Below are 70688 nucleotides of genomic sequence, written 5' to 3'. Positions count from 1 at the left end.
CTCTCAAATGATTAGCCATAAGCTGCAGGCTGGTAACGGTGTTTTTACGAAGACCTCTGTCTTCCGTCTTTCTTCCTGGTTTGCATATTGCCTTCACATCAAACCAGGAGTGGGCATGGGCCATTAACTAATGGACAGTGGGGTGATATCATCACGTACATGAGGATTCGGAATTAGCCAAGGTGGTTCCCATTTAATGATTATCATTTAGCAGACTCGCCTCTTATTTCCCTGATGAAGCCACAGATGTGGGAGAAGGGTTGGGCATAGGTTTACCGTGGTAGTCTCAAACGGTCTCAATGTAGATAGGCTGATAGGCCATGGGTTGGTGGTCATGTAAAACACTGCTAGGGGATGGTATATATTCTCCTACAAAAGTACTGTCCTACTGGCCCATAGAATATGATGATTTTAGAGACACTGCTCCCCAATGCAGTTTGCTGTTGTTCTTAAGTGATGTTACCTTTTAATAATAGCTTTAAAATGTTAACCTTTATTGTTCCTAGTCCCCTAGAATATAGAAAATTGGGTCACGGTAATTTTATCCCCCAAAAGTTGCTCATAGTATGAAGAGTCCGCAAAAGTATTCTTGGATTTCAAAAGTTTACTTCTAAGTAATACTTTGTATTACCCAGGATTGGTTTAGTCATTATGGGTAGGAGAATAAAAACAAGTCAAACGGCTTGTACAAAAAAACTTTTTTTTTATGATCATTTAGTCATTTAATTTATATAACGAAAATATATATATAAAAGAAAAAAACATTTTTATAGTGTCCGCATTCCTCATTCTACAGTTTAAATAATGTATAACAATAGAAATATTTTTTGTGTCTGGGCTTCATTTTCAGGGCTTCTATTTTACTCTGATGGACTGCAATATTTAATTGTTAGGGCAAGTCTCTTGGGATGAAGTTACCAAACATAAAGTGCCTTTTAACTACTGCAATCGTTGTGTGTTAATGTTATGTAGAAAGAAAGTGGCTTTAACTGATCCCAAGTAAAATACGCCAGAAATTCCAAAATAATAAATATGGCCCGTCTTCCGAACCTCTTTTGTTGGAAAAAAAACAAAATCATCTAGCTTCTTGGGTAATTGCAGTTTAACGAATACTGAATGGCCTGGTCTGTTTCCTCCTGCCTCCTCGAAATTCTATATGTACTCAAAGTACAGCAAACATACTGATATCCTACTAAAGACGAGCGCAAGCTTATTCCAAACATTCAGAATTTTCCTTTACAGTTGGCCATGACATTGCACTAATGATGGGCACTCACTACTCTTAGGAACAGTTAAGGAGAGTTTCTGGACTGGCTTTCCAGACTTATTATAGCAATGTGGAGTCAGGCCAATGAACTGTAAGAAATGGATCCTGGAGTCCAAGCTTTTCGTGGTTTTCTTTTCATTCCTAAGATCACACGGCATACTCCATTCTCTGCTTTGACATCATCATTGCTCTTTTCAGTTGCTCATAAGACACAAACATTACTACATTCCAGGATCCCAGCCGTAGAAAGGAAGGAACAAAACTGCAAATAGGAAACACCATTAGTATATGCATGCCATATTGTATTTAACATACTTTTCTATTTGTCTTCCATGTTTTAGTATTTTGTTCAATATTATAACGGCAGCGATAGAAAGTGAAGCAAGTAGTGTATGAGCTAGCATCCGAATTCTGTGTGATTTTCTATGAATAGAACATACATCATGTCTTTTTTTTGTGTTGGACATGCAAGACCTTGGCTTATTCACTTTGCTGCATGAATATGTACTTACCCCTTATAAAAAGCCGTTGGCCCCTCCTTGGTGATCATAGTCCAGGCACAGTTTAAAGCGGATTTGTACTGTCCTGGAGGGGAATTCATATATCTGGTTTTTACAACATCTACCGGAGAGGCAATAACTGTAGTACAGAACCCAGCCCCAAAAGCCGACAAAAAATGACATGGAAGGTTATCTGAAAGCATAAAGGAAAGGCTAGGGTTACAAAAAATATAATAATGAGGGCTTCAAAACACATTAAGATAACTGTATTCCATCATCATTATGGCATCTCAGTAATTATTGACCTCAATGGTCCTGAATGCTGTTTTGCATGCACAATTACATGGCAATTACATGTCATAAATCATATCTGTTACTGCCTATGATAAACATTTTCCATGTTTGTACATACAACAGAAAAGTTACCGTAAGTACCTTTTCTGTTGTATGTACAAATATGGAAAATCTGCCATCAACTCAAAATTTCCCTACAAAAATAAATCTGTAGGAATATGGCTTAAAGCATTGATCTTTAAAGGCGAACCTTAACAGACAAGTGAGGTAGAAATGCTGCACATTTGGAAAAACCAAATTTTCTGCTTGATGATTTGCAACAATCTCTAAGCTTCTCAACAGCTTCCCATAGTGTACTGAACATGTGCATTATCACTTACACTCCTAACCAAATCCAAGATGGGGAGCTCCCTACTCCCCAAATTTGAAGACCTAGATCAATACTTTTATAGAGATTCTGAACCTTTAGGGTGGTATTTAAAAGGAGAACTAAAGCTTAACTAAAGAAGTAGCTAGAAATGTTGTACATTATGTTTTTAGCTTCTGTACCAGCCCAAGGCACCCCGTTTAGCAGTAAAGATCTGTGTTTTAAAGATGCCCCAGTAGCTCCCCATCTTCTTTTCTGCTGATTCACTGCACATGCTCTGTGCTGCTTTCACTTACTGAGCTTAGGGACCCACTCACAATATACAGTACACATAGAATATAAATGCACAATATAAGGCTGATCAGTTAATACAGATAATTACTACATGGCAGCACAGAAACTAATGCAAATAGCATTAGAATTTAATAATCAGCCCTGTAGCATCATCTTATATTACAGGCCTCATTTTCTGCTGGATAATTTGCAATGACCCCTAACCTTAGCTTCTCAACAGCTGCTCAGAGCCCACTGAGCATGTGAGTGTCACAGACACTTTCCAAGATGGTGACCCCCTGTGACAAGTTTGAAGTCCTGGATCATTGCTGCTATTGAGATGCTGAAACTTTAGGCTGGTGCTCCTAGTTCTCCTTTAAGCTCAGCATATCAAAAATGTCATTTCTAGCCATAATAATGTTTACAGTTTAGTTCTCCTTTAAAGGACAAGTTAAGTGCAATGCAATGAGGGTACTCCACTTTGCTAGATACATAACTTAAGGGCCATTAGTATAGGCAGTTTTGTTAAAATTAAGATTTTGTTTTAATGCTTGTGTGAACAGTCCTGGCCACTGCAAGGGATCCCAAGATGGTGATACTAAAAGAAATAGTATCCTGAGCCTGTGGGTCCAGGTTACTTTTACTTTGAACGTCATGTTGCTAAGTTCAGGGCTTTTTCAGGGATCTCATGCAGTGTTCATCTCAGTGAGTGTTATAACGTGTGCTCTAAGGGCAAAATGTATTAATATTTGTAATTTTTTCCCTTTTCTTGGCACAGTGAACAATACACAGGTAGGGCAAGTCCAGATGTTCCTGTCTTTTGTCTTCACAAAACATAGCACATAAAGGTTATAGAAAGAATTACCTGTCATTAGCTTGTAGTGAAGCAGATTTTCTTTTATCAAATCATAAGTCACCAGTTCAGTACAGTTGACTATGGCATTCCTTGTCACGTTTGGAAAAGTTCCTGTTCAAAAAAAAAAAGGAATTTTCGATTTTAGCTCTAAATGACAATGATTTCCTGAATCAAGAGTATTTTTTAAATGCCTTGCTTCAATAGTGCAGTAGTACTGATTTATTCACTTGCAAAAGGATACTCACAGTTCAGCGGTACAGATTTACCCATGTCCCATTATAGAACACATGTACTGATTCTTTCTAAACAGTAAAGTAATGCTGATGTATTGCTTTGTGAGAGGACCCTTACAATACAGACGTGTTGATTGGTCTCTTTTGAGAGCATGGCTACACTATTGAGACGCTGGTTTATTTCTTTACAGTATATTTACAGTACAGTAGTATACATTTATCCCCTTTTACAGATACATGTACTGATTTATTCCTTTGCTTTTTTTTTTTTTTTTTGATTGGAAGTGCTGGAATGAAGCAATCCCCATTAAGATAAAGAATTAACATATACATTCATTTTGGAAAATGTTAATGCAATGCATATCAATACCTTTCCAAAGGCCTCTTATGCCTTCCTTTTTGGCTATGGTTCTATAGGCATCCATAGTGCCATTGTATCTCCTTTTGACTCCTCGAAGATTGGCTTGGGCTTGAAATCTGACTTTTACCACATCTGTGGGTTGAGCTATGGTTACAGCAAGTGCCCCCGTTGTGCATCCAGCTAGTATCCTGCTTCCAATCCCAGCTTCTGTTCAGAAAGAAAATGGGTACGTTCATGCAATAGTCAACATGCTGTGCCCAAAAATGTATTTCTTCTTACTTTTTCATTGTGAACCTTTTAAAGGGGTTGTTCACCTTTAAATTAACTTTTAAAAGGATGCAGAGAGTGATATTCTCAGACAATCTGCATTTGGTTATCATTTTGTGGTTTTGGGGTTCTTTAGCTTTGTATGCAGCAGCTTTGCAATTTCAGCAGTCTGGTTGCTAGGGTCCAAATTACCCTAGCAACCATGCCTTGGTTTGAATAAACTGGAATATGAATAATAATAAAGGCGAGTTATAAAAATTAGCTTTTAGATTTTTTAGATTCAGTCACTGACCCCCATTTGGATGGAAAAGCATCAGAAGAGGAAGAAGGCAAATTGTTCAAAAACTATAAAAAATAAATAATGAAGGCCAATCGAAAAGCTGTTTTATAACATACTAAAAATTAAGTTAAAGGTGAACCACTCCTGTAATGCTCCAATTAGGTAGTGGTTGGCCCATACTGTGAATAAGTTTCTGATTTTTGCTACAGTTTACTCCATCCCAGGCCTCTTATTGACTAAATGTTTGATCTAGTCCTGCTTAGTGTAAGGTATGTTACACAAGGGTACTTCAAACAAAAAGGCTCTAACAACCAAGGGAAATGACACTTCATTTTTTAGCCTAAGAATATAGAGTGTATAACATTTCTATTCTCTTATATATAGCAAATGGAGAAACTGGCAAGTATATAAGCACATCCTGCTTCCTGATTGACTTACTTTCTTTTCCATTGGTGTAGAAGAGCTTCACTGTGTCATAAAGACCAATGCGAATGGAGGCAAAGCTCATCTGTCTCTGGAGCCCGGCTACTAATCCATTGTACAGGCTTTTGGCTCCTTCAGTCTTCACTATGGTGCTCATAGTTCCAAAGACTCCCTTGTAACGGATTCCATTGGCAGCTACAGACCCAGTTGACTCTCCTTGAATCTATAAAATAGAATCAATAGAAATTTTGAGGATGGGTCCTGAAAAACGTAAAACAAGGGGTTCTACTTTATAACAGTTCTATATAAGAAGTGGGATTTGTGAATTAAATGTATTTATCAATAAATATATTATACCATAAAATGAAGTTGGGTTTCTGGATATTTAATCTCCATCAAAGGCAAACATGTCTCTGAGAATTTACTACTAGAAGAAAATTGAGACAGAACTCATGTTGATTTTATTTAGTCAGAGAAATTATATTAGGCTTCATAGCCTATGATTAAGGGAGTTCCTCCCGAAACGCGTCAGGTGATTTTGGTCTGTGACCTGTTGCTATAAACCACCTTCTTTTATTCAAGGTGCTGCCTACTTTATTATTTCAAGTAAGTTGATTTTATTTATTCGCCATTTTATCAGGTAGCTCAATGCTGACACTCCCCCAAACGAGGAATTATATAGTGACTACTTTACCTGAAGCCTGACTTTGGCTGTGTCCAGTGGGAAGGTGAAGAGGTCCGCTATGCAAGCGGCTGTGCCAGCACCAAGGAACTTAACAGCTGGGGTAGGAGGGATGTCAGAAGGCTTTAGACCCACCATTTTGTTTAGTTTTGTGAAACACTGAGCTAGGGAACAAAGATATTTCAGAGATATGGCAACACCGACAGCGCAACTGACCATTCATTGACATTGAGCAAATACAATGCAGAACAACTCTTAAAAGGTATGATACAATTTTATGGATGCAGTGGACGTTTAGGATAAGCAGCAATAAATATATTGAATATACAGTTCAATATTTGTATTCATTCTCATAGCTGTCACATGTATCATATATACCATTGGTGGAAATGGGAGAGAATTAATGGGAAAAATTACAGACACAAGGGGTCGATAAATTGTTGGAGGATGCTGTGTAACTCAGCGGGAGATGTAAAAGTTCTGTATATCACTTCCCTCAACAGTAAACAAACACCATTAAGTCTATGTATACACAGTAGCAGGGTCGGACTGGGCCACCGGGAAAAAAGCCGATGGGGTCCCCAGTCCAGCACCATGACCCTGCCACTGCTTCTGACCTCTCTACCTGGCCCCCGCGTGGCCGCAAGAAGAAAAAGGTATGCGCAGGGTGGCTGCGGCTTGGGAAGCGGAGGTGACTTCGGAAAACGAATCGCTCCGTGTGCCATCCTGCTGGCGATTTACATTTAAGCTGGCGGGAAGGCAGTTCGGAGAGATTAGTCACACCGAAGAAGAGGAGATTTGTCGCTGGGCGACTAATCTCCCTAAATCTGCCTGTGTGCCCTGACCCTAAATGTTCCTCTGAACAGGGATAGATAACAAGTGGCTTTTGTTGTATTACAGTTCCCAGCATTTGGTCTCAGCAGATGTTGAGAGTTACAATGCAGCAATAGTCCGATACCTTTGCTGCGAAGTGCAAGGCTTTCTAAATTTTAAATTGTAAGCCACTATGAATCAGCTATACGTGTTGGTATTGGTATACAGTAACTGATAATGCGGTTGATATGGCTGGTTTTTAGTATATCAGTTTAATTTGAAAGCAACAATGCAGATATACTTCTTTGGGCAGTGGGATATTGCAAGTTTGCACCTTATTACACTAGAAATGACGCCCACCCTAACAATTATCTGGTAGGTCTGATAATCCTCTGGCTTCTGCTGCATTGTTTCAGGAATCAGAGCCAGGAATGCAGAGAATACTACTACTGTACTACATTCAGTAGCAACAATATTTACAAATAACTTTAACTGATCATTTGTAAGAAATATAAATGGGAAAGTTACTAGGAATAATATTTTCTATCAGTTTGCAAAATAAAGTTTTTGGGTAGACATTCCCTTTATCTGTGCTGTGATATACTCCATTTGTACTTGTATACTGAATACAGGGTTCATTAAAAATGAAAAGCAAAAAAAAATATGTCAGTACTTACAGTTGACACTGGAGAGTTGGTCTTCTTGGTTCTGGGTTCTTGGTGCTGGTTGTTGTGTTTCTGGGCTAGAACCCCTCCAGTGCATCTATCCCATTAGCTGTATCACTTATATAGAGCTTGCCTACTGTGATGTCACAGCTGGGAGCTCCTGAAGGAGGTTGTACCTTTGCCAGGTTCAGCCCACGTATTCTCTCTGTCCTACAGTGCAGTAAGAAATGAAATATGTATCATAGATGGTAGTGCCTACAGAGCCAAATTAACAGTTTAATAACTTAAAGCAGCTAAGAAAAACACGAGAATAGTGCACAGACTTGAATAAGAGACTGGAATATGAATAGAAGATGGCCTGAATAGAAAAATGAGTCATAAAAAGTAACCATAAATTTGCAGCTTTACAAAGCATTTGTTTTAGATGGAGTCAGTGACCCCCATTTGAACCAGTGAAAGAGTCAGAAGAAGGCAGCAAATAATTTAAAATACTATAAAAAAAGAAATAGTGAAGGCCAACTGAAAAGTTGTTTAGCATTTGCCATTCTAAAATATACTAAAAGATGAATTACCAAAATAAGAAAAAAGGAGGAAGTGTAGATACTTGATACAGCTCACAGTAAACTAATAAAAGTCAATAATAAAGACTGTCTACACATTCAGAAATGATGAGACAACGTACATTAAGGTTTGATAATAGATAGGACTTGCTGTTACAACATTTATCTCCGCAGGCTGTAGCCTCAGCCAACTGGAAATCACTGGTGCTACAGTATAGCTCATCCAAGTGGCTATTTATGACATTCAAAAGGAATACTACAAAGGTACCTAAGGAGTGGATTCACAAAACTGTTGTAATTGTGTGCTTGACAACAACCAATCAATGCGCCCATGTCAAGTGGACCTATACTACAAAGTTAGCAGGGTCGTCTCTCTAGGGACCCCCAATTATTATTATGCACAGCCACACCCCTGATCTGCTTCTGGATACACTGGCCATCTGGGCTCCATGGGTGGTGGACTAAACAACAAGTAAAATGGAGCCCCAATGAAAGAAAAATGCCCCTCTCGTGCACAGCCACACCCCTGATCTGCTTCTGGATACTCATCTATTATGACAAATTCTCTACCCATGATCCAGATAAACCAAGCCTGTTCTCTTGCAAAGCCTGCCCCTTTTGTGACACATCTCAGGACACCCATCTGCCACTGGGCTCCTTAGTGTGGTACCCCTCCTGCACTCCCTGATAGCGACCCTATTTAACTCATAACAATGTTATAGATATAGAGAAATATTATTGTATCAACAAATTAGCAATTGCTCCAAAAATATCTTGGGTAGCAAATGTATTTTCAACCTAAATTGTCATCAAAACTAGATGTCCATGGGCCCAGGGGCAAAATTTCTCACTAGGCTCCCTACACCTCTACTTTCCCCCTGGAACTACCTACTGTTCCCTACCAATTGCCACCAGCTTGCTGCCAGCTCCACAGCCACCATCACCCTCGTGTCCCATAGTGGTGCAGTCACATGGCCTGTGGCACGCGTGGCGCTTCGTATTCTGAAGTCGCCCAAAATTGCCTCATGAAGCACTGCGTGTGCCATGCAGCAGGCATTTTTTCATTATAGCCGGCGGAAGACAGGGGGAAGCCGTTGGGGGAGATTTGTCGTCCCAAAGAAGAGGCTTTTTAGTCGCCAGGTGACTAAATATCCCCAAATCACCTGGTGTGCCCTTACTTTAGGGAATATTTCTGTAGCTCATATAGAGCATCTAGACATAAATCTGTTTTAATCATGCTAGTAAAATACACAAAGGAATTTAAAATAAAATTGAATTTCACATATTATGTGTAAAAGTTTTAGGGGAAGAAGGAAAGGAAATGTTCTGTCATTAATTGGTAAATGTAGGACACAGTTCAGCGGAGCCGGTGTTATGTCTCAGTGACTCAGCTTCTGTCCTTGGAGGCTTGCCTGGTGCAGCCAATAAGAGAGGGGGCTCATGCTTCTGCTCCAATAACTGAATCGGCTGCTTAATGGTTGATATCTTCCTAGTGGAGTTAGGGAAGGGGTGTGTGATGGCCACAAAGGACAAGAAAACAATATCTTAATAAGTAACCTGACCAGTACAGAGATTGCTAACACACTTTAAAAGATCAGTGTCTTACAGCAAACAACATTTGCGAGAAAACATGTTTTTTGTAAGAGTTAATTTATCATCCTGCACGGGTACGTGCAAAGATCCCTTGGTATATAGCATTTATAAGTAATTGGTATCATTCTAATAGTTTCATATATTTGGAAAGAAAACGTATGCTGTTATGGGGGAATTAGTACGGAGGGGTAAGTAAAGAGTTAGGGGCATTTACCCGGGGGGGCGGGCAGCTAGGTTGAGGGGGAGGAGGGAGGGTGGTCTATGTAGGGTAGGGGGGTAGGGTTTTTTTTTAATTAAGGGTTTGTTTCTCCTTTAAGGGATAAATTGTTCTTCCCTTAACGGAGAAGGAAAGCTAATTCACTGGGACATTTTAGGTACCATGGGGTGCTTCGCCAATGAGGCGACTTGAGACTATCGCCTCAGATGGCAGCGCCCCACTAGGTACCAGGGGCGGCAAAAATGCTGCTCCTGGTACTTTAAGAGCCAAATTTCCGGTTTTCAAATTGGATGCCAGTTAGGCTCTCTGCGCTAGCGTACTGGCCCTCTCTGCTGCCCTGGTGGACCTCCCCAGGAACCCCCTCAGGCGCAAAAAGGTAAGCGCACAGGGGAGGGGGGGGGCGGCAGCAACTGCTGCTGCCTCGGGCGACGGAGGGGCCAGGATCGCCTCTGTAGGTACCTCCCAGCAACGAGACCCCTGACATGAAAACTGTAACTGCCTGGGGTACTATTCACTCTGTGCATTTGCTCCTGGCCAGGAGCCACTTTGGAGCCAGAAGAAGACAGTGCTCCATGGTGCATGCCAGTCCTGTACAATTTTCAGCAAACAGGAACACTGAGCATGGGGGTCTCAGGTAAGCCATTATAATAACTACAGGTTGCCATACATGGGCAGATTAAAGCTGCTGATATTGGTGGGGGGTGGGGGGTTCCTACACAGTCCCCCAATCAATATCAGGCAAAAAATCGGCCTGATATAGATCGGGCAAGTTTGATTTTTCCTAAATGGTTAGGGGAGGACAAGGTGCTCCAGAATTAAGTATAAAGTAACTCACCAAACAGTGAAAGTAGTCCGGGTGCACCAGCCCCAGACCCCCAGCTTTAGGGAGAGGTACAGCAGAAGATAAGGAAGCAGAGCTGACCGGCACTCAAACAGATCCACAAGACCAGAGATATTCAGTTAAAAAATATATTTATTAGTAGAAAAATTAAAAATATAGCTGCATCTCCATCCACCCTACGCGTTTCGCACCTTTTAGGGTGCTTAGTCATGGGCTTAGATTTTTCCTAGCCAAAAAAGATGATTACTGCTAGCTAACAGTACTTTTGGGCCCACTATTTGTTAGCTGACTTGCCCTCTTCTGAGCGGGTCAGCAACTTATTATGCAAAACAACAGTCTCTCTGCCAAATGTCTATTGGGCTGACTTATTGAGCTTGGGCACATCCATATTTATATGGGTCCCTAATGTGACATGTGAAACAATTGCTAGCTTTAAAGCAGGTGTTCTTCTGAAGAGTGATTGTCATAACAATTTCCATACAGCTGGTCATATATATCCTTCTGAATTGAAGCAAAGTTTAGGCAAACTGGAGTTTCATCAGTTGAAGAAATACACCTCTCTTGTCTTTGAGAAGGATGAAAGTTGTGGTTCCCAACATTGTCTCTACTTGGTAGCTGTACCATCTTTCCAGTCTACATTTCCAGTATCAAAAAAATGCACACTAGAGATTCCTGACACCCCAGCACACACCCCATCAGAACCTGATGAGACTTGGAGTAGAATGAATATGTTATTTTCATAATCATTGCCTCCTAGATCCTGTTTCATGCAAGCATTTGCACAAAGGTTACATAATGAAACCACCATAAATCAATCTCTGTCCAAAGAGCAGAAGTTTCTGAAGTTCAGAAAAACATTCTTCTAATGTCAGTTGTAATGTTCTTATTTTTTCATAGAAACACCTAGATAATAATATGATACTGTATATGGTGTCATTATCTTTATTGTACTGAGTAAAAACATGAGCAGTCTACTTATTAACAAATTAATGAGTAGAATCCAAGGCTCTAAACACTTGTTTGGTCAGCTGCATGATAATGGTAAGGGATAACCCATCTACTGATTTAAGTGAAATTCACTTTTTGGGATTATGGAGGGGAACAATTAAATTCTAAACTCATATCTAGTAGAAGTAAGTCTAGAGCAACTGGACTTGCTGATTAATCAGTGAAGACGTTTCATTTACGGGAAATCCTAGGCATATAGGGGCAAATTCACTAACCAGTGAAAATTCGGCATCACTGGCTTTGCATACATTGCAACACTTCGCCATGTGTATATTCGCCAGGACAACGATAATTCACGAAGATCCGAAGTTGCGCACAGGGTAACGAACGCAGACGAGGTTGCGCTAGCAAAAATACGCTCAGCAGTTCGAAGTTACGCTAGCATTGGCTAATTTGCATACGGCGTGCAGTTAAAGTACAATGGCCGTATATGCTGTAGTAAATACATTACACTACACAAGGCCAGGGAACCTTACCGGTAATAAAATTATATAGAGGTGTTATATTGCCCTACACATGTGCCCACAGTTTAGTTTAGGTGCCATATGTTATCAAATGTGGGGGGAAGGAGGGTATTATAAAAAAAAAAATAGATATTTTTCAGCCTATCACCCTGTAAAAAGGAAAAGACGCCAGCTTTTTTTGGGAATTGGAAAAAAAATTTCCACGGAAAACTCGATTAATTCGAGTTTTCAGGTTGTTCACTTCAAATAAACTGATTTGAGTTTTTTTCCATTTGAGTTTTTTCTTAAATCAGAAATAAGATATCTTTCTATCTATCTACATTTATCTACACACACACTAGCTAATGTACCCAGAATTGCCTGGGGGATTTATAGTATATGTTTAAAATAATTGATATTAGTATATCCCACTTATAAGCAACGAAAGACATCACAAAGCCTTTATGGTTTGATGAAAGTGTTGAAAAGTGTTGGAACAGCTGAATGTTTTATCAGGTTCAAAAAGACCAATAAATGTACTACTAGTAAAAAAATGAAGCAAGAAGAGGAGGGACCCTTATTATCAGCGGGTGTTCAGTTGGAGCAGGAAAAAATGCAGCTAATGAAGCCTCCCTTTTTAATAGAGCTAGAATAAGTATATAAAGTATTAATAATTCTAATAATATAAAATAAGTAATATGAAGTATTAATAGATGGTGACAGAATGGGTGATGTAAAGTCAAACAAAGAATGAAAGGTATTCATTTCAGGGTACTAAACAAACTTAGCTCTGTGATTGCCAAACCACTTTCCTCAATTTCACGATTCATTGAAGTCTTGCATAGTACTGAGAGACTGACAAATTAATATGGTACCACTATTCAAAAAGGTTTCCTGTTCTCAGACTGGAAACTATAGGCCTGTTAGTCTGACATCAGTGGTAGGAAAGTAAGGAATAAGATACTTGAATACATTAAAAATAACAATACTATCGGAGGTGAGCAGAAACCTTGGCTCTGGGATGACAGTAAGGGGCAAATTCACTAAACGCCGAAAATACGCTAGCGACAGCTTCGCCACACTTTGCCACACTTTGCCAGGCGTAGTTTCGCCATGGCTGCTCAAATTCACTAAAATCTAAAGTTGCGCCCAGGGAGGCGAAAGGTAGCGAAGTTGCGCTAGCGTTAATTCGTCAAGCAAAGTGAAGTTACACTAGCGATGCCTAATTTTCATACGGCGCCAAGTTAAAGTACAATGGACGTAAATGCAGCATAAACTAAACATTTCACTAAACATTAACTAAACATTACACTACACAAGCCTGGGAAACATTTATTAAATAAAATAGAGGTCTTATATTGCCCTACACATGTGCCCCCTGTATAGTTTAGGTGTCAAGAAAAAGGAAGAGAAAAAGTTAACCCTTGAGATTGCACCACCCCATCCAGGAGCCTTGAAACTCACGGAACAAGGTTAAAACTTAACTTTTACTACTAATTAATTAAAAAAGATTGGTCCAGAGAAGCATTTAAAACCAAGTTAGACACAGGGAGACAATGAACTCTGATCAGGTAAAGCGAAATTTGCCACCCCTGGGTCAAATGCAACGCTAATGTATAGAGTCTGCAGTGAGCCACTCCAGTTTTTATTGAGTAACTGCAATGGCGTGGTGTGAAACACAATTACGATACTTGCATAAAGCAAAATAAAACAAGGGTCTCACAGGCTGTGAGCAGTATGAGTAACCTCTCAGTTTTCCCCTTGTTAAATCCACCACCCAATAATTCGTAGTCTGAATAGGTCCGCCACCTATTCACCATCAAACATACCCCCTCGTTGCTTGCGAGGAATTGCTATGTCTAGGTGGCATCAAAAATTGACCCACTAATTAATGATACAGAGTCTATGGCTGTGCTTTGTCGGCGTAAGTTTAAGCTACCCAGGCAGCGGTTCAGTATATATATGAGGAGACAGAATTTTAATGAAGGTCAGCTGTAATGCCATAAGACAATGTTGCACCAGAATAGATTAAATGTAGGACAGATGTAATTATGAAAGTTAGCATGAGGATTTTGGAAATTTGGGGAATGTGGCTAGATTTCCCCATGTTACACAATTACAAGGGATGCTACATATACGGAACGAATGGTTTATACTGAATGAGCTTATCACTATCAACCTACAATTTAGTGATATTTAAAAATTTTAGCCCCTTTCAATAAATTTATTCCTCTCAAAGCCACTTAGCCAGTTTTTGTCTTGTGCAGCAACTGATAAGGATAACGATGACAGTGTTATTACTAAGGAAGGAAGATAACATAGTCCATATTGTAGACTATATTATGTTATAGCAATGGTGGCAACACTATTCATCCTTAGAATCTAAATCAGGCATTAGTAATTTGTACATTACTGTGTTTGAAGAATTTTTCTGTAAGCAATACGAATTCCTTTAAATGGTTATTGTAAGTGAAAATGTATTTGACTAGTGCTAATAAAATCGGTCCAGGAACAAAACCAGATATCTCTCATATCAGTAATAATGATCAAGCCTGTGCAGCAGACCAGATAAAGATTGAGAAAGAGTTATGTCCATGACTGTAATGTCATCACTTAGACTCAGCTTTGACCTGATCATCAGATACCGCTTCATTTGAACATTTTTTTTTTGCTCATAAACACCTTGTGCTGAGTCTGCCGTGTTGTCCTGGGAGAGCTGTTTCACTTCTGCACTTTCACCCCTCGCTATCACTGATTTTTATGGTGCACACCTCTAGTTAGAATCCTTGGGGACTGACTGTGGGTGTGTGAGAGGCACGTCCAATACGTAAGCCTATCTGAGGACTATTTTCCTGCCCAGAGGACATGCATGCAATAAACCAGGCATTGATTGAAAATATTTTTCACAGTATCTATGATAAAGAAATGGGAAAATAAACAAAAGAAAATATAACAAACATCACAGATTGCTCCTTCTTAAATTAAAGAAAGATAGACAGATGGCTTCTGATATCACTGTGTTTTAAAAGAATCTTTCCAAAGCTGATAGGCTTCTTGAATATATTTTTCCCAATAAAGTTTCTTGGAATCCCCAATTCATATTCTAAATAACTGGTAACTTCTTTTATTATTTGTGCGGAAGGTTGGGTAGGTTCTAGGTGGGGTTCTGTGGCTCTGTTATACAGCTGGTAATCTTTGAGCAATGGGTCTTCTTATCACATACAGTACTTTACTGACATATTCTAAAGAATTGTCCTTACATTACATTCCAAGCTCCCACATGAGTATTGTGAAAATAAATACTTGCGGCAATTACATTAGTGAAAAGCAAGGCATATTTAGGGAGATTTGTTGCCTCCGGAATTGGGCAACAAATCTCCTTGCGCTAAAAAACTCATTTACAAACACAGCTGCAGTGTGCAAAGTGCAATTACAGACACAATTTGCCATGTTTCTTACCCATAAAGCAGTGCCCCGCACAACTCCAGTGATTTCAAATGTGCACAATTACAGTTGCACATCATTGAGAATCAGCCGTACTCTGACAATCGAACTTACAGTATGGGGATTGCTCAATGGAGCTTTTTCATTGGTCCTTGGTGTTAAAATTACATCTGCGTGTGAGTCTGTCTAGTGTCACAGTTCTCAGTGTGATTCTCTGAGTAGATTTCCGTTTTATTTTATGGTAGTGCCATGGTTCTCTTACTCAACAGGCACAGGCAAGGTATGCAGATGGGTACTTAAATCAATTCAGTTTATTATGAAAATAAGTAAGGATAATACCCTGTGGTGCTAAGTGGTTTCAAATATTATCCATAGGTTGTGTTCATTACCTGTGACATAAAATCAATCTGCTTATATCCTTGATCAGTAGTTTTATGTACCTGGTAGTGTTAAATATTAATAAAGGGATTGTTCACCTTTGAGTTAACTTAAAGTATGGTGTAGAGTGATATTCTGAGATAATTTATAATTGGATTTATTTTTTTTTGTTTTAATTTTATGGGTTTTGCATTATTTAGCTTTTCAGCAGCTTTCCCGTTTGCAAGGTCAGCAATCTGGTTGCCAGGGTCCAAATTACCCTAGCAACCATGCATTGATTTGAAAAAGAGACTAGAATATGAATAGGAGAGGGCCTGAATATAAGGATGAAATAAATGTTCAGCCTTACAGAGCCTTTGTTTTATGATGGGGTCAGTGACCGCCATTTGAAAGCTGGAAAGAGTCAAAAAGAAGAAGCCAAATAATAATAAAAAAAATAATTGAAAAGTTACTTAGAATTGCCCATTCTATAACATATTAAAAGTTAACGTAAAGGTGAAATACCCTTTAAGGGTGCAGATTAAGATTTGTCTATACACACTGTATGTATTTGCAGGAGAAATTCATTCAGCTGCTGCATTGCTGGTAGGCACAGGCCCTGTGTTACTGACTAATCTTACCCCTGGCTCTTAAATTGCTCTAAATGTATGCACTGGAGGAACATCTAGGGGATTTATACACCTTGCTAAAGCTACTATGTTGGGTAAAAGTGATAAATTATGTTCAACTCTAATGAAGCATCGGACCTCTTATAGGGGGAAATTTACTAAAGGGCGAAGTGGCTAACACTGGCGAAAATTCGCCAGCGTGACGTCATTTCGGCACTTCGCCGATTTACTAATGGTAGCTCTCTAACTCTAACACCAGGTGAATTTTTGGTCTGACGAAAGAGCGTTACTACGCTGGCATTTTTTCCTATTTAAAGGGTGATAGTCTGAAAAAGATTGTAAATTTTTTTTTGGGGTATCCTCCTTCCCCCCTACATTTTCTAACATATGGCACCTAAACTATACAGTGGGCACATGTGTAGGGCATTATAACAACTTTATATAATTTTATTAAGGTTCCCTGGCCTTGTGTAGTGTAATGTATTTGCTGCTGCATATATGGCCATTGTACTTTAACTGCACGCCGTATGTTAATTAGCCAACGCTAGCGTAACTTCCAACTACTGAGCGTTGTTATGACGTATTTTCCCAGCGTTTGGTACCCTGTGCGCAACTTCGGATCTTTGTGAATTAGCGTTGTCCAGGTGAATTTACGCCTGGCAAAGTGTTGCAATGTGCGCGAAGCCAGCGCTGGCGAATTTTCGCCTGTTAGTGAATTTGTCCCATAAAATCATAGGAAAATAATTACAGTTCACACTTTGGGAAGGGTTTCAGCAAATACATTGTGTTTGTATTCTCTTCAGCAGCATCAACTCCTTTGCGGAAAACAGACAAAGAAAAAGAACAGGACAAAGTCTATGAAATCTGGCTTCAACCAGCTCTCGGGCTGGATAAAACAAACCTCATCATCAGATTCTCGAAGAAAAAAACGCCTGCCAGGTTAATCCAGAAATGTCATATATTTCAGCTTCTGAAGAACAAGACCAGAGTAGTTCACTCGTGGGGGTCACAAACAGACAGTATTTTACACTCAGTTGAATCTTACATTAATACATTGTATATAGCAGAGAATATTCCATGTGCAATGGTAGTAAGAGTTAAAGCTCTGCATTATATAATTCCTAATAAAATGGAATATATACAGTGTGCCCAACATAAAGCAAGAGATTTGCCTGGGACAGTGATATAAATGAACTTTTTTCTAATTTGTTTTATAACTACCACTGACTTCTCTAAGTGCAGGTTATAGATTTCAGCCTACACATGAGATAAGTCCTGGAAAATATCATGTAAACCAAATAACCCTGTTTTTATACCATATTGTAAAACCTATGGCTGTGCTTTGTTCTTATACCTGGACAGCAGCAGTTTCAATAAAAAAAAATGATGCTTTTTAACCCCTGGCAAACTATAAATTGGGTTAAAAAGAAAAGTGAAATATTATTATTGTATCCCTTTATATACTGATTCAAAAGATATGTGGCATCAAAAGGCATTCGTTTAAAGGTGTTTAAAGTATGGTATAGAATGGCTTAATTTAAGCAACTTTTCAATTGGTCTTCATTAGGGATGGGCGAATTTTTCGGCGCGCAACAACATTTTTTTTGACGCCCATAGACTTTAATGGGCGTCTGCGACATTTCGGTCAAATTCGCCCATCCCTAGTCTTCATTATTTATTTTTTATATTTATATATATATATTTTTTAATTTCTTGCCTTCTTCTTCTTTCCAGCTTTCAGATGGGGGGGGGGGAGGGGGGTCTGATCCCATCTAAAAAACAAATGATCTGTAAGGCTACACATTTTTGTTGCTATGTTTTAGTAATCCTCGTTCTATTCAGGCCCTCTCCTATTCATATTCCTGTCTCTATGGACAATATCTGTGTCCATTTTAGTGACACTGCATTCCCACTTGTAGGATTCTGGTAGTTGTAGTGCTACTACATCTCGGGGTTGTAGGGTTCTCACATTATTCCTGGAAAAAGCAAAGCTTGCGAGAAATATATAAGTAACTTTAGACTGGTTTTACATAAGCACTTTACTGTTGCACCAACGTACTTTATACTGTATTAAGGGTAATGAACTCTGAAGGTGAATACACAAACTGTCTGCATTCTGAAGGTCTAACAGACGGGAAGGTTCCATGCAATGATGTCGAGGATATTGCACAACAGTATGTCTGTAATGTAAATACACATATACACAAGGCAGGAAAAAAATGGTCTATTAGCTTGTTCATCCACTCATATTCATTTGTTGGAATGGCTGTTAGTCCTCAGCCAATCGTCTACTTATTTCTGCAAAGCACTCCTGCTCATAAGGAGATCAGGCCATACAATCGATGATGGGGGCCTTTCTTTTCTTAAAGAGGCCATACACCGACCAATGATGGGCATTGAAGTTAATGGGCGTCAAACTGAGCAATATTTTTTTTATCCATTATAGACTAAAGGGAGTTTTTTCTCACTGAATTATTTTGCCCATCCCTACGATAAGATCATATGAAACTATCTGTATGGAGGCCAACCAATCAAACTAATAACCATGTACTTTAAATATTGGTTCAGCCATCAGGCAGGTTATAACTTTTTATCTGCCGACCTCTTTAAAGAAACAGTTCAGTGTGAAAATAAAAACTGGGTAAATAGGCTGTGCAAAATAAAAAATGTTTCTAATATAGTTAGTTAGCCAAAATTGTAATGCATTAAGGCTGGATGTCTAACATAATAGCCAGAACACTACTTCCTGATTTTCAGCTTTCTAACTCTGAGTTAGTCAGCGACTTGAAGGGGGGCAACATGGGACATATCTGTCCAGTGAGTTTGTAATTGATCCTCAGCATTCAGCTCAGATTCAAAAGCAACAGATATGACCCATGTGGCCTCCCTCAATACACTGATTGGTTACTGCCTGATCACCAGGGTAACCAGTCAGTGTAAACCAAGAGAGCTGAAAAGTAGGAAGTAGTGTTCTGGCTATTATGTTAGACATCCAATCACTCCAGCCTTTATACATTACATTTTTGCCTATATTAACTATATTAGAAACATTTTTTATTTTGCACAGCCTATGTATTTACACAGTTTTTATTTTTTTACTGAAAAATTCCTTTAAAGCTGGCTATACACTATAAGATACGCTCGTTTAATGACATCGCCAAACGAGCAGATCTTTCCCCGATATGCCCTAGGGCCGAACAATCAAATTACAATGAGGAACAATGGGCTCCATCGTCTGAAAAATTAAACCTTCCCGATCGATATTGTGGCCAGATATCGATTGGGAAGACCCGTTGGAAGCCCCCATAGAAGGGCAGATAAGTTGCCAAATTGGTCTAAAGGTGGCCATTGATGTAGATCTCTCCCCGATATGCCCACATTGAAGTTAGCGATATCAGCGGATCTCTCCCCCCTAGAGCCCAACGATCGGATCATAATGCATCCGATACGGGCGGTCAGATCGCGGGACCGAACACACGCACAGATGTGCCCGCAATCCAACGGGATTTTTTAACCTGCCCAATCGAGATCTGGCTGAAAGCCTGTCGGATGGCCCCACACACCAACTCTGTCTGTCAGCAACTTTTATCGGCCCGTTTATGTAGGCCTTTAAGGACCGATATCAGCAGCTTTAATCTGCCTGTGTACGGCCATCTTAACACTATGTGCTGTGAGCAATGCTAATGCCTTACTGTGAACTAGTCATGGAGACAAAAATGGCAGAGCTTGATATGGTCAATCAATTCTGCATATAAATGATGTAGGAAGCCAGACTTCTGAATAAGTAACTGAATTTGGTGTACTACAACTTACATCATCCATCCAAGGCTCAAGGAATGCTGGAAGTAGCTGTTATGCAGAACTATAGGGAAAGTAAGAAATTTCTTTATTGTTTGAAAAGAAAGTCAGGCAAAAGTCAAAAAATCTACAGTGCTCACCAACTGATGCTCCGTACAAGGATGACAAGGGTGCAGCATATCAGTCTTTGTCTGACTATTAACACCGCTGAAAAGGAATTTCCTCAAGCCCAGAAGAAATATAAGTATGAAACCAGTTTCAGTTTAACCCACAAACACACAGTAATTTCCTACCTCGTTCGTTATTTACACAGTGATTGGTGAATGGCGAATCCCAGGACAGAGAGGTGCTGAGGCAGTTAGACAATAAGTTCAAGATTGCTTTAATTTGCTGAACTCTATTATCTAGTTCTCTTGGGCAGGAAAATGTAACAGCAGCATCCATTATACGTTTAGTAACAGTTACAGGGAGATATACATATATATGTATAAATACAGACCTATATATATATATATATATATATATATATATTTATCAGATTAATAATCAGCTTTAAATTAAAAAATGAAAAACAAACAAACAGGTATTTACAAAAAAAATTGATGCATGTATGGAATAGTTAAATATACCATGAGAATGTCTGCAACAACTTAAAACCGATACTCCTGAATAGAAAGACAAAAAGATTCAAAGTGCACGTGCTCCATTGTTAACAACAGATAAGAACTCAGAGGAGGATAGGTGGGGGGTGTAAACAAATGAAGTTGTCTACATATTCTTTTCAAAACCAAAGGATTTAGAGTTCTATTTATCTGCTCTTTTACATTAAAATACATTTACAGCATATACTCCTTAAAATCTTGTTTCTACATCACTGTTTCTAAGCGATTTATAGTCTTAATATATATTAGGATACACGCTAAGGGTAAGGGCACATGCGAAGATTGAAGAGATTTAGTTGCGCGCCGATAAATCGTCTCTTCTTCGGGGCGACTAATCTCCCCGAACTGCCTCCTGCTGGCTAATCTAAATCGCAGGAAGGATGGCACTCGGAGCGCTTTGTTTTCCGTAGTCACCCGAAGTTTCCTCGCGAGGCAACTTTGGGCGACTTCAGAAAACTAAGTGCACTGATTGCCATTCCACCAGCGATTTAAATTTCCTGCTGGTGGGAGGCAATTCGGGGAGATTAGTCGCCCCGAAGAAGAGGAGATTTGTCGCTGGGCAACTAATCTCCCCGAATCTGAGCGTGTGTCTCTGCCCTAAAACTCTCGAACTTTTTCAACCATGTAAGTTCAGAGAGACCTGAATATTGTAAACCACTGACCATTCTGGAACTAAAATAATGACAATTACTCCTTCTTCATTAAAAACTGCAGACACAGAGTTAAAATCCCATGGATATTCAGGAGTAATAGTGGAGAATAATTTGCTACAATTCAGCCCAAACTCTTCCACCATAAAACAGTCACAAATGTTTTCCATTGCCAGAAGTTTCCATACATGAACGTTTTTTTTAAAGTTAATTCTATGTTCTGAAAAGTATTTTTTTTTTTGGATGTTTTAAGGACACATCCGTTGTGAATAAATATAAAAGTACCCATTGAGCCCACCCCTTCTACTCCTGCTCAGAAATGTACCGCGGAATCTCTCATCCAGAAATAGAAATATCATAGTCACTTGAGGATGGCAAAGCTTTTCCCATCATCCGGACGTTCTTTGCATTGGTGATTTTAGCCATCATGGACACCGGCTTGTCAAAGTATCTTACAAGTGCTGGCTCCATTAAGAGAGAAGCAAGAAACTGCTCAAACGTAATAGCCCAGTCCCTGTCCAAACTGGTACTGATGGGCAAAGAAGACTTCTGTTGGGTGCGCACTAAAACAGTGTCCTCACCAATATCCTCACATTGCAATTTGTCATCTTCATGGGATCCAGCACTCAGCACAGAATATGAAGACATAGAGCTGTCATCCTTAGTGTCATCATCTGATATAAGCATGGAGGAGCAAGCCCCGTTGTCTCTGGGAGACGAGTCTTCCAGTTTTACTTCCTCCATCTGATCCGAGTTGAGGTCTCCAATACTGCCACTGGAAACAGGCCTGTCACAGAAGAGCCCCTCGTGCTCATAATGGTATGCCTGGCAACCCTTAGTTTCTTGGGTTCTGCTCTGATTAGCACTGTCCTCTGTTGTGTGGCTGGAGAATAGCTTTCCCACTTCACCAATCTCCAGCAATAAGCTTGTGACTGCAGCCGTGGCATGATAGAGTTCTTGTTCACATGGGTCCTCGCTGAACATGTTATACAGTGTCTTGCACAACTCAATGAACTGGCCCTAGAAATACAAGAAATATACAACTTGAAGGTATGCTGGAGACAACTAGGTATGGTGGAGATGTGCAAATGGAACAACCTTAAAGCGATACTGACACGTTCCTATAAAAATCATAGGAACGTGTCCATATCAAGGAGGTGCTGCACGCTAAATATTTTCCTCTAAATGCCCCCCCCCAAAGCTCCACAAACCTTCATTAAGCCAACCCTCTGACACTGCTAATGGATCTTCTGTGGTTGTTTCAGTGAGGCTGGGTTGGGGGTGGCTTGATCTTCCATAGGCTAATTACAAATGAAACAGGACTATGGAGGGATCGCTCCGCCCACAGTGTCACAGAAACAACCCCAGAAGATCCGTCAGCAGTGTCAGAGGGTCGCCTTAAAGAAGGTTTTCGGGGCTGGGGCAACTTTGGGGGGAAGGGATTTTATTTTATTCGTCGAGCAGCTCCTCTATGATACGGATACACTCCTATGATTTTTATAGGAACGTGTCGTATAGCTTTAAGGGCAAGGACACACAGTATGTATTGTCACAGCTACAAAATGCCAGAAAATACCTTGCCGTGAGGGATATGGAGAATCGCATTTGCATTTCTGAGCAATTATGCAATTTGAGAGTTTTAGCAAAGGCAAATATCAGTATTTTCTTAAGTTTTGCAGCTGCAACAAAATTCACTGTGTGTAGCGACAAATTGTACAACACTGTACAGGTATGGGATTCATGATCCTGAAACCCGTTATTAAAGGGAACTCCAGCTTCCAAACCACAATTTGATAAAGAGGCCCACATAACACAGAAACCCCTAATATACCCATCAAAGTTACCTGTTTCTTCAAAAAGTATGAATAAATACAATTTTCTATTCTGAAATCCAGCTGTTTAACAGTTCTTCTTCTCTTTCTGCATCATTTGAAATCCTGGCCGGGAAGAAGGGACTAAACATTGATGTTACAAATTGTAACAACTTCTCCACAGCTTACAGACAGCATGCAGGAACTACATAACCCACAATACATTGCACTGTGATGTTCTGTTTCTTATTGAAATCACGTGTGCAGGGAATTGTGGGGTTTGGAGGAAGCAGGCTGAGGACAGATGTATGTTGATACAAAGTAACAGTAGTCAGCCAGCTCAGCAAAGTAGTCAGAAAGATCAGCAGGAGAGCAGGGCTAGGCTTAGGGAACTGTCAGAAACCATTAAAAATCATGAAAAGTCTGCATATTTTTGTAAATGATGTATATTGCAAAGTTGCTTGAAATTATGTTTAATTTTCAAAAAACTTACATTTTTGTGGAGTTCCCCTTTAACAAAGCTACAAATTACAGGACTGCCGTTTCCCATAGACTCGATAATAATCAAATAATTCAAATTTCTAAAAAAGATTTCCTCTTTCTGTGTAATAATAAAACAGTACCTTGTACTTGATCCCAACTAAGATATAATTAATCCTTTTTGGGTATGAGGATTGTCAATTTGGAATAACCATGACTGAAACCAAAGGAGTGGTCTACACAGGCTTTCCCTAGTTATTGTTAAGCATTGTGATCAGTGAAAGCCATGGCTGTGGAATCGGTACAGTGCATGCTAACAGTATATTATAGGTTCATTTCTTATTGGTGTTACTGTTCCTTTAATATACTAATGTATTTTCCATGTTGATTGAAAGAATTTAAGTACACAACATACAAGGCATTTCATCACTGCCAAAGCTCAAAAATATAAACCACATCCTTTAATTCTAAATCAATCAAATTTAAGGTGAAAGCCTTTCTGTCTCCAACATTTTTATAATATTTTACAGCACAATAAGAACAACAATCCAACAGTTAAATGCACAAGTATGGTTTTTTTTTTCAAATGTAATGTAGGCAGCACCAGTATAATTAGGCTGGAAAAGTAAAAATTGGAGAATGAGGTTAGAAATCTGTGCGCATGGTGTGGCCTACATTTCTACTTCAGGGCAAGGCCAGAAAACCTTGACAACATGTGCTGCTGGGCATGATTTAAATATTCTGCTATGTCAAAACATTATTATCAAATGTTGGTCTCTAAAAAATATGTATAGGGACCGAAATGTACTCACTTAATATACCTTTTTATTTTTGCAAAATCCTGGTGTTGCTGGTCTTATTTTTTTTTTTTTTTAAATTGTGCTTCGTTTACCTTACACCTGGGTATCATTTTGAAGCAGAATGCCACCCTACAAATTAATATATATATATATATATATATATATATATATATATATATATATATATATCTATGTAGATGTTATAAGTCACCGAAGAGTTCCATGACCATGTAAAGTGCTTTTATACGAGGTGACATCTGATATCCACATGTTTTACAATAGAGGGTACTTTATTATTATAATACATCATAATGAGTCATGTGAGAGAAAGTATATCACTTAGGACTGATTACAACTGATGGCATCACTAATCACTGTTTAGAAGAATATAACTTGAAGGATATTCATGCCTCTTGTGTATTATAGATGTAATAGAATAAGCAAATACATTTTTTGGAACATAACTAATGTTACCTGGTTTAGCCTGGGAAGTTCCTTGTCAACTTTTTGTTTACTTCTGTTTTCTTGTGCCCACATGCGAAGGTAGAGACGACTGTCCTGGCTTGTCATCTTCTTAACTTAAAAAGTAAGGAGCAACAGAAAACTATAATCTACATACTAGGTTAGATTCTACATATTAAGTGGATCACAGACTGTAGACAGTAATGCCATCTCCTGCTCTGTACTTGCCAAAAAAGCGGCAACTTAATCATCTATAACCCTAGTCATTGGATGCTCTCTTTTGCAATGAGGCTTTCAAGTACAGCAAACTCTTGTCCTGTGAACTCTACAGTCTAAAAGGGGCAGCAGACAGGTGGATCTAAAATTCAATTTTGGATAGCCAAATTGCACTAATCTGTGTGTTCAGACCACAAGCCAAATAAAAAGAAAGCAAAATTACTTGCTTAAGACCCAGTGTTCTGCTATCCTTGCAGGTACATTTTGACATTAGCACACTCTACAGATCTTTGCCAGCACTGCATGTCAGAGAAGTTAATTCTAAGATGGCATTTCATGCAATTTACCCACGGAATCAGATGGTCCGATTGCATTGATCCAACCAATAGACTGTGGGCTCATAGAATCACTATGCAGATACATGTACTGACCAACCTAATTTTTGGCTCTGGTCTTCATTGCAAAGTTGTATCTACCATAGGGGATAAAGTGGGGACCAGTGCTACTTGCTTTAACTTAACCTGAAACTTTCTCCTTTGCATTGACTCATAGGGGACTACATGTTATTTTCTGGGACAATCTTTAGCAGCACGTTAAAAAAATATTCCTCTGCACTTGAAAATGGCAGGTTGGTGGCCATGCAATCCCTCGAGGGCCCATTAATTATGCCACAGGAAAAAATAACATGATGTGCTGCATCTGACCGTCCTGATTGGTGTTTGGTGGCAGAAAATGCAGACTGGGGAAGCTGAACTTCTGCCAAGAAATCTTGGGTGCCTGTGTACATTGGGCTACAGCCACATGAAAGTCTGATTTACTTGTTGCAATATATAACGATCTTTTTAGTAAATGAAGAAAAAAAACCATATGAGGTACAACTGCACAATTTTGTAATTTCTAGTGTGGATTTGGATTCATGTTAATCTGCTATTGGAAAATATTATGGGCCCCTAAAATAAGGTTGTTGTGGGCTCCCAATGTTCTAGTTGTGCCAATGGTTCCACTAAGCACTTGAATTCCATCCTTTTAAAGGAGAATTCAAACCTAAAGTTAAAAAAAACCCTACTCCCCTACCCTACATAGATCCCCATCCCTCCTCCCCCAGCCTAAGTGTTACCCCGGGCTCCTAACGTTTTACTTACCCATTGGTGCAGATTCAGGCATTGGAGTTCAAGGGCGCCATCTTCAGCCGCTTTGGTAAGCTTTGGAATGAGACTGGTGCTTTGGCAATTTTCGTGAGTTTCGGCGCATGTGCAGTTGTTGCAAAACACAAAATTGCTCCAACTGCACATGCGCCTCCACGCCGGTCTCATTCCGAAGATTTCCGAAGAGAAGAAGATGACGCCCGTGAACTCCGATACCTGAATCTGCACCGAGGGGTCAGTAAAACGTTAGGGGCATTTGCCCGGGGTAACACTTAGTCTGGGGGAAGGAGGGAGGGTTGTCTATGTAAGGTAGAAGGGTAGGGTTTATTTTAACTTTAGGGTTGAATTCTCCTTTAAAGAGCAAAGTAGAAATCTATTCTTCACCTCTGTGTAAGCCTACCTTGGCTGAACTCTGGAGTAATATCTTCAAAAAAGTACTGAGTGGCCTCAAACGCAGAGTCAGGCTCTTCCTGATCAGGAGATGGATCTGTGTACACACAAGAGAGAAGGAAATAAATGTGTGCTCCAATGGTGAGCATCATCATACACTTTTTTAAAGACAACTGAACCAAAATGTCTGAAACACAGACTATCCTAATTGAAGCCACATTTCTCAAATAAGGTCAAGCCCTGTTCAGTGAAGACTGAAATATGATTAACACCATCAACCTACACGGCAAATTAAGTCATAATATCAGAAAGCAGGGACATTTCTTAATTAATAATCTTTAAAAATAAGTTTTTAACCAAAATAAATCAAGTAAGTACCTCTTCTGCATTATCAATCTGCCTGTATTTCTTTTCTGCCCCAATTTTTTGAAAAGAAATGTAGAGTCTAAGAGGTGAAAGTGTTTCATTATGTCCCAACTGATTAAAATGGTAACAGAGGCCACAGTGAAAGTAAAGGGGTTGTTCATCTATGAGTTAACTTTTAGTATGATGTTGAGAGTGATATTCTGAAATTATTTGCAATTGGTTTTCTTTTTTTTATTATTATTTATGGTTTTTGAGTTATTCAGCTGCTCTCCAGTTTGCAGGTTCAGCAATCTGATTGCTCGGGTCCAAATTATCCTAGCAACCATGCACTGATTTGAATAAGAAACTAGAATATAAATAGGAGAGGGACTGAATAGAAAGATGAGTAATAAAAAGTAGCAATAACAGTTCATTTGTAGCCTTGCAGAGCATTTGTTTTTTAGAAGCGGTCAGTGACCCCCATTTGAAAGCTGGAAAGAAGGAGGCAAATAATAAAAAAAACTATAAAAAAGAAATAATGAAGAAAGTTGCTTAGAATCGGCCATTCTATAACATACTACAAGGTGAACTACCCCTCATTGCATATTCAGGGATGTATCTGGAATACTTTACAATATATGGCTGCTTTCTGCAGAGCCACGTACCAGGCAACGTATGCATCCTGTACAGAAGCTTCAATTTCTCTGGGAGATCACCATGACATGCAGCACCTAAGCAGAAACCAGAATTATAACAAAAATACACTGGTATATGCATCTGTGTAATGGAACTGTTTGTACAAGATTATTGAACACTTTATTTTCTTAAAATTAAGTAATAAGCTTGCTAAATGAATGTGGTAAAATATATTCCAGCTTGCCTGACTTAAACTGAAAACTGAATAATGGATGGGGAGGGCATTGTTTTGGGGGCATACATGGGCCAACAAATTGTTGGCTTGCTCAAGAGTGTCCACAACCAAACTCTGCCTATATGTAGACAGCTTTCAGCTATAATAGACAGCTTGATAGGATTTAGGGAAGACAAAGCAAAATGGAAATACTGTAATTATACAGCTCTTAATATTTAGGCAGAAAGGGGAAAAGATGCTATAATGAACCCATTATAATCTCCGTCCATGATTTATTTCTACAGTGGTGAATAAAAAACTGCATTGTTAATAGAGATGCACCAAATCCAGGATTCGGCCAGGATTCTGCCTTTTTCCGTAGGATTAGGCCAAACCAAATCAGAATCCTTAAAATCACGTGCCTTTCTTTCACATGAACAAGAAATTTGAAAGTTCTTTTTAACCCTTCCTTCAGGTTAATGAAAGATTTGTGAATTTGCCAATCCCAAAATAGTGCATTTGGTGCATCCATAATTGTTATTAAATGTAAAGTAAACTCTAACTTTACTTACTAATGTAGGTACTATGTCACATTATAAATAGGCAGTAGAAAGTCTGCCTTGGAGATTAATTCATCATGGTAGATATTAGTTCATTGTGGTAGAATAGATTTATTACTCACTCAGGCCAGAGACAAATTCTCGAAAGTTGATTAAGCAATCTCCATTTTCATCCAGCAGGCGAAAGAGCCGGAAGGCCATCGCATCGGTGTGTGCTCCACTCGCCCATGGAAAGAGCAAGGAGAACATGCCCTTGAATTGCTGGAAGTCTATGCGATACTGTTCCAAGTATGGTAGGCTGGGATCATGGCGCTCCACTGCAGTGCTATTGCCTCCCCAGTAACAACTCGTTAGGTGCTCTGCCTGCAACATCCATGGTAATCAGAAATTTAATTTATCCTTATCTTTAGATGATTTATCTTACTGCACTAAAGTTCTTATAGTTTGTTAATGGTGTGTAACTTGGTTGAAGAAATTACTGTACATGATGAGGGCACTTGCATGCACCTCTAGGACCACAGTAGAGGTATGGAATTATTATCTGGAATGCTTGGGTACCTGCCCTGTTATACAGATTCACTTCACAATGGGAAATGGTGAGAGAGGGGTTGAATTAATGTGAACCAAAAGGGGGTTAGCAAATAATTCTAATGAGTCAATAGATAGATTTATATGGTTACCTTTCAATTTGTGGAATTATATATGCTTGTGCCAGATAATGGCACCTTTTTTACATAAACTCCACTGAATGAGCTCAAGTAAAAAATGGGGTGGTATGAACAGTATTTTTCCTTTAAAATTACATGCAATCAGTGGCAGCACATGACAATTTTCCTGTAGGCATCTACTTACTGCTTCTGTAGGAGCACCATGCCTCATGAAAAAAAATAATCTACAAGCCTTTGGGAACAATCTATTATTCAGATTGTGAATCATCTTAGTTGCTCTCTTTTGGCCAAAAAAACCCCACACCGTCCGTTTGGTGGGAACTGGCCTGTATATTATTCTATGACCAGTCTCTGCACACACTTTATAGAAAAAAACATGATAGCAACAGTAGTCATCTCTGAATGCCTGGTTGTCATCCATGTTGACCCTTCATCCCCCCATACTCAAGGCTGTGCCTGACACATACCTTAAAGAGAGCATACAGTTCCTCCAGTTCATTGATAGTAAATGCAGTGTCAGTCACAATTGTCCGGACCTAATGAAGTAAGAAATAAATATTATTCCAATTTTTTCCTGCCCCGTTATATTAACTGCATGATTAGACATAGAGAACAGGACAAGCCATCTTTTAATGGACTGCTCAATAGGTGGTAATGCAATACATGTTTGCACCAGGTCTAGTAACCCACAGTGACCAATCATCAGGCAGCATTTACTGGTCACTCTGTCCATCTGTAACAATCTGGCTGCATGAGCTACTAGAGCTGATGCAATATTTCTACGACGGTCTATTGTTACTATACTGTAACTTTGCCTTTCTATTGGTTGAACTATCAAGATTAAATCTTAATAAAAAATGTGTGAAAAAAAGATGGAGTAACACTTGAGCACTGAACTGTATGTCTGTCTGTGAAGACAAGACAGAACACATATGAAAAGGTATCAAATAATAACTCACCACATTTCTTTTTGTAGTGTCCTCAAGAGTCTGTATCACTTTAAGCCTTTGTTTGAATCTCATCTGCTCTATCAAGTCGGCTCGTATTGTTCCAAATTTCTGCAAACCGTTTAACAAGCTTTATATTATAATGTGCAAACTAGTCTTGTGCTAGACTGAAGTCTAGTCTATAAATGGAATATTAATACTAGTGCTGGGAATATACCTTGCTAAGCACTGTAAGTGCATTCTGGGAAATGTACCTGATAGGAAGTGCTGATCAGTTTAAAGATGTCCACCTCAGGGTAGGGCTCAGAATCATCTGTGATGAGTGAGTGGAGGTGCGGGATTGGCGGCAAGGTGCTGTCTTTATTAGTCACGCTATCTAAATACCTAAAAGAAACAGAATTCCCATGCAGCATAGTCTCAGTATTAAATGGAATTCATTTCTCTTTACATTAATATAAAGCAAAGTCTTATAGCAGGTAGCATTTACTAGTCACATGTTTACAAAAACACATCTCATTGTGTTATTGCACCTGGGCAAACTTTCTGCCTTTTATTACATATAGGGGAATAAGTATAAAAAAACAACAAAGCATTTACCGGTCTTTTCTTTTAAAGCAAATATATGATGGGTTGCTATTGGTTACTAGACTTTGCTGCTGTTGTTACAGGGAAGTTTGGATAGGAGTGAGAAGTTAATTGTATCTGCAAACATGAATATGTCAAGACTTCCCCTATTTTTAAAGAAACAGGCAGCCCTCAGTGTTTCTGATGGATGCTGGGAGTTGCTAGAAATTGTAGTTGTGAAATATTTGCAAGGCTTCTGATTATCCATATTACTGTAGTAATAACATTCTTGGATCTGACTCATGTTTCTTTTAGAGGACTAGACATAAATTCAGCATATACCTGCCCAAAACGGTCATTGCTTCGCCATCATCTTTACAGTTCAGAAGCTTGTCCACGTTTGCCTCTAGAACAGCAAGGGCTAGCTGGAATATCACCTTGATGCCTTCATAGAAGAAACAATCTACGACCACAACAGCACTTTCAAAGGGCATTACACTGAGGAACAGGGTGAGGAACCATGAGAGGGAGATGGTGGAGATCACACCCAGGTCCTGCATGCAATCATACAACTGTGGCACATAATCCCTGGCCAACTCCTCAAAGACTCCTTGGTCTACAAGAGCTCCTGCAGGGAAATAATACATAATAATTTAGAGTTTACCTATCCCTTTGAAACTACAAGTCTTACTATCACTTGTATACCATAATGCTAGCAGATCGTAATTTATCTGCAGCGTTTTTAAAACCCATTACTGCATTTGTAAAAAGTCCAGCACTAAAACACACTTCCTCTAAAATTCATGTGTAATGGCACTGTATTTTAAATGTGTACAATTATGTCTGCCATAGACCTTAGGGAGGTCCATGTGGAACACATTTCCATTGACCTGTGAGAAATGGGTTTTCACAAAGCATCAGTTGTAGGGAGAAGAACCTCAGTAATGCTAAAATAATGGACTTGCAGCCTGTACAGTAGCTGGTGGGGGGGGGGATCAGTAGCTGGGAATAGACTGTGTGATAGCAGGTATAGCATTGGCAGGGGCCTGTGGAAGTAAAAGCTGTTTTGGGGATATGAAAATATCCAATGTAGAAGGTCCAACAATATAGTTCACAAACATCATTCATGGCTTTGTTGCCCTGACCCCAACTCCCTTCACTAAACATGGCGCAGAGGATAAGAATGGAGGCAACTGAAGTATCTTCTGGAAAACAGTGGCTGTTAGTCCTAATGCACATATAATTGTACCTATAATGGTAAATCCCTTTCCCCAGATACATACCAACCACCCTGGTGTTATAGTAATCAGGAAGCATCCGTTCACACAGAGCTACAAGTAACCAAAAGGCTTCCTCTTCTTTGGCATACAGAAGGAGAACCGATGTCACTATATTCATAGCCTGCAAAAAAACATTGGTGCAGAGTGAGTATGGTTTTAGGACATAATGACAATAATAAATACTTTTTGCAGGGGTTTCTGGTTGACATTAACAAGGAAACTATGACATCTTAAATATTAATTGGGCAAAAATGAAAACTTTTTAAAGCCAAAGAAGCACTCTACCATTTAGTACAATTTAGTTTAGTACAGTTTCTGCCACTGGAAAGCACTGACTAATTTGATCTCGAAGATTAAATTTAATGAATGTTTGTCTCTGATTTCCAACCCTGCATAAAATGTAACATTTAACTTCAAAAGGGCCCCTGTGATGCTAAGAGCCCAGCGCAAATGTCCGTTCTGCCCAGCCCTAAAATCAGTCCTGCTCGTACAGCCAAATTTTAGACCAGAGCAGAAATGCAAATTGTCATGCACACCCAGCATTACAGGGCCCCTTAAAGGGGGAATCAAAGATCTCTGTGTTCAATATTCCCTGTAATATAATGTATCAACATCATTAAATGCTCTGTTGTATTCTGTAAACTGGGTCAGGATAGATGTTTGCAGCATAATCTGCTACTGTCAACAAATTTAAAGGAAATCAAGCAACAAGGAAAAAATGACGTTTCAGCCCAAACTGTTTATTGTGCTGTCTGTGAATGACTCAAGTAGATACAGCGGTATAAAGAACCCCACTGTTCTGTGTCTGTAAAATGACATGCTGTATAAACCATTCCCCTTACTGACCTACTTACACCCACACGCTTAAATGAGAACTAAAGTTTAACCAAAGATGTAGGGCAGAAATTTTGTAAATTATATTTTGGGCTTCTGTACCAGCCCAAGGCAACCACAACCCTTTAGCAGTGTCTCCATAGATGCCCCAGTAGCTCCCCAACTTATTTTCTGCTGATTCACTGCACATTCTCTGTGCTGCTGTCAGTTATTGAGCTTAGGGACCCTCTCACAAATATACTGAATATATATCATATAAATGTCAAAATATAAGGCTCATTAGTAAATTATTCAGATTATTGGTACATGGCTGCATCAATTAGCATCAGAATTCAATAATCGGCCCTGTAGCACCATCTTATATTACAGGCCAACTTCATTTTCTGCTTAATAGTTTGCGACGACCCCTAAGCTTAGCTTCTCAAAGCTGCTCAGAGCCCACTGAGCATGTGAGTGTCACTGACACGCCTAACAAAATCCAAGATGGGAAGCTCCTGTGAGAACTTTGAAGGCCTGGATCATTATTACTATAGAGATGCTGAACTTATAGGCTGGTTCAATAAATTAAATATATAAAATAAGCCATATCTAGCCATATTTATTTTACGTTTAATTCTCCTTTAAGAAAATGAACCAATGTCTATTCTAGAGACTTACCACTCTTTGCAAAGCACAGAAAACTAGCTTGAACAGGACTAGAAAGCCGCCATGAGAGATGTTTATTTAGTTTGCAAAAGAATATATCCTGATCATGTGATATTGCCTACTTGTTCAAACACCTACTTTCCATCTATTTCCCTTCAAGACAATAGTTTGAGTATGTAACATCGTGTGGGCAGAACTTACCATGACACTGTATTTGCATTGCTACCTACGAATGCAACTGACACTTTCTGTAAAGACATTCTTCATAGATTTAATGAGCAGTTTTACCTATAGAAACTCAGCTGATGCCAGTAAAGTACTGTTCATTTGATACCAATAGAAAGAAATATGGCAGCTTACCCAGAACATGTAATACAAACAGAATGCATACACAGAGTGTAAAATAAAGTAAGTCACCATGACGCAGAAAATATGTAGAGTGTATAATTTCCCTTGAGCTTAATTATACACCGAATTGTTTGGTTAAGCATACAAATAGTTATATACTGTAGCTCTCTGCTCTTGTAAACTGCCTAAACTGGTCTTCTGGTTCTGCCAACCCCAAAATAGACAAGTAATCAATAATCTGGGAGAGAGTTGTTTAAACCTTTATGTGGAACTTACTTGGCAGTAACCAATGTTTGGATTTCTGAAGGCATAAGCAGTGAGCACTCGCCGAAGTGCGGAAATCCCTATTTCATTTTGAAATGCAGGATGCTCTGGGAGAGAACGGTGCAAGTCTCGTTCGATTTCCTCCGTAGCAAGATTATATTTACCCATGGACTTCTCAACCAGCTCTTCATAATACCCAGGGTGTGTGGCCATCTCATTTATTGCTCCTATTGAAATGTGATCCTCATTAACAGAATGTATCAAGGAAAACCATTATATAGCTTAAGCCCAGTAAGACCAGTAACATAATTTTTTTTTTTAAAATACTCGTTTCTACTTAACGAAAAAAAAAGACAAGTTTTAATTTTAAATTCACAAAGTCTTTATTAAGAAATTACTTACCGATTCTCTGCTTGCGCTCCTCTCCAGAAACGGCGACAGGGCGACGATCCATTGTGCGGCGCTTGATTTCTCCTCCCTGCCTTCTATAGGAGATAGCCAGGGAGGAGAAATTGAGCGCCGCATGATGGATCGTCACTCTGTCGCCGTTTCTGAAGAGGAGCGCAAGCAGAAAATCCAGGGCCGGAACTAGGGGTAGGCAGACTAGGCGCCAGCCTAGGGTGCAATCATCATGGGGGGGGCGCACTTTTAAGGGGATTTTGTTTTTTTTTAACCCTGGTTTGCTTGGCCTTTATAGTTTTTCAATTTTAAAAACCTCCTATTCCAACCCCTCTTGCCCGTGATTTGTACTGCGGGCACTCCCCACCTCCTTCTTGGCAACTGCTGGCACAGGTACATATTTGTGGGCAATATGGTGGATTTTTGGCTCCTGTTGGCATAGATACATATTTCGGGGCAATATGATGGATTTTTGGCTCCTGCTGGCACAAGTACATATTTTATATATATATTATTCAGTAGGACTTGGCCTACTTGGACTTTTACTATTGAGTGCTGTTCTTAGATCTTCCAGGGAGCTGTTATCTTGTGTAAGGGAGCTGCTATCTGGTTACCTACCCATTGTTCTGTTGTTAGGCTGCTGGGGGGGGGGTGATATCACTCCAACTTGCAGTACAGCAGTAAAGAGTGACTGAAGTTTATCAGAGCATATGTCACATGACTGGGGGCAGCTGGGAAATTGACAATATGTCTGGTCCCATATCAGATTTCGAAATTGAATATAACAAAATCTGTTTGCTCTTTTGAAAAATGGATTTCAGTGCAGAATTCTGCTGGAGCAGCACTATTAACTGATGTGTTTTGAAAAAAACATGTTTTCCCATGACAGTATCCCTTTACAAATTAATTTTTTATGTTACTGGTCATTTAAGATTGCTCTAGTAAGTCTAAACTTCATGCAGTAGCACTGACCTGAAAACAGCAGCCACAGCTCCCCTCGCATAATCTCTGGGATGCCCTTCAGAACAAGGTCCCTTGTTTTCTCTGTGCGATACATACACACACCTTGCCCATATTCTGTAAAGTGTGTTTTCCAGGCTTGTTCCTTCAAAAACTCCTTGGCCTTGGAAGCAAAGATATTAATACTGAGAATTCAAAAGTAAATATCTTAATATAACACACAAAAGTCAAGAACAATCTGTAATATATCCTCATATATTGTGCTTTAACAATTTTAGTCTGCCCTAGTGATCTCATGTTAAATCTCTGCATTCCTCAACTTGTATGGAATGGTCATGAAACTGCTACTTGACTTTTAATACAGCTCTATTCAAATTTTACTGAGAAAGCACAGACTTAGGGTTCGGATTATTGTTTCTAAGAGAAAATATCAGCAATATAAATTACTGTATACTACTTGGCAGTGTCGGGACTTTGGGGGAGTGAGTTGCCCCTTCTATAGTTACACCACTGCTATCTGGTTCCTATACATAGCTTAAAGGGGTGGTTCACCTTTAAGTTAACGTTTAGTATGTAACATTATATACCTAGCAATTGGTCTTCTTTATATATTTTTATCGTTTTTCAAGTGTCTTCTTTGCAGTTTTCAAATGGGGGGTCACTATAAAAACTATTGCTCTGTAAGCCACACTTTTATTGTTACTTTCTATTACTTAACTTATTTTTCATTCCTCCTGGTATTTATATTCAAGTATCTTCTCCACTCTTCTAAAGCTCTACCCGGTTGCTATGGTAATCTGGACACCAGCAACCAGACAGATGTTGAAATTCCAAACTGGAGAGTTGTTGAACAGAAAGCTAAATAACTGAAACCCCACAAAAAAATAAAAACTGAAGGCCAATTCCAAATTGTCTCAGAATATCAAAGGCTAGGGCTAGGTGAGTAATCCCTTTAATATAACCAAGCCCAGTTGCCTGATGACTGAGAAGTCAAGTCAACAGTCAATGTTGGCCCGTGATACAGCTCAAAAGTGTCAGTAAAAATGCACAAGGAAAGAATATAGAACAACATGTATACTTAACAAGATGCCCAATAAATGAAAGCTAATTATACATTGGCAAATATGTATGGGGCCGTCCTGATAGTATACCAGACTGATATCCAGTCAAAAATTGTGCACACATCTCTTATGCGGGTTATGAAATTGGGTGATGTTGGGAAAACTACAGGGGTATCTGTATTAGAACCAGCATGTAGGTGGCCAAATTGGCCAGAGATCCTCAACAACCAACCTCACCAAATGTGCAGATCTTTATATGTATGCCCAATTTAACTAGGGATGCACCAAATCCAGGATAAGGTTTGGGATTCAGCCAGGATTCTGATTCGTATTCGGCCAAATCTTTCTGCTTTGCCGAACAGAACCCAAATTTGTATATGCAAATTAGGTGGCGGGGAGGGAAATTGTGGGACTTTTTGTCACAAAACAAGGAAGTAAAAAATGTTTTCCCCTTCCCACCCCTAATTTGCATATGGAAATTAGGATTCTGATTCGTGAAGGATTCAGGTGTTCGGCCAAATACAAAATAGTGGATTCACACCCTTGTGGGGGAACCCTGCACTCCCACACCTATCAATGATACCTGATATCAGTCAATGGGCAGACAAAGGTATTAAAACCCTACGAGACATAATATCAGAGGGAGAACTTAAACACTTTGCCACCTTTAGAGAGGAGTATGGGCTGCCCCTCGTCATGTCCTTTAGATATTTACATGCTTTATTTAGGCACGCTTTCTACTCCCAGTTCCCCTCTAGACCCCTGCAGGAATCTGAAACCACCCTAGAAGCTTACCTACATAGGCAAGCCTTAAAGAAACCTCTATCATAGTTCTATACCCTGCTGTGACAAGCCAACCCTGATTCATTGGACAGAATAAAAGGGAAATGGGAGAACAAAATACCTGACCTTGAGGATGAAATGTGGGTAGATGCCTTAAAGCAAGTCCCAGTTAGGGACAGGTTCATTCAAATTAAATTCATTAACCGGGCTTACTTAACACCGTACAGGCTGGCTAAATTGTACCCCTAAGTTTCAGATACATGTCCTAAATGTAATCTTGCTGTAGGTACTTTCCTTCTGGGAATGCCCAGTCATCAAACAATTATGGTCGGTTGTTTTAAAATATAATGAGAGTCTGACCCTCCCCAACATTCAATGCCCAAAGGTATGCTTACTTGGGGTACTGGAAGACCTGGGACTGTCATCATACCAACGTTTAGGGCTAGTCCACACGGGGAGATAGCGACGCGTTTGCGGTCGCGGCGACAAAGCGCCGCGACAGTCGCCGCGACCGGCGCAGGCGACAGTTTTGTATGGGCGCCTATGTAAAAACGCCTGTGCTAACCACACGAGGCGATGCGCTTTTCAACAGTCGCCTGAAAATGCCTCGCCAGGCTTTTTCAGGCGACTGTTGAAAAGCGGCGCTTTGTCGCCGCGACCGCAAACGCGTCGCTATCTCCCCGTGTGGACTAGCCCTTATGCTATCTCCAGCTGTTGTTTTATGTGAAAAAAGATATACTATTGACTTGGAAATCTACATCGGCTCCAGCCTTTACTTTCTGGAAAAAACTAATTAATGATGTGTTACCCAAGCAAAAGTTGATGTACTTGTCAAGAGGATGTCCAGCTAAGTTCAATGCAATATGGGACACTTGGTTGAATGCTCAATCCGGATAAATTGACATGACTCACAAAGGATCATTTAACTTTACTTTCTTCTATCTCTTCATTTTTTCCTCTCTTTACTAATGTTGTAAATTTAAAGCAATAAATAAAAACTTAAAAAAAATAAATAGTGGATTTGGTCCCTAAGTTTAACACAGCAAAACATGTAAATATTCAGGGAGGGTGGAGATGGGAATGGTTGGCACCACTACCAAAACAATTGCTAACTGTTGACATATGTAAACGACATGACCGAAATGTTCTATAATGATTTACTGTGGAATCCAGTAGCTAACAGTTGTACCCCTGATCTGTGTCACCACACTTGTCCCAAATCTGGATCACCTCCCTGAAGTGTATTGTGCCTTTTCCTTTTTAAAAACATAAAGAAAACAATCCCTATATTCATACTGCAAATAAGAGCAGTCTATTTTTGGGGTAGAAACACAGACCTTTTTTTGTGGAAGTAGATTACAAAAAATAAACACACAAAGAAATGTTACTAGACTTGTGTCTAGGCTAAAAACAACTGGTATTTGTTCAGGGGAAGCTATTCAAACTATACACCTCATGTGATGTAGTATAAGTCCACTGTCTGATGCCCCTTCCAAAGTATAACTGAACAAAGACAGTTATTCAAGTGGGTCTTACTCTTTGCTACCTATTTCTATGTAAGGATAAAAGGAAGTATATAAAAAAATCCCGTGTGTTGTAAACAGGAACAACTTTGTGTTTGGCTTTTTTTTCAGTGTACCTTTCTATTCTGTCCTTTGCATCCTGGTGTTTAAAAGGCTGTCTGGTCACGAAGGTCATTAGAAACCCAAAAACCTGAAAGTGGTTTCAGCTCCAGCCTATACTCAGAGACTGGTTTTTTTTTTTATTTTTTTAAAGGTTTTTATACTCAGAGACTGTTTTAATGAGTAAAGACACACACTGTGTTTTTTTTTTCAACTGACACTGTGTTCTAGGGTTGGTGACAAGATCAGGATATCAGTGTTATTTAGGGAGGGAGGTGATGGGCATGGTTGGCACCTCTAGCGAAAACTATTGCTAGCCGTGGACATATCTAAACGACATGAGCAAAATCTTCTATAATGATTTACTGTAGCATCCAGTAGCTAACAGTTATGTCCCTGATCTGTGTCACCACACACCTTACCTTCCTGAAGCAACTGTAGTGATAACATGTTTAGAAGCTATAAGAAAACAACTTTACACCCATGTGACATCATGTGTAAAAAAAAATAAATAAAATTGAGATCACATTTTCCATTCTTTTTGGCCATGGTGAGAACACAAACTGATAAGAGTCTACAATAAAGAGGTTGCCTTTACAAATAGTGAAATTGTTACCAGTTTAGGGTTGAACTCTTCTGGTGACCTCCTGCGATACATGGTCATTAGTGTTTGTGTGGCAGTTGGTGCACTGTTGCAGTTTAGGTTGAATTGTCGCTCGCCATCTGGTTCACTGCCGACTCTTTGCTTAGGGCTGCAGGACACAAATACGCTGGCCCTGGTGTAAACCTGTAGAATTGACACACACACATATTCATACATAATGGACAACAACCATTAATAATATAGTACCTTCTTGTAATTTAGTATCATAGCTAAATACTGTGCCTACCAACTACAAGGATATATGCAGGATTCTTCACCAAAAACTAGCTGCATCACTGTTGAACAATGCAAGTGCAAAAGCCCTATAACCCATAACAGCTTGTCTCTTTTTTTAAAGTACACTGAAGTTATGAGTAGTAAAAACAGCCACAAAACAAGTTGAACTTACCTCTTCATCTAGGCTGTTGTCACTTCCAGAAATGTCTTTATCAAAATACATTTTTAAAGTAGTCTGCTGCAGGAAATCCGATATCCGCTGCACAAGAAAGTCTCTGTCCTTTAGGTTGGCAAACAGGAAAGTCATTCTGTTTCTAGTACTAATAGAAAGTGGGCTTGGCAACACACTGGAGCTGTCAGCCTTTTCTACAATTGTCACCTAGAAACAAGAAGATTCTTATTACCACACTTATCTCAGGGGGCTGTAAAAACATATGCATAAGAAAGTTCCATGGTACTTTTGTTTTAAACCACAACAAAAGCTATGTAAAATCCTATCTTTCATGAAACTTTGGAGGCACATTTCCTTGTGAACTATTCCTGGGGTCGAGGTCACTGTTAGATAGTACTGCAAAATGTAAAATCAAGGACACATTTTATTGGCTAATTTAGTACCGTATATACTCGTGTATAAGCCGACCCGTGTATAAGCCGAGGTACCTAATTTTGCCTATAAACACTGGGAAAACATATTGACTCGCGTATAAGCCTAGGTTGAAAAATGCAGCAGCTACTGGTAAGTTTTCCTAAATTTGGTCACAACAAAAAATCTAATTAATGAAATGGCTCACTACATTCTTTACATACCTCTTACTCTGGTCTCTGAAAAGCAAACAGCTCAGCTGCTTCATTCATTTGTTCTTCCTGCTTCTGTCCTGCTTGCTCAGCCCTTTAACCCCTCCCTTCAGCATTGTCACTGCTATCCCACAGCCACAGTCCTAGAGGGTATTAACCCCTCTGCCACTACCCTTTAGTCTCCTCAGCAAAACTCACTTTCCGGTATGCACGCTCCTAACAGTTTATATCTCACCCCTCCTGTCTCCTTTCTCATTCATCCTTCCTAAGGCCTCCGTACACAGTTCACATATCTCCTTCCTTCCCCCTCAGGCGTCAGCCCGCACCTCTCACTTCTTGTACAATAAACGAACGGCTCCGCAGCAGCACAGATCAAAGCAAAGCAGCTCATGTAGGAGTGGACACAAGGCTAATGCTAAGGTATTTAGGGGTCAGACAGGGTTATTAACCATTGTCTAAAGCTGGCTTTACATGTCAAGGACAAAACCAGTAGGGTATCAAGAGGGTTGAATTCTCCTTTAAGTAAGGGGAGTGGGCGTTAGACTTGCATGCTGCTGCCTACCGTAATTAGCTGCACTCGTAGAAAAAAAAAATCCGGTACCTGCAGGCGGCGGATCAGCCTGTCCCTCCTCTGTGTACGTGGGAGGCTACTGCTGCTGCCGAAACCAGGTCCAGATATCACTTCCTACACTCCCTACATATACCGGTACATGCCAGGACGCGCCGCTCCTCAACGTGATTGCGCAAACAGTGCGCATTCATACTTCCGTCGTAAGTCACGCCTCTGCGCGTCTTCCTTTTCATCGACTCCCAGGGGCGTGCGCAGAGAGAAGGCAGCGGGAGAAGGCAGCGGGAGAGGGCTTGTCTGCAGGTACTGACTCGCGTATAAGCCGAGGTAGACTTTTTCAGCACATTTTGAGTGCTGAAAAACTCGGCTTATACGCGAGTATATACGGTAGATTATAAAGTGCAAGCTTTCTGAACTACTAAGGTCCCTGCTCCAGACATGGTATAAAAACATTGGTTGCACATTTCTTAAGTTTTGTATAAATTCAAGGAAATATTTAAGGACATTACACAACTCCATTGCTTTTCTCATGCTGTGGTGTATGGCTATGAAGCATTTTGTTTATGGGGAACTATCGCAAAATCATTGATAATTAAACTCAATATATCTTATAGGGGGGCTCCTTTTGCCTAGAAGATGTATTAGAGCTCACTCAATTAAAATCACCAAAAAATCCTGTCTCTCTACATGCAGAGTTTGTGCAAAAGGCAGTTATTTTGTTAGATTTTGTTTATACTGGAATCAGTTATCTGAGTGAGCTCTAATACATCTGCTTGGAAAGGAAGTCCACCCTATAAGATATATTGGATCTAACTGTCAAAATTGTCTGACACGCAATTGCTGCAAGAAGACAGAATGAAGAGAAACAGATGCTGATAAAGGGATGGTGAAGATAAATGTTATTATTTTAGAAAGGATGCAGAATTTTTAATTGATTGTATTTAGAAAGTTTCTTATTTCAGTATGATGAAGCTTACAGAAAATTTAAATTTTCACAATAGTTCCCCTTTAAAACTGGTTTTATCTAGCAAAGGTATTTACTACATGTTACAATTTATAATATGCATAAAACAATGCTTAGCACTAAAATAAAGTATCAGGCTCATGGGGTGGGGAAGTACAGACCTATGAGCTATTGTGTCAACCAGTGACCTCATAGAAAGCACAAAATCTCATCACTGGTCAGTTTAAGTTTCTGTACTGGCTAATTAACATTGGAGTGCTTGTCTATGTGCCCCCACTACCAGACCCTCTTGGAGCTCTGAAAAGAAATGCAGGGGTCTGCGTCAAGTTACAAATTCAGGGCAAACATAAATAGATTCTGTCAACTGCCCTTTGAGTCAGATTCAGTAATAACGTCTTGTTTAACAAGACATATTAAGATTTTGTTTTATAGGTTAATTTCTCTAGAGTCTTATTTTAATATAAAGATAACACGTGCCCTACCATTACTATCACGACAAACTGTGCAACATGTAGGCAGTTTCTCACCTCTCGTAATGGAATGATCAGGCTGCACAAGTTCTCCTCCTTGCTAGTGAAGCAAATATAATTTGTAGAAACAAACATCTGCCCCAGAATGTGCCTCTTACTAAATGGTGTCCACAGTGTGCAGTCAGTGTGTCCGTCCAGCTTCTCATCTTTTGGTAGGCGGAACAGTGCCCTGTACCTCTCACTTTTTGCTCTGGCATCCAAATCACTGCAGAACAAACCCATACAAATGTGATAAAAAGGAATATATTTGAATCCCTGCACAAAAATTAAAGCAGATTAATAAATGAGTAGCCCTTACAGTTTTTGGCTTAAAATCCTTTATCTGTTCTATAGACTTAGATATTTATTAGTTAATAATGGGTTAGCAATCGTGCAAAGCGGCATCATCACAAACTCACCGTTTTAAGGCAGACACCTTTTTTGGTGACTTCTTTTTCAGTTTGGGAAGGGATCTGTCCTGCTCAAAGCCTTCATTATCAAGGAGCTGTCTCATGGCTATATTGGCCAGCTGCTCCATCAGTTTGAACGTCTCGCCAATGTTGAGAAACACAGAGAAGAAATGTTCACTGGAGCGTGTATTGACTTTAATCATGTCAGGGAGCAGAAGAGTGGCCGTCTTTTCCAGCTGTGTTATATCAACCCATCGGATCACCAGTTTTGCTATGAAGTATTAGGGGAAAAATCAATTACTAAGTGGCTCAGCTTGACACCACTGCTTGTGTTCAGGCCCCACCAGTGCAGGTTATCAGGATATCATCGGATGCACAGAATCCAGGATTCGGTTCGGTATTCAGCCTTTTTCAGCAGGATCTGGCCGAATCCTCGTGCTTAGCCGGACCGAATCCTTAAATCATGTGACTTTTTGTCACAAAGGAAGTATAATAATCTCTCTTTTTTTCCTCCCCCTCTATCATTTGCATATGCACATTAGGGTTCTGATTTGGTTCAGTATTCGGCAAATCTTTCACAAAGGCTTTGGGGTTCACCAAACCCAAAAAAGTGGATTTGGTGCATCCCTAATCATCATTGAGCAAAAGTGAAGCAAATATTCACTAGGATAGTAAACCCATAGCAACCAATCTTTTCTACATTCAGTTTTATATTTGCAGCTGGCTGCAAAAACCTTATCAATGACTGGTTGCTAATGGTTTACTACCTGTTGAATATTTGCCCAGCATTCATAAATGAGCCCCAACACCTTACTTAGTGCAAACCTATTACAGAAGAAAAGGTCCAACAAAACTTGTAAGACTGCTTTACTTTTCTGAGGAGTGACAAACCCATTATATTTAACGAATGACCTCACACCCAATATTCCCCAGTACTTTTGTGGCTCTGCAAAGTCTACATTTTGGGAAAATGCCCTCAGAATTGTGTCTAGGCTTAATGCCTGGCTTTACATACAAGGATTGTTATAATTTGTGAGTGGCATAATATAAAATTAAAAGACAAAAGCAAAAATGTCCACACTACTTCATAGAAACATTTTGTGGGAAGTTACGGCCAAGTAGTGGGTGTTACAGATAGCACTTACTTATATTACTGTATGTCTCCCATTCCTTTCTGACAGTTTGTGACACTAGCCTTAGCACTTGGTGACACAAATGTATATCCAGTTATTCAACCAGCCATACAATTTTGCCACATACAAGGCTGGCCATTTAACCCACACTGCACAGATCCACAGAGATCTCACTGGCCTTTGAGGAAGGCTGTAACATCACCAGGAGGAGCCTCCATTGGCTAGAATGCTACAGCAGCAGAATGCTACTAACTGCCAAATGGGGAAGCCACAATATTGGGACTTTTTTATTTTACATGTGATCTCATTCTACACAGTATCCACATGAGAAGTAAGAAGCAGGTGTGATCTACTGCAAATTGATTTCAATGCTCAGACTCCTTATTCATCTTGTTGTGTACCCACCCATCACTAGTTGATGATAAGGTCTATTATTATTAATGTTGTGCACTGGCTTTTCTAGAGCTTAAAGATCCACATAGTTCTGGCTACCAGGGATGAATGCTTGAGAAACTGTTTGATTAAACAACTGTAGCACTTTGCATTACCTTCTTTCCCCAGCAGAAAGGAGTAGAAACAAAGGTGGTTGATACTAAGATACATCCATCCTTGTCGAGGAACCCTGCCTTTCCAATAGCTGCATGAGTAATAGTTCACTAACTTCTCCTCCTCCGGCATCCCAAACAGCTTGTGAAACTTGACAATCGCCTCCTTAAACTTGTCTGTGTCGTCATCTTCTTTTATACCATTTATTTTATTATACTCTGCAATGATACCCTAGGGAGAAACACGCACACACAAATATAAGCAACGATATTCCTTCTACAGACATATCTATTGTATACATTACAACCATACCATAGTAAGCCAGTATGGATATTGTCACATGGACATATCTATTATCTCACCAGTAGCGGAGGCTGAAAGCAGAGCATTATTGTGCCCTTACAGCATATTTATTTAAAACTGTGCCATATTAGAGGACAGAACTCACCAAGTAGCACTTGCTTTTACCTGTTATACTGATCAGTTATATGTGTTCATCTTACAGCAATTATGCAAGCATTAGTAAAGCTGGTGTCTGTTCTATCCACGCACTATTTCTAAAAATTACCTAAATAATAGATGCTTTTAAGGGTCCCCTTTACAACGAATCCTAATGCCATCACTTGGTGGACAGGCCCATAAATAAACATACATCACATGAAGGCATCAGTTAATGGACGACTTCATGAATCACACATTTGTAGTTAAATCCAATCAATCAGTCTGTGGTTCCATCAATTGTGTGGTCAAATTGCACAATATCTGACTACCCGGGAGGCATATTGGTGAGCTGTCCCAAAAGTCATGTTGCCACTTGTCATGCAGCAAGACACACCTTTTCTGAACACAATCATTTTACATTTTTTCACCTATTAATTTAGCTTGATAAATACACATGATTTACACACTGTTGAATAATTTACATAATAGCACTGGTCCAGATCTCTGTGCTTGGGGCATAAATGTTAAGTGAGGCCCTTAGTTAGTGAAATGTAGTATTAATTCTCTTGTAGAGTAAAAACAGAAAACACACAGATTCAGCCCCCCCCTTCCACTCATACAGTAAGTCTGCTCACTAACAAGACTGGAATTTACCTGTCAGTGAACAAACAGATGAACAGATTTTGGCCAGAAATAATAAAGAAATGTGGCAGCTTGCATCCATAAAAGGAAAAAAAAGTTCTGCATGTATAATAAGCCACTGAAACTGGAAGATAAGATATTCAATTTTATGCATAGTTTCCAGGTACAACATTAACCATTTTCTTTCTTGCAGAATGAAAAAAAAAGCTTGTGATAACGTGACCCCATTACATCATACACATAGCAGAGTTTAAACGCCAAAATGGAAAAACAGAAGCACCTGAATTTTTCCTTTCACGAATGTCGTGATGTCATTTTCATTTTCAAATATAGAGAGGGTCTGCAACAGATTAACCTCCAGCCACTCCCAGTGCTCTGTTACCTCCCTTCGACAGCCTCCTAAATACAGAGAAAAACCATGAAAATTTACGAATGCAATATGGATTAGAACCATTAGAAAACATTACATCTTCATTTAATTTCAGACATCACAACAACCTTTCCGTATACAACAGAAGCCTTCAGAAATTGGCTTGGATGATTTTTGAATTGGTTACTGCAGTTTTTTTTCATGACCAGGAATAGGACATTGAGATAAACTGGAATTGATCCACTGCTTGATTCGTTCAATCTCTTCATAAATGTGTTCAAGAGTTTTTCCTTAAAAAATACTGTACTACAGTAGAACCCCCATTTTACATCCCCTAATTTTGAGTTTTCCCTCATTTTAAATTGTTGCTTTGTGGTCCACGTATATATTATTCATAATACATTTTCCTGGATTTTACACCATTTTTTCTAGTCCCCTGAAAACCATAAATGGGGGTTCTACTATATATATATATATATATATATATATATCAATAATGAAGCAATAGAATTCTTAATGAATCAGATAAAATTGAGCATAGGACTGGCCAGATATGGGATGACTTTGACGTAGTTGGCCAGCTTAAATATATTGCAATATATGGACAAACAATCCCTGTTTTGTTTAAAGGGTAAGGCATTTTTCAGTAGCAGTATGCACAAAATGTCTCTGTCTTAAATATATTGATAATGGGTTGAGTGCAGAGGACTCTTGTATTTGTGTATATATATATATATATATATATATATATATATATTTGGGCAGATTGTGTCCTAATCCTCCCATGATGGCTTACAGTCGAGGGCAAAATCTGCGTGATCTATTGGTTGCGACAGACCCCGTGGGGTGCTATCAGAAACCGGTGTCTAGTTGGTTAAAGGCTGGGAAACCTGGGTGTTACAGGTGTATTCGCTGTACGTCTTGCAGATATATGTCACCTGGGGAGGCGTTTTACCATCCACACACGGGACAAAGAATAAAAATTAAACATCGCATCACGTGCACAACCACTCATGTTATCTATATGATAACATGTCCATGCGGACTTTCTTATGTAGGCAAAACTGACATGAATTTGCGATTACGCATGGACGGACACAGATCCGCCATTAGTACTGCCTATAGGGATGGTAAATCGGTGAAACCAGTTGCTAAACATTTCCTTGAAATGGGACATAGATTGCCTACATTTAAATATATTGGCATTGATCACATCCCAGAACCGAGACGGGGCGGTGACAGATCGAGGCTATTGCTACAAAAAGAAACGTATTGGATAAGGAGACTAGGTACTATGTATCCAAAAGGTTTGAATGAACAGTGTTTCTTTAATTGTTTCCTCAGTCAGAGATAAAATAGCTACATTTGAATTAAGCCCTAGGTTAGGGGATCATCATGTGATTTAACCTCAAAACCTGTATCCTAGTATTGAAGATTCAAGTCTTAATATATATTGTGCTGATTATTTATAAAATATTTATGTATTTATTACTGTATTTATTGCATGGAGGTGATTTTATTAAATGCCACATAAATAGCCAGGAATTCTGGTAATAATGAACTTTTGAAAAAAAATTTTGGAATTGTTTTTATAAAATATTTAAAAGAAGTGAGAACTTAAGGAAGATGACTATGTGATGATGATGTTATATGGGATGTAGTGATTGGTGGTTGGGGGGTACACTGGGCACGCCCCTTTTGGGGGCAGTGGGTATTTAAATGGTGTTTTATTATGGATTTGTAATCTTGATAAAGGCTCTGGACACGAGCCGAAACGTCGATTATTACAATGATGAATCAATAAACTTAATTTGTATTGATGAAACCCCAGGAGTGCGCTGCTATTTTCCATGTGTATCTATCATAACCCAGGAGCAGCACCCGGGTGCACGAGAAGATTAGCCAGGAGGAGTGCGGATCATTGAGATGATATATATATATATATATATATATATACATACACACGCTTTTCAAGTTGAGCATATAAGGTGCAGCTAACATATAGTCTCCAAAGATAATTATTTCATTGGATTCTTTCTATAAAGTTATCTTCTGAGAACTCTCTTTACCTGGTCATATAATCAAATACTGATTCATAAAGCTACCCATGCATGGGACAATGGTAGTCTTCCACTTGGCTTCTCTTGACTGAGCAAAAAATCTGTTTGATTTGTTAACGCTCCAAATGAGCTAATCTACCCATGTATGGCCAGATGACAGGACATGTTGCTGAGCAGATTTTCTGGATGCTAAATTTGCTTACAAATAGAACATAACATATTATAACAAGATCTACAAACTTTTTGCTCTCTTCAGATTCTCAATGTTGCCTCCAGATTCCTTTTATATATAGGGTAGACACTTACAGTATACAGAAATAATGCCAAAAAATATAGTATCATATATTACACAAGCCAAAGCCAAATAACCTGATTTCCCTTACCACACGCAATGGTCCAATATACCAGAGAGTCGGGTGTCTGATAAAGGATGCGATAAGGTGCAACTCTTGCGCTAGAATCCAAAACAACATCCAGTGTTCCCACAAGCAGCCCTGAAAACAAAATGCAGTACAAAAGAGTAACATGTGAATTATTAATACATTTGCTTATGGAAACATTTTTTTATCCATAGAAATAAAGCTACCTTGATACAATTTCAAATAATGAAAGTTATATTTGAGGTATAAGCATGGAGTGGTGGGTGCATTGGTCAGTTTATCTGTTCTATTAAATAACAGGTTGAGTGTTCAGTTATTGTACAATTGGACAATTCAATTTCCTTTTTTGGTAGGTGGCAGAAATCATTGATCTTCTGTTCTAGAAGGGATTAAGGATCAACATACACAATGAAGCGCATATCCTAAGCCAAAATGCCAGGGATAGCAATGGTGGTCTCCCCCGGGGATGCTGGTCTCTGCCTGCCCTCGGTTCCAGAGCACTGTGCAGATAATTGTGTTCATTAGCCAGCAGATAATCTTTTTAAGATATCTACACTGAGAAATGTAGAATGAACTGAAAGATAATGGCCTCCAAGGTCACATGAGAAAGGAAAAGCACCATAGCAAGAGGCAGCTTATTAATGTACAGATAACATCAGGCTCATTCAGATCAATAATGGCTATAGGGATACTGTCATGGGAAAAACATTTTTTTCCAAAATGAATCAGTTAATAGTGCAGCTCCAGCAGAATGCTACACTGAAAGAGCAAACAGATTTTTTTATATTCAATTTTGAAATCTGACATGGGGCTAGACATATTGTCAATTTCCCAGCTGCCCCAAGTCATGTGACTTGTGCTCTGATAAACTTCAACCACTCTTTACTGCTGTACTGCAAGTTAGAGTGATATCACCCACCTCCTCTTTTCCCCCCAGCAGCCAAACAAAAGAACAATGGGAAGGTAACCAGATAACAGCTCCCTAACACAAGATAACAGCTGCCTGGTAGATCTAAGAACAACACTCAATAGTAAAAACCCATGTCCCACTGAGACACATTCAGTTACATTGAGAAGGAAAAACAGCAGCCTGCCAAAAAGCATTTCTCTTCTAAAGTGCAGGCACAAGTCACATGACATGGGGCAGCTGGGAAATTGACAAAATGTCTAGCCCCATGTCAGATTTCAAAATTGAATATAAAAAAATCTGTTTGCTCTTTTGAGAAATGGATTTCAGTGCAGAATTCTGCTGGAGCAGCACTATTAACTGATGTGTTTTGGAAAAAACATGTTTTTCCATGACAGTATCCCTTTAAAAGGAAAATATACCCCTTCCTTTCAGACATGACCTCTTTCAGTGAAGCAAATGTGAAAAAGATGCATAAATACGTCTAAATTTAGAAAATAAATGTGTAATGTCTCTGTTCACATTTCCCAGTTCCCCACCCCCTATTAGGCTCACAATGTAATGTAACCCCTACCTCACCTACCTTGTTCCTTTGTAAAGTGAGGGATGGGAATTGAAGTACAGTGCTACGCAATATGTTGGCGCTATATAAATACATGTTAATAATAATAATAAGTGGTCCCAGATTCCACCACTTAACAATGGAACAAGTCAAGGGAGGGCCTGCATTAAACTATCAGCCTAAGGGAGTGGGGAACTCGTCCCAGTGAGCACACAAGACACACAATCATGGTTTCCTTCAGTCTGTGGAATCAGGTATGTGTGTGTGTGTTGATATTGTATGTGATGTGGTTAAATGTCACCCTTTATACCCCAGGCCTTGTTAGTCCTGCTTTGGGCCTAAGTATACTGAAGAGTGCATAGGTATACATTGCTGCTAATTGTATATTTAAGACAATATGAATGTGTAATAGCTACAGCAACTTCACTGCCTCTGGGAAATTGTCCAGTGTGAAAATTGGAAACAAGTCAATAAAATGAAAACTTCCCCTTTTTACTTATTAAGTACAGTGTGCAGTCTTGTGAATGCTTGTGTATGAAATATAATGTAGCACATACCCACCTACAACAATTTTTTCACTAAAACAATGGGCATTTTTATTTCTCTTATTTTGGGAATAAGGGAAAAAAGGGTTCTTTTTGGAGGGACACAAAAACAACCACAATGCAGTTATCTGTATGTACCAAGAGTTAGCAGTGAAATGACTCAGACATCAATGTTTAGGTTCTGTATTTCCATATTCAGTTCCCCTGTTTATTCTTAGGGGGAATGTTCTGTTATTTACAAAAAAAACTCAATCTTGATTTCTCATAAAGGAACTGTTATATGGATCAGAACATGTGCTTTATAGCTCAGCGCTCTTCTATGCGTTCAAACCCAGAAAAGAAAACACATAAAGCTCCCTTTATATCCCAGATCCCCGAGCTATAAAACACTTTTAACTATACGTGATCGCATGTTTTTATGTTGTTAAGTAACAATAAAGACTTACAACATATAAGCCAAAAATTCTCTTATGGGAACTTTATATTTCAACAATTATAGACATCCACCTATTACATAATTCCCACCCTTCCTTTAGTTCTCTTTATACCCCACACCTTTTTATCCTTACTCTCATCTTCTGATTTTTAAGTTCATCTTTTACTCCTGTTCTCTTTATCGTCTAGTTTATACTAAATCCACTTCTTTTGGTTCTCCCATTCCTTAATCCACCCCTTAAATGCATGTTATGCACGGCACAATTTGTCCTTGTCCTCTCATCTCTTTACAACACTATCAACTCCCCCATCATTGCCTGCATGCAGATCATGTTCAGGGCAGTAATTTTAAATGGGGTTTTACTTTTAAGTTTACAGGTTGGCCTGTTATCTACTAATTACTATAACTAACATACAATAGACAGTGATAGTTACTAAACTGCAAATTTCTTCAATTACAGATTTTTGTGGGCACCTGTACAGGTATATTTTTGCCTGTTGTTGCACCCTCCCAATACAAGTGGTTTGGGAAGGAGTACTGAAGTCTAGCACCAGAAAGATTGTCCAGCCTTGCCAAAATTGATGTAAATTTCTATCACCACCTGATTTAGGTTAAAAAATAAATATAATGGGTCAGACGTGTTATAATTTTTTGTCATGACCAGCAAATTCAATGAAAACTCCTAATATACAATGAAATAACTAATATTAATAGACCACAACTTCATTTGATAATACGATTAATTTTATTTTTACAATATTCAACTTAGTTGTCCTTAAGAGCTCCAGATTTAGATTTTAAACTGCTACATGGTTCCTTAGCTCACCTGACCTAGCAACCATTCATTTGTTCCACAGTGAGAAAAACAGATAAATAGGAAAGTGCATGAAAAGTTGTAGAGTCAATAACAAAATAATAGCAACTTAAAAAACTAGTCCTAGAATCAATGTGCTTTCTTAGGTTCAAAGACCCTATCAAATCATTGTAGAAAGGCACATTCATTCCCTGTTTAATATGCATGAAAATGAATATAACAGCACTAAGCACTGTAATACACGGGTTAGAACACAAAGTACCTTACAGTTAACACAACCCTTACTTACTATGCTGTCAGGCCTTAATTTGTCACAAGTTTCTTAGAATTGCAGCAATAAGTTCCACTTCCTATAAAGAATATGATAACATACTAATGATTCAGGTCTGACAGTGCAGCTATAAAATGAGAAGTTAAGTACGTTCTGTTATGAACGCAGCCATAGTCTGAGTGGCATGTATTGTCATGTGAGTAAAGTGCTACTAGCTACCAACACAAATGCAGTAATGTTTAAACTAAGAAATTCCATGTTATCGCAAGTTTTACTCATTGGGGAACTCTGATGCTCTTCCTTTCTATTGAGTGATAACCAAGTTTCGTAACAAAACTGCTAGTCAATACGTGAAGATAAGATAAGTCAGTGCAGTGCTTTTAGTTCCACCTTCCAAAATACAATGTTGATCATAGAGAAAAGTCATTTACTCACATGCTCCATGTGCACTGGGATCACAAACACAGTTTGCAGTCACAGCAACACTTTGGCTCAGGCCATATAAACAAGAGGAAATTTTGTTCCAAATCCCTAGCCAGACCAATTGGCACAGAATGCTCTAATTGGCTCATGTACAACTGTTGTTCAAGGAAAGTTCACCAGTGGCTGATCACGTAAATAGGTGGTGGCAAACAGTTTTAAAAAAAATCATCCTACAGTCCCCACCAATAAAAGAGGCCTTTTAATGATGTATGGGTGAGGAATCAGCATGTCCAGCAGTAAAAAGGGGTAGCAGCTCTCACATTTGTGATCAGATCAAGCCACCAGCATAACAAACAACTGCTTCCTACTATTGCTATCTTATTCACGTATTTTACGCTAACTAATATTTGTACCGCTAAGGCTACTGCCACACCAGGTGAATTCTCTAGGTGTGGATAAAAACAGGCCGAGAATTAGCCCCTGCACTCAACTTAATGATGTGCTTACACCCGGAGCCACTGCAAGGGCCCAGGTGAAGGCACACGGAGCAGAGTATGCATTTTGGAGCAAAAATCTTTTCCCTGCCTACAACCAGCATAAAGGTTGATTCTTGCCCTGCGTTTATCCAAAGACTGGATCCGCCTGGTGTGGCAGTAGCCTAAGGGCTCTAAAATACCTTCTGTATTTTTCCTAATTACCTGTTTATTATTCTGTTTTACAGGAGTGCACAACATGTAATTACAACCCTGCTTTTATAATTACCAGCATATAATGGCTCTGGCATTGAACCCATTTAGTGCCCCAGTTAATACCAAAATGGCAGTCATGTTTTACAAACATACCTGGCATTGCATTACAATGTTGTATAATCATGTAGTGCACAACAGAACTGTACAAAAAAAACTATTTCCGCTTTTAAAACTGTGACATAACATTTGGCATCAAGCAGAACCAGTCATGTCCTCACATCCACGCGACTAACCAAACTAAATGGAAACTGGTCAAGCAGCTCTAACAAGGCCAAACAAGAGGGCGTTTCTCAGGGCTAAAGTTCAGCTAAACATACATACAGTACATTGCAGACTGCTTTATAAGGTTTGATATTTACTGGATTGTCCTTATGGTTTTGTGGGTAAGTATTCCTCCCTCTACTTTCTTTTTATTAGTGACAATTCTGAGGCTAATTTTCTGTTCCACACGTACACACTTGACTTTCAAAGCACACGTTAGTATATTACTAATTGTGTGCCTTTACACTGTGTCCCTTAGCAGCTGAAGAATGGGCTGCCATCTGGTTGGTAAAAATTATTCTTAATGTCAATATAACTAATAAGTACATTTTGCCAAACCTAACTAAAACCCTTATTTATTTGATAGTACTGGACTTAAATGAGGAAAGCTCCAATCCAAGGTGCCAAATGTTAGCACCCCAAGGATTGTAATGATTTACCTGATACCCCGGGCCAGTGCTCTTGTTAGCAGAAAACTGCACCGGCCCAAACTAGATACACACTCATGTTATTTCTTTCAATTCCTTCTGAGATATTAAAATGGAAAATAGGGGTTGCAAATGGTTCAGTGTAGGGTCAGATCTTTTGTATAGGATTTGGTATTCAGTTGAATCCAAAAATCTTGATTTTGGTGCATTCCAAAAGAAAACCCTATATCTCACAAAAACATACTCTGATTTTGTAGAAGAGCATTAGAAAGTGGGAACTGGAACTGTCCAAGCGGAACTATGTGAGAACAAGTGAAGCTGCTAGTGGCTAATTAGGGAGAAACTCCACAGGAAATTAACTCAGCGCCAGGAGAATCTGTACAAAAATGACCAATATTTCTCAATAAATGAAAGGGACAGTGGGAAGACGTTTATGAAGGTTAAGTTTATGCCAATGATACATTTCAATCTTGTGCTAGACTAAACATACAGTATATCACATAGTGACGGAGAAATCCAACGTAAACCACATGGTTATTTGGGGGCTTTTCTGCAATATATTTAAGGCTGGAGACAGACAAGAGGCATTCATTTAGCAGAGTTATAGAGGGTACATTCACAAATGTGTGTGTGATTTTACAGCTGTATAATAACTCATATTAACAACAGCAGTTAGATCTTACTGAAACAGCATGGGACAACTGGCATCCTTGAGAAGTATGGTTCGTTCCTGAAACGCTGCTTGATCTGCCCAGCAAGCAGCAGTCAGCAACAAGGTTCTGGCTATTAGGGTAGTCACCCCTTATTAGAAGAGCACAGCAGCCCAGGATCTGTTTCATGCCAGCAGCCTCCCATGTTATTATAACAATATGTTTTTTTTAAAAATGTTGCATTTAAAGTGATAATGGTTGGCAGTTTTAGATCATGCTATGGTGATCTGACTAATGACTTTATAATGACCCATAAAAACTGGGTTAAACATATCTTCCTTGGATAATGTCAGTAGGAACTAGGGGTAGGCAGACTAGGCGCCCGCCTAGGGTGCAATCATCATGGGGGGGGGCGCACTTTTAAGGGGAATTTGTTTTCTTTTTTTTTAACCCTGGTTTGCTTGGCCTTGAATAGTTTTTCAATTTTAAAAACCGCCTATTCCAACCCCTCTTGCCCGTGATTTGTACTGCGGGCACTCCCCACCTCCTTCTTGGCAACTGATGGCACAGGTACATATTTGTGGGCAATATGGTGGATTTTTGCCTCCTGTTGGCACAGACACATATTTCGGGGGAATATGATGGATTTTTGGCTCCTGCTGGCACAAGTACATATTTGGGGGCAATATTGTGGATTTTATGGCTTCTGCTGGCATAATTACAGACTGGGGGTAACACTATGATGGATGTTTTGTGCCAAAATACCTTGGCCGGACCCTGCCCTTTTTACCAATTGTATCAGTGATTGGCCCACCCCTCATTTGAAATACAGACAAGGACCATAGCAGATCTATAGGGCGCTCTAATAAAGGGGCAATTTCCAAAGATAATATTAATTTTCAGTCCAAAGTGGTACAGATTGGGGGCAATATAAGGGATTGGCTGCTGCTGGCACAGGTACGAATGGGGGTAATATTATGGATTTTTTGGCTGCTGCTGGCATAATTACAGACTGGGGGTAACACTATGATGGATGTTTTTTGCCAAAATACCTTGGCCGGGCCCTGCCCTTTTTACCAATTGTATCAGTGATTGGCCCACCCCTCATTTGAAATACAGACAAGGACCATAGCAGATCTATAGGGCGCTCTAATAAAGGGGCAATTTCCAAAGATAATATTAAATTTTCAGTCCAAAGTGAAACCAGCATTATTCATTATTGCTACAACACTAAGAGGGAGTTTTAGTTAGGTTACATGTCTTATTTAAATCCTTGTCATCAGATAAAGCTAAAGAGAACAATGGATGTACAATGGATTCCCCTGCTCATCTGCAGGCCCCTACAAAGAAGTATTTATTTTAACATTTATAATGGATTAATCAGTTTATAAATGTGTAATCTTAAAGGTTATTTGTGGGGAGGGAGAGGATATGAATAAAAAGCTTTCATGTTTGAATAGAATTTATGCTGGTTTGAATAGAACCTTAATTCTGGCTCCTGTGGCACACAAAGAAAGGCTATTCCATTCCCTTTCCTGGGAAGTGATGTAACATGATGCAAGGCATTTTACAAGCAACAGTGTTAACAGTTGGCCGCTATACCTGAAGCCATTACTACATCCAACACTAGTACATCTAAATGCTCTATAAATGGTGTTATTATTAATAATAATAAATAGTAATTGTTAGGCTTGTCACTTCATTACTGTGACTTTTATTTCTAGTTGTTCCACTTATTGCTAGCTACAGTGGCAGAGCTATTGTACTATGCATACTATGGGCTCAGTGCTAACATACAGTCAGAACTGCATCTGAGTATCCATATCAAACAATCAAAAATGAATTTTGCCGACTACAGTAAACAAAATTAAAAAGTAAAGCTGGCCATAGATGTTGAGATTTTTAAAAGATCAGATCCTGATCGTGAGACCACGATCTTCTCAGAACGATCATACGATCGTATGAATTCATCATCAACTAAAAAGACCAATTTGCCAGGAAAACAAAGGGGAGCTGCCTGCTTGGCCCTGCAAACATAGATAGATTGCACTGGGACCGACAAAGATTTTTTGACCTGGCCGAACAATTTCCTGACAGATGTTGGCCGAAAAATCATAAGATGTACGATCGTTCGAATACCACTAACCGCACGATAATTTCGAAGGATTGGTCGGGCTTCCCTAAAATCGGTCGTTCGGCAAGAAGAATCGTCGCGTCTATGGGGAGCTTTACACAAACATTTAGACAACACTGGTGCTTTTTTATAGTGCAACATTATACAAAGTTCAGTGTTGCTCTTACAATTCAGGATGAGGGTCTTGTACTGGTTTGGCACAAATCGTTTTTTTTTTCTTTTTGGTAATTCAACGCAGTACTAAAAAGACCAGACAGGATCTTTTACCCAGCACTTGTATCTGTGGCAGGTCCAGACTGGCAATCTGTGGAGCTGCTGTAAGTTCTGATGGACAGTCACTATTTAGCAAGCTGGTGGGGGGCCTCTGTGTACTTGAAATGTCTGGGCCTATTTTGAAACCCCATCCTAGACTGATCTATGACATTGCTCTGTTTGTGCCTTGCACTGAATCAAACAGCTGGTGCAATGTGCAAAGCTGGTGAGCACAAGGCTTCTAAGCGTTGTGCGCCAAACTTGCACATCTGAATATAATGCAAAGTATGGGGTGGGATGGGAGACAGCTACATGCCTTCCCCAGTCCACCGCTCATGAATACAACACTGCCATATGCAGGCTGAGCTGTATTCATGGCAAAAGCCCAGGTTCTTGTGTTCCATTCTGGAGGGCATTGACCTGTTCCAACAGGTGCTTACTGAGGGGCAGGTTGCAAATATGGCAGCTTGTGTCTTTTCAGAATGCAGCCCCCTTTCCCGCCAGGGTGCAAATCGTGCTCTTTGGTATGACACATATACATCAGAACCTGAAAATGGGTCCCCATTTTATTAAGAGTGGATTTCCATGAGCCCCTCTTATACAGCGAAGTTGCTTGCGATATTAACCGTTATTATTCTAAATGAATTCTTGGTGACTTATTGGAAAGTTGACATTTTCTTTTATTATGCATGGGTGGAGATCTCCTTTAATCTCACTCTCCGACACAACTGCATGAAAATAAACAATGTCAGCATGTGGCACACAAGACTCTATACGTACCTGCCAGTCCCCCACTTCCTTTAGTACCATGTCCCTTCCTCCTCTGCAGGATGAAATAGGGATTGGCCCTCTCTGTCACCCACAGGGCATTGGCCAGTAACACTTCCTCTGGATTCACCCACATGTTGTGTTTGGTCTCTTCTCAGCACCAAGTCATGGACAGGACAAGCTGGGGCACAGGACAAGCTGGGGTCAGTGCAGAATCCTCTGTGTGGCCCTAAACAATGGGAAGGGTGTGTGGATTCTGATCCAGAAAGGGAAGGAGCAACATGATGGGGTGTGATGACAGGAGCAGACGCCAGGACATTCACCCTTCTCTTACCGACAGGGGGAACAGATCACAAGCTGTCAGTCATCAGATTGGCCATTGAGGGAGACTGTTCTGTCAATGACACTGCTCATGCCCCATTCATGTTATTGTGTGACAAAGCCAGGTTGTGTGCAATGAGATCACCGTCTCCCAGCATTGGCCGCAAAGTCAGACACAGGCGATCTGGTTGTAGACAAGTGCTCTTTTATATTCTCCACTTCCCAGAAGGCAAGGAACGAGATCATACCAAAATGCCCAGCAGCAGGGTACACGCGATCCAATGTACAACACGACCTCTGGCACAAGCCTGCGCGCTATCTATTTCAACGCCACTGGCTAATTCCAAGCACCTGCCTTGGGGGCGCTGTCTGATCCAATGCAGCATACGGTGTCCATTCTAGGACATTTGTGTGCAAAATGACAGTGAGCCCTGCTCCCTTGCCAGTATAAAATGTCCGTGTTACTGACAAATCTCGTCTCCCAGTTCATTGCCCTGTGTGTGAGTGTTTGTTCAGGGCTGCAGCACAGCACACTTTCCCTGTCCTACTTCCTCCGCCCACCTCCCTCCCCCTGCTCTCTGTGGTACCTCCCTCCATCCTGTTCCCTGGTTCCTCAGTGCTGCAGCCTTCTACCTGTTACCTCATTCCTCTGGCCTGTCACATCCTCCCCTGCTGCAACGTCATTCCCAAATCCCCTGAATGTCCACAGTCACTGAGCACAATCATACCTTATTATCTTTTTTTCTGTTAACTTCAAGTAATCAAAATGTCACATGGATATGAATCTATATAAAGCAATCCCTGAATACAACTAGGGTTGCCATCTTTTCTGGGAAAAATACCAGCCTTCCTATGGGACTGGCCCACCAGGAAACCAGGAAAATTCCCGGGGGCCCAGGCGGCATCAGTGGGCCTTTTGCCTCTAAATATTTAGCCTTCTTCATGGCCATTCCCTATTTCTTTATGGGGAAAATGCATAATAATGGAAGAGAAGAGTAAGTAGATAGAAAAGATGAGAAGAATAAAGAAGGTTGAGTGAAGAAAGAAGCAGTAATAGTTTGGAGTGGGCCCACTGTCTAAGGTTTTCTGGTGGGCCCCGGGCATCCCAGTCTGACACTGTATATATTTATCTTTTTTCCCTATTAATAACATTGGGATCAACCATCATTTTAACCAGCCAGCTGACAACCCTAAATACAACTGTATGCTCTTCCAGTGCCACAAGGGAACAGATCTTTTGGTTTTTAATAGGGATACTGTTATGTGTCCAAATTTTTTTAAATTTTTTTATTTTATGAACTCAAATTAATTGCCGACTTAGTTCTCAAAATAAAAGTTAAAGGTACATTTTAATGTAAATGCATAAAAGAACGCATAGTAGGAAAGGCTGCTATGAAGAGAGTTGAGAAACCCATCTCAGTTGGCAGCACTGAATGAGTTACCAGGGAAGGCAAAAAATCCACTCCTGGTAATTTTAAGAACCAAATTTCTCCTTTTTTTAAACCGGAAATTCAACTCTTCTACTTCAAGAGAGTGCAATCTGCACTAGCGATGTGTCCCGCCCCAAACCCCCTCTGGCCAACAAGAGATGCCTCAGGCAGCCCCTGACATAGAAACAGCACTGGTAACAGTATCCCTATTTGTAGCAAAAAAGATCTGTTCACTCTAGAATCCTAGAGAGCAAGGAACAGGTCATGGAATGGGAAGTAGGTAGAATACTGCAGGATGGACAAATCAAGTATGCTGCAGCCCAAAACCATTCCTTTAGGCAATGACACGGTAAGATTTGTCGCCCGAGGTTAAAAAAGACATATTGGATAAATGAAAAAAACCTAATTTTGTATGCAATTATAAGTATTATATGGTGTTGCTTTTATATGGTGCTAGAAATTAATATTATCTTTAAAAATAGCTCCCTATAGATGTTCACTGGTCCGTTTCATATCAGGGGTGGGCATGTCCTAATGTCCCTGCCAGAAGCACGGTAGGAGGGGACAGCCAATCACAGCCCAGAAGTCACAAGCAAATACATGCTTTAGTTCCCCATCAGGTCCTGCTAGCTGCTGATTGGTTCCTGTCCTACAGCGCAGTGAGCTGAGTGCCGCCCACTCCTCTGCACAGCCTGGTAATTCAGGGAGCAGAAAGTGGAAGAGAAGGGAGGGATTATTAGGGTTTTTGCAGAAATATTTAATATATCAGCCTGAAACACAAATTTTTTAAGCACAATTCTTCTATATCTAAATGAGTATAACGCACTGGTACATTCTTTTTTTTTACACAAAATATCTCCTTTAAACCTGCACTACTGCTGGCAAGAAATCTCCTGAAAATGCCATCCCCTTCACTAACATTTGAATCACCTCAAGTAAATTACTATACTCGTGGCGATTCGGTTTAATGGGGGAATATGCTTTCCGACGCATTTTCCCACAATGAAGCTGAATCACCACAAGTATTATACAGGTTGGAGTTGAGCAAAAAGTTGAATCGCTGATGCCTGATAAAGATTTAATAGAAATGGAGATTTTTCTGGGTAGGGAGAAGGATGCACTGTCATTTCGCAAATAGATTTCTAAAAATCTACATATTTCCAGCAATCTAGCCTTAGTGATCCTCAATACTCCAACTATAATGCTCTACACTAAGTGCCAGCACCATGCAATAGTCTGAGGGGTGTAAATAGCACAGTCAGGTCACCTTAGTGCCAATGATTACTGAGAGCCGCTGCGGCTTCAGCACTAATGGAAGGGGAGGGGAGTGTGGTTGACAACAGTTGTGCTGGGGGTGGGAGGCAGAGCGGGACTAATAACAATGACATCAGCGTGTGCATGTAGGGGCTGGGTGAGATTGCTCTTCTGTTCCCCTGGTTATTGGCATCTGGTCCCTGTACAAACTGTACAACAGAAACACCAGATCAGGCTCCCCCATCACTATTAGATAATGTTATATACAAGTGCCTTTCAAGGCTTGGTCAGAGCTGTACTCTTACATAGACTGACCATGGCTTTTTGTTTTGAGAGGGGAGATTCCTAATGTTTTCCCAGTGACATACACCTGACCCACGAGCAGGATTACCTTAGGGTAAAGGCACTTATGGGGTTTGGTAATAAAAGGCACTAAGTTTGCCCAGGAGCAGTAACCCATAGCAACCAATAAGCAGGAAGCATTTACTGGTCACTTTTTTAAAAGCAAACATCTTATCTGGGTTACTGTTCCTGGGCAAACTTAGTGCCTTTTATTACATATGGGGGATAGTGCCATATCTAGCGTTTTACTCCCTAAAAGAATTTCTCATTCCATGGGAGTGGGACACAACACTAATAACCACAGGGGAAAGCAGGGGAAAGCAGTTCGAAGAGATTGTCGCCCAAAAGAGCAGAGATTGTCGCCCAAAAGACCTTACCCTTACTGGTATGCGGCTGTGGGAGGCTACGCAAGCTAGTTCATTCTAATTACAATTTAAACAAACTGCTTCAGTTTGTTATCAGACCTACTCTGAGTCAGCAGCCTAACAAGGATCAGGGAGTTAATAACATTGTCACGTAGCAATTTAAGACAAAGCTAAGATATTTTGAATCTATAATTTAGCTAAATACAGAGCTGGCTTTGATGGAGTTCAAGAAGGGACCCATGCTCTGAACACATTATCTCATCCCGTCTTTTGGAGAAGGGAAAATTAGCAACTGAAATAGTTTGTGTTTTTAGACTGTAAGTTCTTTGGGGCAGGGTCCTCAACCTCTTATGTTGGTTATTGCTTATTTTTGTATGTATACATACAAAATATTTAGTATTTATATGCACCCATTTTTTGTAAAACACTGCAGAATATATTGGTGCAATATATTGGTAAAACACTGCAGAATATATTGGTGCAAATCTCCCTGTTTTAAGCTGTTTTTATCATAAACAATATGTTGCACCTACATTTGGAACCTTGGACCTAAATGTTTCTTGGAATATCCCCTAGGTATCTAGACACCCACGCTAGGAAGGGGGATTATTAATTCGAAGCGTAGCCATTGCTGAAAGTGCCCTGCATGTGGGCACTAAAGAGTGAATGCCTGGGGCTAGTAAATGCATGTAGGTCATTTAAATTTACTGGAGTTATTTTCAAATATTATTTTTTAAATGTCATTTCTTTATTTATAGGTATCTCAGCTGTGACTGTGAGAAACTGCACTAATACAGGGTATGGCAATTCATGCAGATCAAAGCAATACCACATTGTCATGCCCATAGTTGCTGAAAATATTCCAGGTTCTGAGCCAAGGAAGCAAGAAGCAGCAGCTTTTCTGTCTGACCTGATACAGGGTTAACAGCGTGCTTGTGTGCCAAGTTTCATTTCCAGATGGCAATGCAGTCTGATATTTTGCTCCTGTGCAATCAATGCAACTGCTTATTAAAATGCTCACATTTATCAGTCTATTTCAGGAGGCAGCTTCACTTCCCTTTAAAATATGTGCCAAAAAGCAATAAAACAATCAACACTGAATTATGGTAGATATCCAGGCCATGGTATATCTATAGAAATAAGTCAAATCAATTGGACTTGCTGTGTTTTTTCCCTTGAAGACATTTCATCAGTCATCCAACTGGCTTTCTCAATTCAGAATAACTTGTAAATCTTCCTTTGAGAATATTTATCCGCTGGAATGTTGCTCTAATCAGCATAATCTGTTTATCATAACTGGGCATATTGGGTAAACCCAAATATCCCACTGACAAATCAGCTCCAAAGCACACTTGCCAGTTAATCTGATCTTAATCAACTTGATAAACTACTTTATTTTTTTCCCAAGTAAATAGACATAGACAGTAGCACAATCAAAAGTTATTGGGCCCAAAAGCAAAATCACATTTGAAGAAAACATGGTAATATTTATAAACAAGTATTCAAATACTTATAGGTCAAGGTCTCCTGTTACTCTATAGTAAGTAACTCCTCTGTCAATAGAACTTTTGATTGGGCTGATTAAAATATACAATTATGCCACTGTACTTTTTGTAGGTATTAAAAACAAAGGAGGAATCATTGACACGGCTAATGAACAAAAACACTGCTATCCAATTAAATGATGACCAACTTTAAATATTGCCTAAGTTTAGGCTTGACAGGCTGGTGTTTTGAGGTCCAAGTATTGGCCTCTTTATTCCTTTTACCAGTTTAGTTGCACATCTCTGCACTCTCATTAATATCCTTCTTAAAGGCTAGGGAACTGCATACTCAAGGTGAGGCCTATAAAGTGTTTAACCCTTGAGTCATTTCACTTTTTTATACAGGAAAGTAATTTATTCACTTTAGTGGACTTTAACTGACATTGCTTAGAGTTGTGTGTCTGTTATCCACAGAAACCCCTGAAATGTGCCTCAAGTGGCAGTAACATAACAATGGAAGATGAGCACCTCTGCTACTCCCCCCAGCAATACTTGCACCTTGCTGCCTATATTCAACACAGCTTGGCTTGTTGTACTTGTGGCTCAGTGGACAGAAAGTCTTATATAAAATTAAAACCACCAACCACAGGTGGAAATGTTGTGCACCCTGCAGACTAAAAATGAATTGAGCACCTTACTTGCTGTTTATAAATGAACTCTGTTTTCTCAGGCATAACTAACCATTCAGGCTCTGATTAAAAAAAGGTATAGAGCTTGCACCTAGTAGTTATTTCTCCAGAAAGCCTTAGTTCAAACACTTTCTAAAAAAATGGCCTTGACTCTCACCTCACCCCTCAAAAGAGGAAAAACTATAGCAAACATGTATATGTTTATATTATAAAGAAAAGCTCTACACTCACAAGCAGCTGGTTGTTGTATTGTTTCTGTTCACAGGAATATTGTTTGTATAATACTGAGGACTATGTTAACCTGTTAAGTGAAGCAGAACTAGCCATTAGCATAGGACTGCATTTGCAGCATCATGGTGTGCTCTAAATACTTGCTCTAAATCTGGAACCCAAAGCATCCTCTGCAGCTCTACAAACTGCTCTCCAGTGTGCACATTGATTGGTAACAGACTGACCATTGCTGGGCAACATGCCAGACATCATTTGAGTGATTTAGTGCATGTCTATAACACCTGAGTAGTGAGACTGAAGAAAAGCAGACAAATTGTGGTTTTACCAATATGGTGACAGCTAAAACTGAAACAGGAGATTTGGGTAGGGGCTTCTCTATATGGAAACCTGTATGTTCAATGTACACATCCATTTATTGTATGTCACTATGGTATGTTAGAGCTTTATAAATACATGTAAATAATAATAATAATAGTACCACTGGGTCTCATTTAGCATTGTTCCTAGGGGTCCATGCACAGAGAACTTGTGCAGAATTGTTTGCCACTGATGGGTGTAAAGGAGCCCTGTAACTACAGTACTACCTAGCCCTTTGTGTCCACTTGTGCTCCATATCAAATGTACTTTGACAAATGAACATAACTAGGCATGCCTATGTCCCACTCCCACCTACCTTCTGCCCATGTTCATCTAGAACAGTGATCCCCAACCAGTGGCTCTTAAGCAACATGTTGCTCACCAACCCCTTGGATGTTGCTCCCAGTGGCCTCAAAGCAGGTGCTTGTTTTTAAATTCCTGGCTTGGAGACACGTTTTGGATATATAAAAACCAGATGTACTGCCAAACAGAGCCTCCTGTAGGCTACCAGTCCACATAGGGGCTACCAATCACAGGGATTTTTTTTTCATGTTTATGTTGCTCTCCAGCATTTTTTGCAACTGAATGTAGCTCATGGGTAAAACAAGGTTGGGTATCCTTGATCTAGAACTACCATGTGCTGCCAGTGTTCATACAAAAAATGACCACAACTTTTCATACTCCCTTTTTTAACGTGAAGAATATTGCATGTGGGCACACCCTGGGAAACTTGCTTTCAGTCTTTTTTTTTGTACTTTGCAAATTGCAATGGTAAATACGGTTGAAAATGTGGTACAAGTACTGAGTGCTAAATAAATGACATTACTAATGGATGAGATGAGTTCAAGGTTATTTGGCAGAGATATTGGTCAGGCAGCAGAGAATAGTGGGGTCAGTGGTCAGACAAAAAATAAAAACAGTAAAATGCCAAGGTAAAGAAAAATCAAATGTCAGCAATGGAAAAGACAGGCTGGTTGATAACAGGGCTTAAAAGCAAGACAAGGTGTTTGGTTTTTTTCACAGAGCAGTTAACATAGCTGGGTGTATGGGTACTCCAAAGTGTTTTGCCACTTTGTTTGTTTTTGCAATTGTCTTTCTCTCTTATTATTGTGTTGTGTTTGTAAGCCAACCTTAGCCTCAGCTAGAATGTGTTTTGAGAGATATTCTCCATAAATGAATCAGCAGTTTGTTTAAAACATTTAATGTTTTTATCTAAATATAGCTGAGTATTTTGGGAAGGTTAATATCCCCATGGCTGTAAAACATGATAAATCACATTCCTTATTGCTCCTGAAACACAGACTTATTATATAATATTCTAAAACTAAGCCTTGTGATTAGGGCGACATAGCTATAACCAGGCATTGTGTACTATACAGAATATTCAGTTGCATGACTTTCATTGGAAAAAAAATATATTTTGTCTATTTTGCAGCATACTCAAAACAAATGCTGCCATTCAATACAGTTTTGTTCTTTGCTTGTTAGAAACACCAAAACAATACATTGGTTGCACTTGATAGACATGTGTCTTTTTTCAACCTAACTTGGATTGGAGGGAAAGGTTTATCGATTTTTACTAGGCATGAGCTGTAATTCAGTTTGTGATTTGGCAAAATTCCAGCATGTTGTTTAGCACCTGAATTCTGATGAATGCTTAGCGTACAGCTGAGCCAAAACTAAATCCTTAAAGAAGAAGGAAAGGTAATAAATAATAATTGGTTATAGTCTCCCACACCTCTATAGTTATGTTTCAAAAAGCATTACTATACCCAAATCTCTAGAACAGAGGTCCCCAACTTTTTTTACTTGTGAGCCACATTCAAATGTAAAGAGAATTTGGGGAGCAAGAGAAGCATGAAACAAGTTCCTGGGGAGTGCCAAATAAATGCTGTGACTGGCTACTTGGTAGCCCCAATGTGGACTGTTTGGTAGTACACCTCTTTTTTAGTCAACCAAAACTTATCTCCAAGTCAGGAATTGAAAAATAAGCAGCTGCTTTAAAGCCACTGGGAGCAACATGAAAGGAGGTAGAGGTAGAGACACATGTAGAGGTAGAGAGAGACACATGTTCACTCACTAAATCTGTTTTACCTAGAGAAAAATATCTCACTCTGTAAAAGTTTTAAATGCATTTAAGGAGCTGGCATGTTTAGTTAATTTACAAGATTTATTCACCAAGGGAACCACTCAGTTTGTTCTTGATCAAAACAAAGATGGTATTAATAAGATGAAATGTAAAAGGGAAAGACTTCTTCCTTCCATCCTGTAAATTTACATTGTCTGTCCGGTGGAGGGTGACTTATTAAGGTTGGCTAACAGAACCCAGTCAAGTTCGTATTCTAATCTGACAAAAAATGAACTACCCTATTTGATTATAATAAAATGAAGGTGATAGCCATTCAGTTGATAAATAACAGTCAGTTGAGGGGTGGGAGGTGACATCACCTTGTGTGTGGTTGTGCCATCACGGGCAGGGTGCTGGTAATACGTTCCAGTGCTTTTTCTGAAAATTGTAATACTTTTATTATTTTGGCATTCGAAAATAAATGGAACCATAATTATTTTAACAGGAGGGTTATCTCCAAAAACATGGGGATGTAATTGGAGCATCCTATGCCCCTTCATATGGTAAGCTTTATATGGGATGGTGGGAGCAGTCCCACATTTTTTGGACATGATAGGGGCATTAGAGGAGATGGGGCTATCCTAACGACATGGTAAATAAAATTTCATTTTAAGTAAAGTAATTTCTAAAAGGCTTCTGAAATGTGTACTGAGAAAGGTTTATACTTTAGGTAATATGCTGGCAGCCACTTAATCTCATCTGCTGTACCACCACAAAATTGGTTGTCATCATTAGGTATATAAGTGGGGAGCCAATTCTTTTAAAACCTGTGGAGTTATTTTTATAAGTACCGAATTTAGGTCCAATATCACAGGCAGAATTTTCAGTAATAAATGTTATGGTAACTGTAACACAAAAAGTGTAATCTTCTTGCATGAATGCAAATTCTATAGCAAACGGTATGTAGAATGTACAATATGCCCCCTTAGAGATAGAATTAGAGAGCACCTTTTTGCAATAGATAATGTAGATCTCAATCTTCTTTGAGTAGATACTTTGGGGGTTACTTATTAAAATCTGAGTGTTGAAATCTTGAAATATTTTTTTCACTAGAAAATCTCTAACATTTAGAGAAAAAAACTCAAATTTTTCAAGATTTATTATACTTGATGCTATAAAAAGTCTGAATCTGGAAATCCGCCACCTCAGACCTGTCAAGGTCCTGTATAAGTCAATGGAAGAGGCACCTAGCTCAATTTGAAGTTTTCGTGGTCTGTGCTGTGGTTTTTCGAGCAATTTGGAAAAAAAGCCTGAACAATTCGAGCAATTCTGGGGTTTCACACAATTTAATTGAGTTTTTCCATGATCCAATTAAATCAAGTTTTTTTATTTATAAATAAGCTAAAATCAGGCATGGGAGTTTGGTCCTGTTTTTTTTTTAATTAAAATATGAGATAAATTAGGATTTTTGTAAATATCCCACTTTATGTACTAATAAATGAAGTAAGGAACTGAATGTAAAAATAATAGAACAAGGGGTTATGCCTTTAAGATAAGGCAACACAACGAGACCTATAAATTTAATGGAAGCATTCTGGATCCCAAAAGAGATTAAATATCAAATATAATATGCTAGGTCTAGTTTAAACATTATACATCCCGTATGTGCCTTGACTATCTACAATTTGTCATACACAGTTGTTTCTATTTTGTCATGTTTTATAATGTTTGGTGTATTTAAAACCTTTTTCTGTATTGAGCTAATGTAAACTCAAATAGTGACAAGTCTATGATTAAAGAAGGGACCACTCAAAACACATCAGGCCCTATTGATGCTATTGGGAACTGTATGCTTTAAACATGAAGCCAGATTTATCCAGATTTGTTGCTTAACCTTCTCTTCTTACGGAGACTGAAGCTTCTCGTATGCGATTGAGAACCCAGCTATAATACAAAGTACTTGAGAAATGGATACGTTCTGTTACTCCTGCAGCTCTGGGCAGGGGTGTAACTACAGAGGAAGCAGACCGTGCAACTGCAGGGGGGCCCAGGGGTATAGGGGGCCCCATGAGGCCCTAAGAAATGAGAAATGCCAACATATAATTGTAAAAAAAGACAATCTGTGGATTTGTTAGGGGCCCTAAAATTGATTTGCTGTGGGGCCCAGTAAATTCAAGTTACACCACTCGCTCTGGGTAAGTCTACAGCATTTTGCCTCTGTTATAACTGAATATACTGTATGGATGACACCTGCCTGATTGCAGTTCTGCAGAACCCTCCCATCAGTGTGCGCTAAGATTTTGGTTCTCATACTGTATCCATGTGTTTCGTTTGCAGGACAATAACTCAGATTTTTAAATCTATTGGCCACTTTTACAGTGAAGAGAGATTCCTCTAAAGAATACTCTAAAAACAATTATTGAATATGGTTTTTTTTTTTAAAAAAAAGTTCCTTTATATTCATTGCACAACCAAGTCATTTAAGCAAACATAGATCCTTACCAGAAAATTAATGGTTTATATTCTTAGATTGCAGCTTTTCTTTTCCTATCTTCTCTGCAGCCTCCTCCCAGCCATTTTCTCTGCAGTGCTGTAGCCATGGAGACGGAGCAATGTGGCAGTTTGTTATTATAAGGAGCATCATGATCTTGTGTTTTTGGCATATGGCCAGCGTCAGAGGCAAGCTGGGGTGTTGTATCTTGTTTTGTAGAATCCACAGGCATTAGGAAATGAATAAAAATGGTAATTCTAAATAGTTTTACAACTATTTTTAGTTATTCAAGGGAACATAACTGTTATAAATTTAAAGCAAAGCTGCAATAGGCATCATAACTATGGTAATTGAATACAGAAGAGGATGCACAGAATTATGAATGATTGAACAGAAATATAGTGCAAGCTATAACACTTGTTTGTAACCGTACAGAAAACCTGAAGCTCTGGCAGACCGAAAATATTGATCTTCTACTGCTAGTTTGTCCTCTGGATAGTAAATATAGACATCTGAAATACATGTAAATTATTATAGTTTTTTTTGTAAATCATACAGAGCATGTGAGCAATGAAAGGTATACTTAAATAGAGTAGCACCCAGGAATAATGTCATAGTGAAAGTATTACTGTGCACAAGTGCACAAGCATGAAGAAGTGGAGTGGATCTGGCTGTGCCATTTTAGTAAGTCCTCACATGGGGCTGGTATGATGTTGGTCAGTTACTAGACTTGTGCAAAAACTGTCACCACTACTCACTGAAGAACCTCGCAAAGAAGTAGAATCCATCTGGGGAAATGATGGCTGTACTCAAAGTGGTTTGTATACAAATAAATATATTTGATGTAAAAAAAAAGTCCATAATGCACTCTACAAAGTCTTGTCTATAGCAAGCACCAAGACTTGACTCTGCAGAAGATGCCTGATTGGTGCCCAGTGTCTCAGCTAACACTTAATTGTGTGTCACAGGTAAACTTTGTCATACTGAAAGGTGCCTTAATGGTTATCAAGATGGAGCAAAGAAAATGTTCCTCTGGTGAATTCAGAAGCTTATTATTCATTTACCATTAACCTACTGTAGGTAGAAAACAAAACAAAAAAAACAAGCTTGTGTGAGATTTATATTGAACATATAGCCAAAATAAATGCTGAACGTATGCATAGCCGTATAAACACCTACACATAACCTAAATGGAAAGCAGAAAAGTTTGAGGTTCTACTCACAGTGAGGAAAAAACACTGGAACTTTCCCTTGCGCTGACATTTGAATTCATTTTCTGTATGACAGTAAGAAAAAAAAAAGAGGTTTCAAGGGTAAAGGCAAGGTAAACTCTTTTCAGTTCTTGTGGTTAGAAGCCACTACAACATATGCATCTAAACATCAGCAAGTTATCACAGTGAGGTCTGCTTCAGCTTTAACTTTTATACAATGGCTTGCTTATATAAGAGCTTGCTTGTACACCATTTGCAGTGAATGCTGGTTACAGTTTTATATACACTGGAAATGGAATATAAAGTTATTATGTATATCAGCATACTGTTTTTTTTCACTGTTAACTTAATTTTACATAAATGCCATTAAGGAGCCACATATTAGTCACCCTTTCTGGATTTTGAATTTAAAGGGCATGTAAAGTCTTAAATAGAATAAGGCTAGAAATGCTGTATTTTGTATACTAAATATAAACATGAACTTACTGCACCACAAGCCTAATCAAACAAATAATTTATGCTTTCAAAGTTGGCTACAGGGGGGTCACCATGTTGTAACATTGTTAAACATCTTTGCAAGACTAAGACTGTGCACATGCTCAGTGTGGTCTGGGCTACTTGTGGGTCATC

The 70688-nt window shown here is 39.3% G+C and overlaps 2 protein-coding genes across 2 annotated transcripts; both read right to left on the bottom strand.

Moving 5' to 3' along the window:
- Window positions 1–681: 681 nt before the first annotated feature.
- ucp1.L (uncoupling protein 1 L homeolog) lies at window positions 682–7356 on the bottom strand. The gene is given in 7 exon segments (NM_001097741.1): window positions 682–1529; window positions 1780–1960; window positions 3567–3668; window positions 4161–4358; window positions 5137–5344; window positions 5816–5967; window positions 7294–7356. Coding segments are annotated over 6 exon segments (930 nt in total). The 5' UTR covers window positions 5942–5967; window positions 7294–7356; the 3' UTR covers window positions 682–1414.
- Window positions 7357–21729: 14373 nt separating this feature from the next.
- On the bottom strand, window positions 21730–58698 carry LOC108699540 (TBC1 domain family member 9). The gene is made up of 20 exons (XM_018231640.2): window positions 57828–58698; window positions 48619–48729; window positions 46086–46204; window positions 44725–44953; window positions 43053–43314; window positions 42652–42859; window positions 39970–40176; window positions 39534–39704; window positions 35464–35614; window positions 34105–34319; window positions 32005–32122; window positions 31064–31349; window positions 30412–30541; window positions 30170–30268; window positions 29678–29746; window positions 28665–28905; window positions 27798–27863; window positions 26798–26884; window positions 25049–25152; window positions 21730–22503 (listed from the first exon to the last, which is right to left on the bottom strand). Exons 1-20 carry the CDS (start codon window positions 57949–57951, stop codon window positions 21820–21822), a joined length of 3681 nt encoding a protein of 1226 aa, XP_018087129.1. The 5' UTR covers window positions 57952–58698; the 3' UTR covers window positions 21730–21819.
- Between the last annotated feature and the right edge of the window lie 11990 nt (window positions 58699–70688).

This window comes from Xenopus laevis, chromosome 1L (assembly GCF_017654675.1).
Source record: "Xenopus laevis strain J_2021 chromosome 1L, Xenopus_laevis_v10.1, whole genome shotgun sequence".
Taxonomy (NCBI): Eukaryota; Metazoa; Chordata; class Amphibia; order Anura; family Pipidae; genus Xenopus; species Xenopus laevis.
This window is presented reverse-complemented; position numbering and strand designations above follow the sequence as displayed.

What these genes read in the sequence shown, in the direction of transcription:
- LOC108699540 (XM_018231640.2), bottom strand. Translation starts at nt 57,951, where the DNA reads ATGTGGGTGAATCCAGAGGAAGTGTTACTGGCCAATGCCCTGTGGGTG. An exon ending in ACACTACAAAAAGAAATGTG is followed by an intron (nt 29,747 to 30,169) that starts GTGAGTTATTAT and finishes TTACTTCATTAG; the next exon opens with GTCCGGACAATTGTGACTGA. An exon ending in AACTGTATGCTCTCTTTAAG is followed by an intron (nt 28,906 to 29,677) that starts GTATGTGTCAGG and finishes TGGATGTTGCAG; the next exon opens with GCAGAGCACCTAACGAGTTG.